Raw genomic sequence first — 55,840 nt, 5'->3', positions numbered from 1 at the left:
ATAATGTAATAATATCATTGTAATATTATTAATATAATAAATATAATTATATCAATACAATATAATATATAATATATTATAAAATAATAATTACAATATCATATTATAATTATAATATTATGTTATTAAAATAATTATAATATTATTATAATATCATATTATATGATAAATTAATAATATTAGAGTTATTAATATAATTATGGTATTATTTATTATAATATTACTATTATATTATATTATATTACGAGTTTGAATTTTAAATTGAGAATATTGTAAATTTTAAATTTCATTAGGGGTATAATGGGTATTATGAAAGTTTTATTAATTGTACTATTTTGATTCCCGCACAATCTAAAAGCTAAAGTTGTCTTTAGACTACTTCTGATTTTGGCTGTAGATTCTTAAATTTTTTTTAAAAAAGCACTTTTGAGGATATTTACTAGACACTAAAATCAGCTTCTGCTACAAGCATAAGCTGATTTTAAGAGGAAAAAGTAATACCAAACTAAGCCATTATTGTTCCTATTAGATATTTCCTTTGCTAAATTAACGTTTTTGTATTTTTAATTCATGTTATATTACCATCACACCAACAAACATTGCCCCAATTTAGTTCGTTAGTTCAAATTTTATTGATTTGAACTTTTTTGTTTTAAATAGAAAATTTTAAACTGTGTGGTTTAAATAGTAGTTTGAAATGACGTTAGATGTGCAGTTAAAATTTTAACCTAAATAGGAATAAAATTCAAACTTGTGTTTGGTAGGTGCAAAAGCATGGAGAGTAGACACTTTTTCACTGTTCAAAAAACTTAAGGGGAGCTAAGCTTTAAGTTGGATAGTTTAACTCAATTTAAACGGAGAATATAATTCTATTCGAACTAAGTTGAACTGAAATAAACTAGTGAAACAAACGAGACATAATCAATCAATTCGGCACTTCTAAACAATTCCTTGACCTAAAATTGATTGTCAATCCACCAAGCTCTTAGACGGTTTGGTTTGCCAACAGACTAATGTGGCACTGCCCCATCAATTAGCAGCAATCGGCTTCCCGATGGTTATTTATCAGTTAAATTGAACAATCATACATCAAGTAGTATTGAGTAGAGTTGTCAAACGTGCTGTGCCGGGCCGGCATGACACGCTTAACACCAGGCCCATTAAGGGCCTGGGCCGTGCCTGGCACGGCCCTGCACAGTGCAGGGTCATGCCTGGGACGGGCCTGAGAAGAAAAACTCAGGCCCAGTCCAGGCCCTTCACTGGCCGGCCCCGGCCCTTGTATTTTTTTTAAAATTTAATTAAAAAAATATATCATATGTCCCAAAAGATGTGATTTTATTGAATTGACGTAATAGGAGTACACATAAATGATTGCCTCGTTAAAAACCTTACTAAGTAAAACTCGTGGGGAGATCGAGATAAAATCTTAGCGAAGGAAAAAAGAGTGCAGTAGCTAGGAATAGTAAATTACGAACCTAAGTGCTTCCAGAAGATTCTGTTATTTCTAAGTTAAAAAAATATTCTTGCATCGAATCATCTGTGTACTGTTGTTTTCGTCTTCTAGCATATTCTCAGTCTTTAACGCACATTAGCCCCTCCAAGATATCTGGATGCATTATGCTTCTCTTCTCGTCAAGAATTCAGTTGCTTGCGCTAAAAGCTTGCTCTGATGCTACCGTTGACACTAGAGTTGTCAGAATGTCACGAGCTATTATGGACAGTGTTAGAAAATGATCGGTCTTGCTCTTCCACCACTGTAAGATGTCTAGTTTGTCGTCATCGATTGCAAAATTTGCTTCAAAATATTTTACTAATTCTGTAGACGCTTGTGTTGAGGATGATCTTGCCATTTTCTCTTTCTTCTTCAAGAAACTCCACGATGATCCTTTAGGCCCCGAGCTGGTAGTTGACGACGAAGTTCCCTGTTCTTTTTGACCTGTGCTGTATTTTGCTTCATACAAACTAAAAACCTTTTCTGACATTTTCTTAGCATCTGTAATACTTAGTTGCATATCTATTTCTAAATTCTCTGCGGTAGCAGTCATCAATAATTCAGTTCTATCTACTCCGCACCTAGGATCTAAAATAGTTGCTAATACATATAACATAAGACAACCTGACCAATAACTTTTAAATTTATTTTCCATTAACTTAACTATATTTCTAAAAAGTTTTGTATCCCTATAATAAGAAAATGTTTCTGAAATATTAAATAGTTGATGTAAAGCTAAATGTGCAGTAGGATAATAAACTCTAGAAAGTAATTCAGTAGCATTGTAAAAAACTTCTAGAAATTTTAAAAAATACTCAGCAATCTGCCAATCAGGATCGAAAATTAAAATTTGATCATTCTTACTGTTTACGTATATCGTGATAAGCTGTGCATACGGGAGTGCTGCCTTCAACATTAAATATGTTGAATTTCACCTATGTCTCACGTCCGTTGGAAACTTTCTTGGCCACATATGACTCCTCCTGAAATATTGTTTGAATTCTTGGAGCCGAGCTCCAGAACTAGATATGAATGATAATGATTGTCTAATATTTGTAAGATTAGCTAAGATATGTTCAATTCCTGCCTGAACTACTAAATTAATTATGTGACATGCACACCGTTGATGAAAAATTTCCCCTCCAAATGCTGGTTTCAAACTACGTTTAAACAGATTAATTGCAGCTGTATTATCTGATGCATTTTCAAAAGTAATTGTTAAAACTTTATCTTCTATCCCATAAAACTAAAAAATTTCTATTATTGTACTAAAAATAGATGATGCGTTATGAGGATATGGACATAAACGAAAACCAATTATTCTTTTTTGTAAAACCCAATCGTCATCAACATAGTGCGCTGTGACACATAAATATCTAGTTTTATTGCACCCTCCCACAGATTAGAAGTGCAAGAGACAGTAGCATTAAAAGTCCTAAAATTATCAACAAGAGATTGTCTCATTGCATAAAAAGCTTTCATGCAATCAGAACGAGTTGTGTTTCTACTTACCCGTTTAAATTGTGGGCAAAAGGCTATCTGGATAAATTCTTCGAACGAGGCATCATCTGCAAAAGAAAGAGGCAATTCAGCACTAGCTAGAAATTTAGCTAGTGCCTCACGAGCACGTTGTGCATCGTATGTAAAATTTTGTAACCCCTGTGATGTGAGTGATAGTGTTTGTTGGCGAGAGTCCACACTCCAACTTTAGTGCAACGATAGACATACTTTCCAATGTCTATCCAGATGACCAGTACTCCCACCCTTTTAATTAGAAAGTATTTTTTACAATATTTACATACCGCACGAATTTCTATCTCACCTGTTTTTGGATTTGGTCGGGGCTCCTCGGTGAAATGCTGCCATGACGGAGAAGTTCGCGGTCTTTTTCCCCTACTGCGTTCTCCAGCTTCCTCGTTGTGCACTGAAACAATATCCACCATAACATTTTCTGGTTCAGTGGGGGTGGGGTGGGGAGGCATCATTTCTTCCTCAAAAAATGCATCATCACCAAGCTCAAGAATAAGAGTGAAATCAAGGAAGTTTGGTGCGGCCATTTTCTGAAAATTGATAGAACTTGATTGAACTTTGTAAATGAAAGCGCAAGAAAATGAATGAATGAGAGAAAAAAAAGCTTAGAATCAAAATCAAAGAGACAAGTTGAGAGATAAAATTAGAGTGAGATGAGAAGTTGAGAGTGAATTATTGTGTGAGATTTATGGTGGAATTAAGAGGTATTTATAGGGGATTTTGAGGTGAAATTCCGGATTCTAGCCGTTGGGCCCTTCGCGGGCCCAACGTGCGGCACGTGACGGGCCTCCCATTTGGCTTGTCACATGCCAAACGGGAGGCACGTGACGGGCCAAACGGGAGGCCCGTCACGTGCCGCCCGTTGGGCCCGCGAAGGGCCCCCTGGACCAATTGAAATGGGCTGTTTCATGGGCCGTTTCGCAGGCTTGGGCCGGGCCGAACAAGGGCCGAATCAGGGCTTGGGCTGTGTCGAACAAGGGTCGTGCCGCGGGCCTCCACGTGCTTGGACCGTGCTTGGGCCGCGGGCTGAGAAGCTGAGGCTCAGCCCTTGCCCACTACACGTGCCGGGCTAGCATGGCCCGTAACAGTAGTGAACCGGACCGTGCCGAATCCAGCATTATTACGGGCTGGGTCTAGCCGTTCATGGACGGCCCGGCCCATTTGACACCTCTAGTATTGAGTTAGCTCCTTTCAGTTTCTTGGTGTACACAAAACTTTAAAAAGACGAAGAGGATGAGAACATGATGCCATCCCCTTAATTTATTTATTTATTTTTAAAATACAAGTAACTGGTTTTCACTTATTCACACAAATAACTCGTAAATAAATATATAAAAAGAGTGAAACTATGAACAGCACCATATAGTAAACTGGTGAGGACAATTACATTACATGTTTTGAACCAACAAAAATTTAGCATACTGAGCATTATCAGAAGTTCAAGTACTATAATAACAAACGACTGACAAAAGACGACGCAGTTCTAGACTTTTGCGACATGAATTGCTCTCATCCCTCGTTGGTAGTATTCCCAATGTGTATCCGCATAATCCTTCACGTTTGTGAATAACTTGGGCCTTTGGTTGTTAATCAAGCCTAGTTCTGGCCCAATCTCCTTTTTTCGTTCTGGTGTATAGAACATAGCCACTGACATCCTTTCCCTCTTTGAGTTGGCTACTACCCTATGTACTGGGCTCTTGAAGATTCCATTGCTCATTATCTGCTAGTTTTTATATAGATCACATTTCCATTTTCCATTACTTTTCCTTTATTTTTTCTTTTTGTAATATATATATATATATATATATATATATATAATATGATACTAAGAGGATGTTAGGTACTTAGATTCGTTCTCTGATTCGAATCATGATTCGTGGTTCGTTATAGTATTTTCTCTCACAAAAATACTCGTAAATAAAAAATAATTATAATCATATGATTCTAATTCATGAACCAAACGTCTCATAAATATTAAAGTGACCACTAAAACCACGTCTATATATATGATAGTATAGAAATGTAATCATTAAAAACTCATCTATATATATCACGCCATTTAAATCATATAGCAAAATAAAATAATACGTGTATAATTGATACAAACCTCCATTTGATCACCCATGAGGACCAAGAGTGCATCAGAAACTGTGGGTACTGTGGACCATTGTTGTTGTTTGAAGACTTGAAGACCCTCCACATCATCTTGCAAGATAACGGTGTACCCTGTTCCATCTGAGTGTGGCTTTAGGCCAAGAACAAGATCAGGCCTTGTGGCCGGCCCGTCGGGCCGCTGGTGGGCCCCGCGAATGGCCCCCTGGACCAATTGAAATGGGCTGTTTCATGGGCCGTTTCGCAGGCTTGGGCCGGGCCGAACAAGGGCCGAATCAGGGCTTGGGCTGTGTCGAACAAGGGTCGTGCCGCGGGCCTCCACGTGCTTGGACCGTGCTTGGGCCGCGGGCTGAGAAGCTGAGGCTCAGCCCTTGCCCACTACACGTGCCGGGCTAGCATGGCCCGTAACAGTAGTGAACCGGACCGTGCCGAATCCAGCATTATTACGGGCTGGGTCTAGCCGTTCATGGACGGCCCGGCCCATTTGACACCTCTAGTATTGAGTTAGCTCCTTTCAGTTTCTTGGTGTACACAAAACTTTAAAAAGACGAAGAGGATGAGAACATGATGCCATCCCCTTAATTTATTTATTTATTTTTAAAATACAAGTAACTGGTTTTCACTTATTCACACAAATAACTCGTAAATAAATATATAAAAAGAGTGAAACTATGAACAGCACCATATAGTAAACTGGTGAGGACAATTACATTACATGTTTTGAACCAACAAAAATTTAGCATACTGAGCATTATCAGAAGTTCAAGTACTATAATAACAAACGACTGACAAAAGACGACGCAGTTCTAGACTTTTGCGACATGAATTGCTCTCATCCCTCGTTGGTAGTATTCCCAATGTGTATCCGCATAATCCTTCACGTTTGTGAATAACTTGGGCCTTTGGTTGTTAATCAAGCCTAGTTCTGGCCCAATCTCCTTTTTTCGTTCTGGTGTATAGAACATAGCCACTGACATCCTTTCCCTCTTTGAGTTGGCTACTACCCTATGTACTGGGCTCTTGAAGATTCCATTGCTCATTATCTGCTAGTTTTTATATAGATCACATTTCCATTTTCCATTACTTTTCCTTTATTTTTTCTTTTTGTAATATATATATATATATATATATATATATATAATATGATACTAAGAGGATGTTAGGTACTTAGATTCGTTCTCTGATTCGAATCATGATTCGTGGTTCGTTATAGTATTTTCTCTCACAAAAATACTCGTAAATAAAAAATAATTATAATCATATGATTCTAATTCATGAACCAAACGTCTCATAAATATTAAAGTGACCACTAAAACCACGTCTATATATATGATAGTATAGAAATGTAATCATTAAAAACTCATCTATATATATCACGCCATTTAAATCATATAGCAAAATAAAATAATACGTGTATAATTGATACAAACCTCCATTTGATCACCCATGAGGACCAAGAGTGCATCAGAAACTGTGGGTACTGTGGACCATTGTTGTTGTTTGAAGACTTGAAGACCCTCCACATCATCTTGCAAGATAACGGTGTACCCTGTTCCATCTGAGTGTGGCTTTAGGCCAAGAACAAGATCAGGCCTTTCACAGCATGAGTAGTAGTTAAACCTAGCTCCTAGCATTGCTCTTTCACCAAATTGGTTCAAGAAGCAGTTCTCTTCCAAGTTCAATGACTTTGCCATGGCTTTGGAAACCACCTCCGTTAAGGCCTTTATCTTAACGGTGTACTCTTCTAAAACACATCTGTTGATGATGGTAAGTAAATCATGTGTAAATCAGATGAACTAATTCTCTGGCCCTGATGAGTGAAGAAGTGTAATATGTAGAATTCTTTTTATGTATGTAATGTGAACTTTGTTATACATTGCTATTGGATTTTTAACCAACCCCATTTTCAGATTTTTTCAGTGAGGATACTATTGAAAAAAAAAAACAGAGAATTTTTTGTTATTTAGGGATATATTTGTAACTTTCCACTAGTAAGTGGGGCACAAATAGAATTTTTCTTCTAATATTTATGTATAATTGAAATTTTTCAAAAAAAATTAAGTGTAAAAATTAAAATTTCAAAAGTTGAGTGGGGACATATGCCTTAATTAAGTGGCCCCGTTGCTGTCCTTTGTCATGTATTAATTTTGAGATTTGTACATATTTGGCCGGTTTAGTTGGTTGATTTGAGTTTTTAATTTGAGTTGAGATGTGATTTTATATTAGAGTTTTTTACTGTAGTAAAAAAGTTAGATGTGATTATTTTTAAGAGCTTTTTACTGTAATAAAACTCGAATTCTAAATTTGAATCGGTGAAATAAATGAGACTATTATGATTTGAAGATTCACAAAGTTTTACATGACGGGATTTGTCTGGTTGGAGAACTATGGTAGATGCATCAATGATCAAGTAAACTCAGCATGTGTGTGTATAATTTGAGCACTTTGAACTTTTACGAAAATACAAAGTAAAAGCAGTGTTGGAAGTACCTGAAGGAAGTGGGGCTTTGAGGCCAAATTCCGAAATTTCTTTGATCTTCAGGATGAACATCAAGAAAGAGGCGATCAGACCAGTCAAGAGGCTGACCTTCTTCAGGAACAGGGTCTGCCCCATACCCTTGGAACTCTTCAACTCCTTTAGAGTATTTCCTTTTCTCTTCCATTGGTTGTTCAAAGAATTCCTTTCCCACTTGGCGAATCCTGTCTAGGAAAGAAGTTGACATTCCATGACCTATTGCCTGAAAATCAATTGTGATTCCTTATAGTATTGTGTAATTGTGAAAAAAAAGGAACACAAAAGTGAGTTTTGACCTGAAAGCAGCCCCATGAACATAGTGCTGATCTAAGTTTATGTAGTTCAACTTCATGCTCAGCACATGGTTCTGAAGATGAAAGGATACTGAGGTCAACTATGGGTATTGGAGATAACTGAGATGGAACGTCTTCTTCAGCTTCGACACCATCTCGACATACGTAGAGATGTGGGGGCTCTTCGCCGTCGAGAACCATTTCTTGGACGCGCTTCGACAGCAGTACCTCCGCTGGGAGAAGGGAGACACCAGCCATGGTGAGAAGAATGTGTATAATTCTTTTTTAGCTTAGAATTATGATGTTTAGCAAGATTGATCAGTTGAGAAGATGCTATGTAGTAAATGGCAAATGATGAAAGGAAATTAATAATATTTGAGAAGACAGCCCTTGTCAGGCACAACCAATGGAAGGAAGCTGTGTCAACATCATTGTTGAATGTTGATTGGTTTTCTTAGTACTATCAGATAAGGTTTACTTTGAAAACTAGTCCTAGAATCTTGATTCTTGAAAAAGAATCATTTTTCTGTACACACGTGGTATACCTATACGTGTAATGTATATTATGCTCGGACAAACTTTGATGCAACTTGCAAATTATATCAGTATGTAATATACCAGCTTTCTACTTTTCCTTGGATTTTATATTATGTTTTAACTGAAGAAAGAAAATATTACCAAGAAAACGGACAAAGGCAATACAGCGAAAAAATGGTATCCATTTGATTTGTTAATTGTTACTTTTTCAAATGGATAGCTCAAGTTTCGGACGATGTTGATGATTGATCTCAATAGGCTGGTGGGTCCGTGTTAAGGCCCCAATTAAATTCACTTATGCCAGGAGACCGAAGGCCAAGACGAAAGCCCAGGGGTAGGAAGGGAATTTGGTACAGGCTGCTGAAGGAATTCCCGAGGAGGAAGTGGGTTAGAAGGGATCGCCTCAGGAATGTGAAGACTGTTAGAATTTGTTAGGAAATTCTGTTATTCTCTGGGTGAGCGTAAAATAAAAGGGGGGAGGGAATGAAGGGGTAGTGGAGGCAATTATTCAGTGGGAAGAGATTGGTTAGGTGGGAGAGCTAGCAGACCTCTCCAATAGTCTGCGAATTTATCCTCATTTGTATGTGTTTTCTTTCTGAAGAAAATAAAGAACAGAGCAATTCTTGCTCAGAATCGTCTCATTTCTTGTTCCAATTAATCCGGATTGTATCAGTCCGCTAACTGGATAATTCAATTTCATCTACCCAGGAATGTATAGAATCTGTGTGGCATAAGCAACTATTGGGGATTTGTCAGCTTATAGCATTTTAGATCACGTGTACTCTCATCTCTGGAAGGGGCAAAACGTTGGCTCCTTTCGTGCAGATATTATACCCAATTTGTTTATTACCAACCATGTTCATCCCTTTACAAACGATCCGTGGAATTAAGTAAAATGTCTCTAATAACTTTATAACCAGCCTTCTATTTGGAGGTTTTCATATGATAGTTTATCAAGTGTAATGACAGTTTTAGAGGCATATTAGTACATGGATGCAGCAAAACAACAATCTCGTATTACATAAGTCCATAAAATCTATGTACAGAGAACCTGGAAACTTGGACATCTTATTCTGATAATACAAAGGTTCATTATTACTGAAATTCAAGACCAAAAAGAAGGAAAAAGAAAGTATTGCTTAAACGCTGTATATTTCCAGCTTCATCTGATTGATCTTCTGTGGAATGAGACCAGCTGTGCACTATAGATTTCCACCTTTTAGATGTGGGAGGAAAAACAGCACACTACCTCAACTTAGTCCACTGGTACTTCCACCTCCATATTTACGCCAGAACTGCCAAAAACCTGCAAGGAGCCGTATCGGTATTATTTCAGAGGACAAGATTAAGATTCACTTCCTCGATGACCACGATGACCGAAACGACAAGGAAAATCTAGACCCCCAATTTTACCCCAAATGAGAGGCTTTGGATCCCTTAGTCAATTAAAGTTAAAATCAACCAAAGAATTTTTCAAGAGAAAAATACCTTGATGAAATCATCCAACATTAAACAAGATTCCCTTGTGTAGCCTGCTTCTCCCAGAACTTGGATCAAGACTTTCTGCATGTCAGACAGAAAATTGAAATAATTGACAACGTGCTTCTGCGGTCATTGAAAGTAAACAGAGTAATGGCACTAAACAAAGAGAACAGAACAATATCCAACATCATTCACAAACAAGCATGAGAATAACACTAACATACATGCCTCAGCGGCTCAACCTTGAATTATTATCTGTTAATTCGGTTTCAACAACACCCTCATTTTCTTTCCAAACTTCTCTAACAACTGTTGATTTTCACCTCACATGCTCCGGTTAAAAGATAAAATGGAAAGAATTCAAGGTTGGATCTTTGATCATACCTCTCTTTGCTCATCTGACATGAATGAACCAGACAAATCCCGCAGCACTTGCAGTATGTCGTTGAAAGACACTTTTCCATTACCATCAGTGTCATACACCTTGAAAATCACTAACAAAGAAATACACATTAAAATCATTACTACCAAAAATTTCATCTCCTCACGAAGGCCATAAGAAAAAGGGATCATGCTTTATAACAAACAGTAAATACCAGAAGAATTTACACGGAAAAGAGTTAATTAACACTCACGTTCAATTTTCTGCTGCAGACTAGCTTTAGTGCTGAAAGCAGATAAGAAAGCCACAAAGTCCTTAAAATTTAAACCATCCGCCATTTTCAGCAGCCTCTGAAGAAGAAGCAAAAACATCAAGCTATGAAATGTATATATCAATCCTATATCATCATATCAAATTCAGTCTTTCTCAAAAGAAATATCTGGCAATAGTAAGAAAAAGGAGATTTTTAGCTTAATACCTGAGAAAGCGGGTTCATTGCAAACTCGGGAACCGATAAGAACTCATCGGCCGAGATGAAACCTTTTGAATTCCGATCAAGTTGACAAAATCTTTGGTATAAGGACACTATTTCTTGCTGAGAGACTGATTGAAGGCCCAAAAAAAAAAGGGTCAGAATTAAACAAAACTAAAAGAAAAGAAAAGAAAAACAAGAATAAAGCCATTAAACTGAAAAACCCACATAGATTATTGCAATGTTCCTGAACTTCTTCAATGTCATATTGCGTTAACATCGATGAGGCACTTCCCATTGGTTCTCTCTATAAAACTACACACACACACAAAAAAAAAAAAAAAGAAAGAAAACGTTAATAATCTAATTAAGCAACCCCAAACCCATGGATGGAAATCCAAAAACATACTATAGTTTTTCCACTTTCCAAGGTTGGATTCTCTGAATGGTCGCTGAGATAACGGCGCGTTGAAAACAGAATCTTAAAAAAAAAAAAAAAAAAAAAAATAGAACCTTGATAATACTGGTATAGCTCACTTGATTTTATTCGTTACTTGGTAAACATTCAATTGGTGGAAAGAACAAAAACAAAAAAAAAATTGTTCAATTTTTCTATTCATCTGATTATTAGAGTGCTTTTCCCGACAACCAAACAAACGGAAAAAGAAAAGAAAAGAAAAGAAAAAGGAAAGAAAAGAAAAGAGAGGGACCTGAAATTGTGAGCCCGATAAGACGATATGGTTGGAACGAGGGAGATATGGTAGAACTGATATAGGGTCAGTTTGGAAGGGACATGAAAATGGATTTTTAACTTTTTCCTTCTTTTGATTGGACCTTGTCATCATCGAACGCTTTGAAACAGACAATATCTGGTTTATAGTAGACAACGAAGTTCGTTGATGACAAAATAAGACCGATAGTGTACATGGAAGATGGAACTTAAAAATAATGTACTTGATGCTGGCTGCATTTATATAGCTTGTATTTATAATCTAAAGTCCAACCTCTCTTAGCTGGAGAAATTTTTTTGAATAAGCTTTGTGCTCTTTTTTTTTTTTTTTTTTTTTTTCCTGGAAGAGAAAATAAAGAGGAAAAAGATAGTTAGCAAACATTAATAAAAGAAAAGGAATTAGAAACAGACTTTACATTGTAGTTATAATCAGAAAACATTATAGTTTAATACAAAGCATCGCTTGTCTAATAAAATATATAAAAAGTCTAAGTAAATGAAAAGAATGAAAAGAATTAGCACGTACCATTGAAATGTAGAACGTTTAACTAATGGTGAATATGTCTTTTCTTGGTCATTGTCAATTCATCAAATCTAATAATTCATGGTACACAATATTTTTAGTTTGCTTATCGTTAAAAATATCATCAAGTCCAGGTCAAATAAGTACTTTCACATATTGCATTGTTTTAGCTCTAGATAAAACAACATATAATTAACCATGTGAAAATACATGTTCTGGTAAATAAATCCCTGACATAATCTAAAGTTTGTCCTTGAGCTTTATTTATTGTCATAGCAAAGCTCAATCGAATTCTTTTAAAAGGAATTCCAATTTGTTCGCTTTCAATAGGTATAAATGGAATTCTTGATCAGAATACTCGTTTTCTTCAATTATGACCAGTGACTATTTCTGCATCAATCAAATTTGGACTAAAATTACAGCAAATTAATCTTGTGCCGTTGCATAATCCTTCAGAGGGATTAATATTTCGAAGCAACATAATGGGACAATTTTTTTCAACACTAATTGGTGAGGAGGAAAACCACTTGGTGTAAAGCTATTCAAGAAATCCTCTTGGATGTTTTGTTCATTCTTTTCCATTGCCTCATCAAAACTATAGTATGCAACAGGATCACCTGGAAATTGTTGAATGAGAATATTATTTAGCTCATCTGCATAATCGTTTCTTGGTGTTAATATTGCTCGGTTAATCATTGTGTTTATGTTTTGAAAATATTGATTTCGATATGGGAAAACAGTGTTTAGTAATTTTGTTGTTGATGTCAAATCTTCTTCATATGGAATGATCATAGTAGGAATTTTTATATTTCCAATGTCAGTTGTTGGTTCTTTCCCATCTCCTATTCGTAGCAAAAATCACAGAATTGCCAGTCCAATCTTGCTAGCATATTTTCAGTGAGTACAATCTTTTTGAGACGTGACCACAAATAAGATCTAACGAAACTTGTATAAATTGTTTCTTATTTTCCTGCTTTTTATACAACTGGTAATACTTGTCGAAAATCACCGCCAAGGACAACGACCTTGCCTCCAAAATATTCATCATGAGATTCATTTATCTCTTGTAACATTTGATCTAAGGCTTCGATTGATCACCGATGAGACGTAGGAGCTTCACCCTAAATTATTAACCTTGCATTTTGAATTAATTTTGCTAAACTTGATTGTTTACTAACAACACATGAATTTCCTTTTCCATTGTTAAGAGGAATTTTGAATGCGCAGTACGACCACCTGGTAATACTGACAAAGCTACTCCAGATGATGCTGTAGCAAGTGCAATCATTCCTTTTGATCGTATTATAGCAAGCATAGCTCTGTATAGATATGTTTTTCCGGTTCCTCCAGGGCCATCAATAATAAAGAAAGTTCCAGATTGTCGTTCAAAGACTCGCTCTAATATCATATCATAAGCATGTTTTTGTTGATAAGTTAATGAAGCTGGTAACAGAAGATCTTCTTCTTCAAACACAACTATTTTTAATTCCTCATTTATTTCTCTCGTTTCTTTTTCATCCTCATTCAGTAAAATTAAGTAATCAACTAACCTGTAATCATTGATGTCACCACCCATTGATTCAAGAACCAAACGAAGATGTTCCAATACCTTCTTTTCTGCATCATATGAGCACAAACCTAAATTAGCAAAATCTTCAGATATTTATACTTTAAACATTTCCCATAAACTCCTAGGATTGGTAGGCCTACAATAAATCAAGATAGTTGCAAATAATCGACGAAGAGTACAAGGCATTTGATATATGCAAGCTTCTTCTAAACATTCTTCTAAAATATTATCTGAATCTAATAAGCCGTGCAAAAGAGCTGACTCGCAAAAAGATGCAACTTTAATGCTACTGAATGTCTTAAAATCATCAAAGTGGCACCTCTAACATGATTTAATAAGACTCGTAAATAATATCTCACCTTTTGTGTGATGCGTCGTTACAATTCTACCAATTACCTTACCTCTCTTCCTTGGTGTCTATATCTTGTTTTGTTTGTTCCAGAAAAAATATTGAGAGATCTCTTTATATAGTAATAATTTTACAGCCTCATTACATTGATTCAATCTGAAATGATCAGTCAACATAGTTCTACAGAACTCATTTAAGTTAACCACATCGCAGAGTTTATCTTTTTTCTTTAAGGTGATTAACTGTTTGTCCTCGAGATGTAATTGCAGAGAATAAACAGCTGGATCAATTTCATTTAAAGGAAAACCATAAATTCTCCACATACCTTCTGGAGGAGAAATCCATCTTGCAGATTGGAAATTCTCAATTTCCTCGATTATGTTTGAATCATTTGTAGATGCCAAATTGAAAGCAACTCGATCATGACCTTTGTAGATATATTTGTACAAGTATTTTACTGCTTTAATTGTAGAAAATATTTCCACATTAATGTGACAGATCAAATTTCGCAAACAGATATGGACTACATAGAACAACCCAACGATTGTCTAAGTAAACTCCTCTTGACTTATTGCCATCATATCGCCTTTTGTATATTAGAAAAGAGTTTTTCCCATAAATTGTTGTGGAGCAGAATGACTTGGGATAATGGTTTCTACACGTACCCTTTTTTGTCATGCACACATTGGCTGGATTCAGATTACCACAAGGGCCGTGCATCATATGTTTAAGAACCATTTTATACAAATGACAATTTTGTTTTTCATCAGGAATTTCAGCTGACACAATTTTATCAAAACTTTCAGGTGCATATAACTTTCCATTTGGTGCTAAAATTATCAAGAAATGAGCATGTTGAAGGCCTCTCTTTTGGAATTTAATCACATAAACAAATGCAGCTACTGGACCAAATACTTGCTTCTCAAATAACTCAATTTTTAGTTCTTCCAATTTTGACTTAAAAACACGAACCACCGTCAATACTGTCAATAATTCCTTGTTTCAATTCAGTTCGAATATCATTTTGGTTGTTCCGGAAGTAGTCTAATCTTGATGTTTCTAATTTGACATACATATCCAAAATATTTTGTTGCAGAAGTCGACCTGAATTCAACAATAATGATGTTTCTGTTGATCTAACCTGCAATTTATAACAATAGTATTCTCGACAAGAGACTTCATCTCTTTGTTGTTTCTTGGTAGACACTGAAAAGCAAAATAAATAAATAATTAAATAAAATGTTATAGATGAATACTTACGTAAGAATGTGCAACTAAATTAATATATAAAATATTTTTCTATATAGTACCATGTGCTTCTCTCTGTAAAAGATCTGCAGAAGATGTTATTTGATCTGAGATAATTTGGCCTTCTGATAAGCAATGTCTTTGCATTGATTTTTTATTCAGTCAGCGAATGCCTCGATGCTATCCATTTTCTCCACGGGGAAACAACAAAGGATGTTGAAGGGGATCATAACAATTAAAATAATATTCAACTTTATGTGAAAAACCTGTAATGACCATGAACAACAATGTGACGACCCTCACGCCTTTCTGAAGAATCATTCTCCAGCCATATGGCTGCTACTTGAGAGACGGACGGAACACTGCAAACTCGCTGATCTAATCCTGCATCTGAGTGTACAAGGATTTGATAGTGCTGAAGATCAGGTATATCTTTCAAGTTTTGGAAGAAACAACTGTATGGATTCACCTTCAATATATCCATAACTTTTTGTAGAATAAGTGGATTCATCTTCTTCGAATTATACATTCGATAGTCTAACTCATGCTCAGTAACATAAAAATACAGTTGTAGATATGAAGGCTGTTCATTCGATGGTAACAACTCATTTATGAAATGATATATCTGACCCTGAATTCGAAATGTATATATACCTTTATTTCTCATGCATAAATTCTTATCATATTTAAGACCAAATGATGTAAAATCAAATGTATTATTATAAGTACGAATGTACTTTTGGAATTCCTTAGCTTCATCTGAAGTTGAGGTGAATAATTCATAAGGTTCAGGAGGTACACTATTGGGCAATAATGATATTTCTCCTTCAGAGCAACAGAAGCCTTTCGTTTCATGGAAAAACCTCATTGCATGACGATATTTGCAAGGAGATACTAATGGCAATACATCTGCTTGGAAAACAACATCTTCCAAAGTTGATACTATTTTCCTTTTTTGTGAACCACGATGATGTGACATGGATTTGACGGAAGCAATCTCTAGTTGAGTGGAAGTTGAACCTAAAAGATATTAATCATTATTATTTTTGTTGGCTGAGTAAACTATACATTTCTCAAAGAAAAAAACAAAAACATATATAAATTTAAAGATTTTCTTACCTTCTCCAAATGTAGTGAAAGCACTGGCACAACTTTGCTCTTGTCGATTATCTCGGGTTTCTAATAGCTTTTTTTGTGCGTAAGCTTCTCTTCGTTTCTTATTGAATTGTTTTATCCCTTCATCTGACAAATTAGAATACCAGCTTCTTTTCTTTGAAATATCAATGCTTTCCATTTTATTTACTACAAATTAATACAGTTCTGTTATTATAGTAGATGAACTCATTCTGAATTTAAAGAAAAAATGGAAAATGTATATGGAAGAAATCATATATTTAGTAAAAAGAAAGTGAGAACAAAACTTATGATGCAAGAATTTAGAAATCATTCACAAACCAATAAATCAACATACAGTAAAATAGAAAATTAGATAAATGAAAATATATTCATTGTCAAATAGTACCAGGATTGAGGCACCTCGGTTTAAGATGCTTATCAGGAGCGAATGATATGCGTAAAAATCATAGGGAAAAAAATGTAGGTAGGTAATTATATATTCATTAATATTAAATTACAGAACCAAAGATACATTTAAGCAACTACATATTTTATTTTATCAGCGACAAAATTCTCATTACGCAACAAAACACTTATGAAAATCCAATACTTTGTCAGCGACATATAAGGAATACTTGGAAAAGAGATTGAAAGAGAGAGAAATATTGATGAAAGCGAAGCAATTTATTGTTGAGGCCAGCAATTAAGGTTTCTGGCTATTTGATGTGCAAATTATATGATCATAAAAGATGAAAGATATATAATCCTATTTCTCATAGGATTTAAGCAGATAAGTTTTATGGGCTAAGTTACATCAGACGACTGGAAGGAGTTGAAAGTTTTTGTTTGAGCTTTTAGTAGGTCTGAGAGAATTTAGCTTATATTTGTAGTGAATAGTTGAGAATTCTTAGGTTTATTTATCCAATGCTGGAATCTGATATGACATATATATATATATATATTGATAGGAACAAAAACTTCATTAATGCAAAAATTACACATTACAAATGAAGTTTCAAGATGGGTGAGAGATCCATCTTCAACTGAAAACAACAATAAAGCAAAAAAAAAAAAAAAAAAAAAAAAAAAAAAAAAAACAGTGAGACATTACAAGCAGGCTGTACAAATTGTCTCAGCACATCATCCCAACTTAACCAAAATTAAGGATAACGGAAAATGCTTGATATGAGATATAATAGTTTCCAATATTAGAGTGATCCTATTTTCGGTGACCACTGATGATCATAACACTACTTTTTTAATTAATTACAGTTCATAAATCAATTTTCAAAACTTACGGAGTATAAATGTTTTGTCAATCTCCACAAAATAAGCAGAAATATAAAAAAAATTTCTCAACCTCGGTGGCTATCTAGTTGATGCCTAAGTGATCATCAAAAAAGGATCCTCTGACTCCAGTTTGTGATCTTCCTGGGGCGAGTTCTGTTATAGTAGTTGTTACTAAGTTAATGAAGTTTAAACAGGTGATTTTTTTGGGTAGTTTCTCCTATTAACGACTGTTACGAGAAGCAACCAAAATCAGACTTATACACATTCTAAATGCATACGAACACTATTATCAACTTGGAGCAACGGAGACGAGCAACATGGATCATATATAACCAAGGTAACTGCCTTGGAAAACCAAAGCCCAATTCAAAATATCAAGATTAATCCAAACGTACAGAGGTAGACAACCAGCTTGGTAACATATCAGTCCAAAAATTGGTAGTCTTAGACTTGAAACCAAAACGAGCAAGAGAATGGGCTACTCTATTACCAGCCCTAGGCGAGAACAAACAAGCACAAAGAAGCTCAAAGAGCAGATTACAGATATCAGATACGATAGGGCCATGAAGACCTAAATGACTCCTCGAATTAATATCCGCAACTGCTTTACTCGCATCAGATTCTGCTAGTGTAATCTTGTTTTTTTCATTATTTTGCCTCATCAAAACGATAAAAAGCTACCAAATAACCAATGAATTTTCACTGAAACATTTTAGCAAACACTTGAATAGCAAATTTTAATTGAACACAGAAAAAAAAAAAAAAAAAAAAGATTCAATGTCACCAAATAACCAATGAACATTCAATGAAACATTTTAGCAAACACCTTAACAGCGAACTTCAATTGAAACAAAAACACATACATAACGCTACAATCTAATCCAAATCCAAATCAATCAGAAATATTCTACTCTCCATATCAACAACCAAAGATTTTGTTGATAAAGAGACAACTGAAGAGTCATACTAAGAACAGGGAGAAAAAAAAAAAAAAAAAAGGAAAACCAACGTTAAAAAGGAGAGAGAGACAACAAGAAGAAAAACAAACACGCCCTCGTATTCTCCTTCTTCGTCACCTTTTTTATCGTTGCTTATCTCTAAACCTTTTTTAGCACTAAAACAACGTTAAAGAAGTAACAAAGGGACAAACATCATTCCTGGAAACTTATTGCAGCTATTTTGTCGAGGGTCTATAGTGCTTGAGATTGGTTTATTACTTTGGGTGCCGCCAATGGTAATATCACTCGGAGTTTTTTTATTTTTTTTTATTTTTATTTTTAGTGGGAATGACTGGTAAGTGATAATGTTGTGCTGGTGTTTAACACGTTTATCTTCTTCATCTCCCTTTGCTGGTATTGTGAGACGCTCATCTTCATCCTCTGAAATGGTTCACTATTCCAAATTTAACCTTTCAATTCAATAGACCACAGATGTAAAAGAAAAGGGCATTAAAGGAAACAAAAGATTGAAGAAAAGAAGTTTAATTTTTTTGCTACAATTAAAAACTCTCACAAAAAATTATGTTAACGGTTGAATTTCGCCAATAGAACTATACCGGGTTATCTCTTGGTACACTGTTAGGTTACCGGCCTAAAATCGTTATAAATTTTGGCTAATACTGTTAAAGTGCTTTTTGTAGTGTGGTAATTTAAGAAGTGTGGAAGTGGTGCTTGAATAAATGCAAGAGGCACACAAGTTTTATAGTGGTTCGCTCTGTTAATGAAGAGTTACATCCACTATGTATTGCATATATCTTTTGCTACTTAGATTACATTCAAAAGGAAGGGTCCTCTCGATCATTTGGGGCTTTGCCCCTTTTATAGCCTAAAGATTACTTCTTGAGCGGTTCTTCTTATGAGCCCAGACTATAACCTGTCAATACTTTTTATACTGTTTACTCATCTAATTTGTCCCCTATTACGGCTCTACAGATCCTGTAATCCTCAACCGTCCGTTTCAGGTGGTTTTAGGGGCTCATAATTAATCCCTGCGCTACTGACATCTTTTGAACCCAGACGCAACCTGCCTGTGTCAGGGATCTTTCTTGAGGCGCTCCGTAACCCGTATTCTGCCCTTGACGTACTATTAAACAAGGCATAGCCTCGTTCGGCTGACTCTATTTGTGGTGCTTCTAATGCGAGTTACACAGGCCTCAACGGTCTCGAACGGTCGGCGGTCTAAGGATTTCATCCATACGCCCAGCCTTCCCAATATTCAGAAGGAAAACAAGATCCAGACGTCGACTGCTATCTGACGTGGCAAACATAAGCCATGTGAAGCGCTATTACCGTTCAACGTGTCAGTGTACATTTTTCCACATAATAAATTACATTTAACTTTTTTATTTAAAATTATATTTTAATTTAAATTGAAAACTCAAATTGGCGTAATATATGTAAGGATAAAGATAAGGATATGCCTCGTCACCTCCTAGAATTTTTCAAAGCGGTTTATGCTTCGGTGTGAATTCTACTAATCAGTATTTATATTCATTCAATCAGTAAGAAAAGCTGATTCAATCAGTGTTTGTGAAATACTTTTGAAGATTTTTGAGATATGATGCTAAGGAACACATTAACAATTGTACAATACAGAATTTGAAATGGTATAGTTGAAATGTCATCAACGTCAAGTGTTGAGCTAATAAATGATCACTAAGAGTGACACTGCCAAACGGTAAAAGATAAGGCCTCAAAATCTAGTGGACATGCTCCTTGCTATAAATCGCCTATATTTCGTCCTTTGGTTTCTTACAATAATAGATTTTTTCTTTCTGTTTATCAAAAATTGTTAAGCAGCATAGAAGATCAACTCCAAAAGAGTATCATTCTCAACATTTGGAATCTTGTTGGCAAGTCGTTCTTCAAGACTCCAGGTGTTCAGTTTTTTCGACATGTTTATAATGTCCATGAAAGTACCCTTAAAAATAGTATGGTTCTAAGCCAATGTATAACTTGAAACAAAAATGGAATTGCATGGCACATTCAGGCAGAAATCATACTACCTACGGAGTATAAAAAATGGTTGAGCATTAAATAAATTCAACAGTTCTGGTAACAGAAGGAAGCCTGAGAACGCCCAAGCTTTACATTATTGAAGACAAGCACAGCAAGTTTAGCAAGCATCAAGATCACGGCACGGGGGCGGTTTCGGATCAGTTAGCAAAGTAGTATTTCCTCCTTCTGGTCCACTCATAATGCGTTTTGGGTTTTGAGTGCCATGCTGAAAAAAAAAAGTGTGAACTCCATCGGCAACAACTTAACAAGTGAACAAGAGAACTAAATTACTACGAATAAAATAGGAAGGAAAACGAAAGAAAACACTACATCCCCAGCCAGTTTCCTTACCGGTGGCTTCTCACCCCTTCTCAACATCTCAACTATCTCCACGACGCGCTTCGGAGTAACATCTTCCTGCAATCAACATAAAAGACTGGTATAAATCTAACAAGGAACTGTACAAGTATCAATACAGCAGAAAGACCATAATCATTTGGAACATATCAAAAGGGCTTTCAAGGACCCACATAGTAGTTATAAGTATATCTTTCGGATCCATTGGAGTAGTCTGCCACCGTGATCATGGGAGCATTTACACAGCATCCCTGCAGAAACACAAAGATGAATTAAAGTCGAATTATGCCATGCTTATTCAAACCAAACAAATAGAACTATAATTTAAAAAATAAAAAAGTGGAAAGGAAAAAACAAGTTTCAGAGAATCTATGAAACAGGAAGAGAACCAGAAACGTAAACTGACAGAACTGGAAATTGACTCCCTAACTGTCAGATGTTCGTTTGCTATAAACTTAAAACTTGGAACCTAAGGTTTACTAACTCTCAAGTACGAAATTTATCATGGATTTTCCATAAAACAATGTAACTGAATTAATGTCATGAGTACACTCCTTTTTCTATCCTATCATCCTCCTCATTCTAGCAATGGCCGTGCAAATTGGCACTAAATACTAAAGCAAAACCTTTAGGTTAAGATCAGGATCAGATCATGAAAAGAGTTACCATGCATTCCATTTCTCCAACAGAAAAAAATCCATCCTTTGTTACTTCTGCAAGTGAGCAAGGGGTAAGTTGTTAAAAATTTTATTTGAACCTACAAACTCCAAGATTTCTTTTCATTCATTTCAACAAAAGATATCATAACAACAACGTTGTAGTCCACACACCATTCCTCTTCACTCCTAAATGTTTCAGTAACGCATCTTCAATTTCTCGTGAGCCACGGATCATGCAGGGTGTTGTGCCACAAACCAAAAGGTGGTACTTCCCCACCTGAAAAATAAATAAAAGAAGTTATCCGTGTAATCCAGAAAGGTACATGCACAGTTATTAAAATGAGAAAATAGAAATAGCTAAGCACCTTCGATCGATTAAACATTGAATAAAAGGTTGCAACTTCATACACACGGATGGGAGCAACTTCGATAATCTTAGCTACCTGGACCATTCATAAAACAATCATTAACAAATATATTTAGTAAGACTTCTTATGCTTGTGAATTCAACATTCTCTAGTCTTAAGGCTCGACCACTTGAAGAAAGATTGGCACTCCAATATGACAGCCGTGTGATTTTCCAATTACTAAGTTGTGGAAATATGAATAAAAAACTTTCAACTGTCAATTCAAACATACTGCATTCATCGCTGAAACAGGCAACCATCCTCCATGCTGCTGCTGTGCAAGATCTAGCAAGGGAATAACGGCAGATTGCTTGTAGTTGGATGGATAGTGAGATAATATCTCCTTAACCTAAGCATGCATCGGATAACATTGTTAATCTCCACATTGCAAAAACAGATGTTTACACGCCTATGGGCATATATACATGAACATGCACATTTAGTTCCCTCTATTTCCTTGGAACAACCACACAAAAGGGGAAAAATAGATTTTTTCCTCTCTCTTATTGTACTCTATTTTCCTCTTCCCGAAATTTCTTAGAACCCAAACATAGCCTACATTTCAATATTCACGCTATCGAATCCCGCAACTTGAGAAGATGGTGATATTAAACTTGTCCAGCTCCATTCAACATCCATTTGTCTATAATAAATCCTAAAAGTTCTCATACTCCAAATAGAAAACAGAGCGAAAAGCCTCAAACACAAACAGCAAAGGCACTTTTTTTACGTTGGAATAAATGGTTTCTGGTGAAAAACAACAACGTCATATACAGCTAACATCGTATATTATACCTGGGGCTGGGACTCCATAGAAAGAATCTATCTAGATCAAATTCAACTCAACTTCATATCTCGCTCCAAGCATCAGTTAAAAAAGGCAAATTTTCTCGATTTCTCTACAATTACTTGTTTAGTTGTTTATAACCCATCGCAAAAACCCATTCGACATCGACAGCCCCAAAGAAGTTTATGCAACAATTAAAATAACCAAAAAAGAAAAAAGTTTCAAACTTTAGGCAATTAAATTCAACTCCATGCTCCAAACTTTCGCACACAAAAATTGGGGAAATGAAAGAAATCAGTGGATCATTCTCACCAACCTTCTCTTTGTTGGCATCGCTGAACTCCCAGGGAAGGTCCGGGTTGTTATCTGGAGAATCAAGATGCTGTTCGATTTCCAAAAAGCTCCATTTCAATCAATAAATAAGCAAACACAAACACAAACACACATAAGTACGGAACTGAAGAATTGATGACTGAAATTTAATGGAGAACTCACGTAATTTAGGGCAGTGGAGAAGGATCGCGAAGGCTGCCAAAAAGAAGAGAGGAACGATCGAGAGGCGATGAGAGAGCGATTGGGAGAGTGGATAATGTGGCGAGAAAATGCGAGAAAGTGAGGAGGAAAAGGAAAAACCTGGCGGAAAGCTTGACGGATCTCGCGGAAGCGATTGGCGGCGAGCCGAGCCAACATTTTTGGAGAAGCAGTACGCTGAGTAAGACCAGAGAGAGAGAGAGAGAGAGAACAGAGAAGAGGGATCGGAGAGTTCCAGTTCGGGGCGTTTTGACGCACTTGGGGCCTACGAGAGCTGAGGACACGTGGAGGTTTCTTCATCGTACGATCTAGAGTTGTGCTGATGGGTGATCCTCTGCTTCCCTGTGTATTACAACCCATCATGTTGTACTTTCCGTGGCGTTCAGAAGGCCTACTATTACTATATGGGTGCAATTTGCAAATGAAAGATCAAACTATCATTTTATATTATTTTATTTTATTTTAGGATTAATTTCAAAAATTTCGTCTGATTCTTATAACACTTTGTCCCTCAAATTTTAAAAAGTAATATCAGTTTTCCTCAAATTTTGTTCCGTTAACAAGTTTTATCATTTTGTTACAATGAGTGACGAAAATCGCAACGTGTCAAGTACATGACCCATATGAAGGTATTATCGTAAATTAACCTACAACAACCTTATGTTATTAAAAAAGTAATTAAAAAAATTCAAATGCGTTAAAAAAACCCCATTTTGTCGATTTTTATGGTTGCGTTAGGGTTAGAACTTTTCCTCCAAAGAGAAAAATCTAGGAAAAATTAATCTTCATTGTAAATTTTCACAGTGAATCACTCCCAATGGCTGCAACATGGGGAAATATTGGTGATTTTAATCCTATTGACAATAAGTTTGCTCATTCTTTCCTTTATTTGTTGCATTTTTCTGAATACTTGCTAAATCTATTTGTTAATTGCTAAACTTATTTTACCATGTCATCTTGTCAGGTTTTGTTGTTTTACCATGCAATCTTGTTGGGTTTTCTTGTAAATTTTCCTTTGAGTTAACTGTGGGCATATTCTCTTCGGTTGAAGAAAGATTCTCGTGATATGTAGAGTATTGGGACCATAGCATTTGACCTTTCTATATGTGTGGGGCAGAGATAAGCATTTGTTCAAAAGTTTTGATGTTTTTTATGATATTGTCGTCTAGAAAAAAATTCTTCTGTGATGGAAAAAAATTCAATTAAAAGCTGAAGATTTTTGTTTGATCCTCTTTCTCTCTCTGTATGTTGATGTGAGCGGTAGAGAGAAGCATTTGTTCAAGCTTTATTCTTCTAGTTATGCTTCCATAAGTTAGAAGAGGTATGTTAACTTACTCTGAATTTGCATAGGAGGGAGTCCAATAAATAGTGGAGATGATTCTGAGCATTCTGGTTCTAAGTATGATGATTATGAGCATTCAGATTCTAAGTATGATGATTATGGGTTTGATGATTTCGTATTTGCACAGTAGTCTGAAGATGAAATTTTTTATACTATTAAGCCACTTTCCGAACCTACAGCCTCTCTCCTCTTCATTCTGCATTCAATTATAAAATGAAGGATTAATTTCAAAAATTCACCCAAACTAAAACAGACTCAATCCACAGCCCCAATCAAACCCAAATTAATCAGATTCAACCCAAATATACAAAAATTTTGTTGTCCAATGTTAAACAATTTACCTTACACCGAATGCAACCATAAATTTGTCTTCTTGGATTCTTCTTTGTGTGTGATGTCTTCACTACCGGATCCAACCCACATCGACATCGAATAGGATCTCAAATTTTTTCGTTTACCCAGCCGTTGCCACAACTGTTTGTACTGTAAGAACTTGCCATAGATGAACGAGATGAGAAAAAAAAAAAGGAAGCAAAATGAGAATGAAGATGGTGAATTTTTCAATCAAAATGGAGAATTATCTTATTAAGAGGGTATAAGCATAGTTGCGCTTTCAATTTTTACTAAATAAGTGACACATTGTAACAGAAGAAAAAAACTTGCTAACGGAACAAAATTCGGGAGGAATGGATGTTCCTTTTTAAAATTCAATGGGCAAAATGTTACAAGAGTCATAATTCAAGAGTAATTTTTGAAATTAATCATTTATTTTATAAAAAATAAATGATCAAACTATGTCCAAAACATCATCTATGGTCGAATTCTATGAATCAAATTATTTTTTAAATAATCTAATTATGACTGGGTGTTTTTTTTTTTTTTTTTATCGTGTAGTTTCTATCAATTGTATAACATATATAAAAAGTTTAATGCATCAACTATTTATTCTCTCACAATTCACTATTCAAACTTTTGGTTCATTTAATAATTTTTTTTTGCGCTTTTTCTCTCTCTCAATTAATAATATTTATTTATCATGAAAATAATTTTTTATTCTATTTATTCATTAAAATAATATTGTTCAAAATATTTAAATATCTTTCTTATAATGTGGTCTTTATAAGAAAAATATTTAAATATCTTTCTTACAATATGGTCTTTATAAATATTTTTTAATTGCCTACCAAATTTTTAAATTGTCTATTAAATACTTCTTTAATTGCCTACTTTTTTTTTTAACAAAAATCATTCTCATTATTTTTATGTTTTCGTTATAGTTTTTAAACATTTACTAACCAAATGCGACTATAATATCTTAAAAATACACAATATTATCTAATCTCCACAAAGAAATCACCCGTGGTAACACATGAATATAATGAATATACTATATTAAAAGTGGGAATTTCTCATTGGCACTATTCAAAAACTTAGTCCAAGTATTTTTGTCTTTTAGTGCTTTGTGGTTTTTTTTTTCCTTCTTTTTAACTTTTTCACCTTTTTTCTCAAAATTTTGTAGGGGCTCATCATATATTCGGTCGTTTAGGCTTTTTCCCCTTTAAAATCTTCTCAAAGATGATCAACATATTTGGTTTACTGTTTCATTTTTTAAGAAAAAAATTATACCTTATATTTTAAATGTATTTTATTAAAAATATACTGTAATTTAACTTTGAACAATACTAAATACAGGCTTCATTTCTGTTACAGATGTTAATTTAATTTATTAACACGTGTTATCTCTATTTTTTCTAACAAACTTACTTAATAACAAATCACTCCTTTTAACTTATTTACAAGAGTCTTATTCTAGCTTTTTTTCCCCCAAACCTAACATTCAACACATTCCAGCTGCCAAAGAAAAAAAAAGGCGAAACTAATTCTTAAGAATAGTATTATATATACACTTGATTATATATATGTGCATGTCAGTACATATATAATAGCAAAATGAATATACATCAGGCGAAAAAATATTCACTATGCTTTCAATTCGTTAGGTAAAATCCAACGACCAAAAAAAAAAAACAAAGTTTTCTCATCCAGTAACGAAGCATAAAAAAAAACAGAAATGAAGAGAAGAGAAAAGAAAACCCATCGACAACGAAGAAATTTTTTTCTAAAAAATGAGCAAAATGTATATCTTAGGAGTCATTTTTGTTTCTTGCCAGCAGAATTGCCACACCAAAATCTTTCAGATTTCACTCTTGTTAGGCAACCCTCTTATTATTATTTTTTTTCCAAACTTCTATGGAAATGTGTAAAGTCTTTAGTTTGAAAGAAAAAAAAAAGAATAACATTTTTATAAATAAGTGTAAAAGAAATGACTTGTTGTTAAGTGAGTTTATTTGAGAAAGTGGAAATGGCACATGTAAAAAAAACTAGACCAATATTTGTAGAAAAGTAACATTATTCTTTAACTTTTTCATGTAAAAATAATTTTGCTTGGATATAACCCTCTAAAATATTATTTTCTTAATATTTTTTGAATGACGCTACTTAAATGTTTTTTCTCTTTTTCTAAAACTTTTTTTCTCCTCAAATGTAGCCCTTTTTAAATCCACTTTCGTACCATTTCTTCTACTATTTTCTCTTTTAACTTTTTTTACCCTTAAAATCTTATATTTTTCCTTACAATTCTCTTATAACTTTTTTTACCCTAAAATATTATAGTTTTCCTTACCCCTGATATATCTTTTTTATAAGAACTTTTATTTTAAATTCAAATACAAATTTAGAAAATCCATGCGATATTAATTTTATTATGATAAAGTAGTTAACAAACATTAATTATATTTGTATACTTTTGTTTTCTTATTAATTCTGTTACATATTCTATTGAACTCTTTAGAAAATTATGAAACTAAAAAATAAAGCTAAACCTGAAAATTAAACATCTATGTATCGAGAAGAAAAAAAAAAATATCAAATCATGGTAAACTCATGTAAAACAAACTTAAACAATATATCAGAAAATAAATTTGAAAAAATTTAATACTCATTTTAAGAAAAATACGCTCCTAATAATGAGAAAACTTTCAAATTTCTCCAATAATAACTGACTGATGAGGGGGGTTAAACCCTCGTAGAGGCACTTAAAGACCTCTCGAGGAATTATTTGAGCCCCCTTGAGGATCAGGAGGCCATGAGACCCCATAAGGGGATGAAATTTGATCTTTTGATATCTAAAATATATATTTAGTCCGTCACGTGAGACTCACATTTAGAGTCTAGAAGCTCTTTCTGAATATGTGATATTAAAAAGGGTATTTTAAAAAATCTCTAAAAAAAATTAGGTGACGTTTGGTTCATGGGTTCAAAATCATGGTTCATGATTCTGATTTTTGAAATTTAAATTTTTAACGAGAAAAAAATACTGTAACAAAACTAAAAATTATGATTCTAAATCAGACAGAACCCTTAAAATAAACGTCATCTTAATTGACGAGATGACCCAGAGAAAAAGACACCATTTTATTGACAACCTTCTCTACAAATAGGTGTACTTGGTACTTACTTTCACTTATTTCTATCGAACAATCAACGTGCTTTTATTTAGTTTTTTATTTTTTTTTATTTTACTGCATAATCCTTTCCCTTACCTATAAAATTTCCCACATACTAATGAAGTGAAGACAACAGTATTTTAAGGTTTAAATTGTAGTCCAATTAGTATAGTTCAGCACTTTTTAAGGTCTAAAATCCAATCTAACTAAAGCTAATTACAAATCAAATCGAACTGCTTTGAATGTTGAACTTCTCAATGAGGGGTTGGGATTCAAGTTAATACTAGGTGCAAAGCATGCAGTTACCGTACAACATAACCATGTTTATTGTTTATCACAAACAGTGATGGATTCAGAAATTGAATTCAGTGGGTGCACTTCAGACATTTTTTATTTAAAAAAACTTCGCAACATTCTATGAATAACATTAAATGCATGTCTTATAGGGCAGTAATTAATCATTGTAAAAAAAAAGGAACATGAGAGAAAAAAAAAAAAAAAACAAATATATATTAAGAGACTTAAAAAAATAGTTCAAAAGTGGGAAAAAAAAAAAAAAAGTCTAAAATGGGAAAAAAAAAAAAAAATGAAAAAATAAAAAAGAATACCAAATGTTAGGAAAGAATGAGAAAACAAAGTTTAAGGAAAAAAAAAAGAAGAAATAGTGGCAGCAAGCAAACTGTAATAGGATAAAATTTTAGGGTGCGTTTGGAATTAGTTTTAAAATGATTTTGTTTTTTTGTATGAAAATAGAAATGAAAACGTTTTCATTTTCATTTTGAAATTATTTCTGAAATGCGTTTGGTAGTTTTATTCAGAGATTGATTTCAGTTTTAAAAAAAAAACTGAAACTGCGTTTGGTAGTTTAATTTTTAAAAACATGTAATAATATTTAAATTAATAATATATTGAATAAATAATATTATTAAATATATTAAATAAATATTATTATTTAATATATTAAATGAACGTGAATTTTACGGTGGGGGGCGGTTGGAGAAGATGGTGGCGGGCCAGTCGGAGAGGAGCGTAGACGGTGGGCTTTCGCCAGATGTCCAGGCCTGCGTCTTCTTCAGCTGGAGAAGAGAGAGAAGAAAAAAAAAATTGAAATCCGTTTTCAAAAAACGAAAACGTGAAAATGAAAACGTCTTTTTTTCGTTTTCAGTTTTTCAGAAAAGACAAAAACCTTTTTGTTTTTATTTTTTAAACATTTTTACACCAAACGCATTTTATGTTTCCGTTTTCATTTTTTAGTCTTAAAAAATGTGAAAAATGAAAATGAAAACGGAAACAAACAGAGCCATAGTGTTGTATGAAACTGAAGTGACATTTAAAAGATGAAAAAAAAAAGAAAAGAGAAGAATAAGTCCAATGCATTAATTTTGAAGCTTAAAACTAAAAGTAACCAAAAAATAAACTGATCGCTAAAATTACTAAAGGCACACTTAAAAATCAATATATACATAATTCTTTTTAATTTTCTCAGGAGGCACGTGCGTGTACTGGCCCCCATTAATACGTCTATAGAATTCACAAATATGAATATGGTAGAACACTAAAAGCTATTAGGAAACAAATTAATGAATTCCTTGGTTAAAAAAATACAGATTAATAAATTTAAATGTAATTGTAGATTGATTGTCTGCATAGATAATTTTCACGCAATAACAACATTCAAATATTTTAATTGTCCATTCTTAAAAGAACATGTCACTTCTCTTACTTCTAACATAACATGTGCAAAAATATGAGATTGATGAGACTATTTTTTCTTTTCTTTTTTTTTTTTTCAATTTGTTGAGAAGGTGACACGTTTTTATTGGAAAAAAATTGGGCGTTTGAGGGGAAAGAGGAGAGGAGACGAATGAAGATTGTAAAGGCTAATAAGAACACATCAATTCATCACGTGTCTAGAAAATTTCCAAAAAAAAAAAAAAATCATGTATACACCTGGAAAATAGAAAGCCTCAAAAGGAATGGCCAAAAAGTAAGGCAACTTCTGCTGTGGAATTAAAAAAAAGAAAAAAAATAATCCGCGGGTGAAACTTTTATTTTTTATTGTTAGATTAATTTTTAATATTAAAATAATTTTATATGGCGTACTGTAAATTTTAGTATCACATAAATTTATTCATTAAAAAATTAATCTAATAATTAAAAAATATAACTTCATCAGTTGAACAAAAATGAGAATTGAACTTTAAAATTTGTCAAAAAGTAAAAAGCATAAAAAAGTACACACTTCTTATCTTCATCTCTAATAAATCCAAATGACTCTAAAAGAATAGTGCCAAAACTTACCTACTATGACCATGAACACTGTAGTGAATTATGAGATTAGAATTATTTTTAATTTACGTATATTTTTTATGAGAGAAAATACTGTAACGAATAATAAATCATGATTCAAATTAAGTTATGAATTCCGTTACTAAACGTCACCGTATGACCATGAGCCAAACTTAAAGCTGACAAAAGAGTGCTTAATCACTTCCTTACATAAAAGCCCACTTTTATAACCACTTCGGTTAGATTTTGCTGACATTTTGTTCCACATAGTGTAGAGGACACATCAAGTTTTGAGTAATGACATTCTCTGCGCAAGTGCTTCGCAATTTCCTCTCTGTCTATCTCTCCTCCTTTTCTCTGCCTTGCGAAGGAAGAAAGCCCACTTCATCTCTGATGACTGCAACATAAATACAATAGCCCAAAGCTCTATAAGTAACGCTCTCTCTCTCTCGCAAGAAAAGCAAACACTAAGGATCTCCGAAAGCAATATATATATATATATATATTCACTTTCTTCATTTGAACATGCGTTTGGATTCTGAAACTCTCTTTTGCGCTTTTGTTATCATTTCTCTCTAACAAATTCCTCCAGTACATGTTTATTCATTTCCATTTTATTGTTAAGACTATTAATTTCCTTTCTAATTACCATTTGTAGACAGTCTAAAGAAAAGCTTCCCATAAACAGTTCTTTTTGATCTTCTAACTTTTATGTACTATAATTCTCCCCTCTAAAAAGTGTTGAATTTTGTGCCTTGTGGTTTTATTCGTTTGTGTTCTAAAAGCTCATATGATTCAAGCGCTGTTCCGAGAAGTTGTACTTGCGTACTTCTCTTCGAAGAATGGAGCTTAAGCTAGAAATTTTTTCAGCTACAAACTGGTTTTCAGAATTGAAGGGAATTCAAAAAACCGAGCGACAATACAGTTGCGGAAAGGGTAAAAAACCGATGACAAGGTCGGATGGTTCGAGCTCGAAAAAGGGTTTGCAAATGAGTTGTTCAAGAGTCGAGGATTGTGGTGATTCGTCAAAAGGGAAGGCAGAGATGTGGGGCAGTGAAGTTGAAGAGCTTAGTGAGAGATTGAAGATTCTTGAAGAAGAGACTCAGATTATAAAGGAAGCAGTTTTTTGGAGCTTGGAAGAAAGGAAAAGTATGATGAATGAGATATGCAAGCAGTTTCAGCTATTACAAGGATACCTTCAACCAAAAAATCATCTAGTAATAAAAGAAAGTTTTTATGTCAACCCTTTTGAGGTAATGCCCTCCTCTTCTTTTGTGTAAAGTTGATACTAAACAGAATTTTAAGCCGTTTTTCAGCACCATAAAATTTTCATATAATCTATTACTTAAAAATTGGCCTTTTCAAACCGTGTTCTTTTTGAAATTTCAATTGTTCCTTTTTAATATATTTGAATGTTGGTGATTTTTGAACTTGTTACACGAAAGGATGGGAGATTCAGAAAGAGTTTGCCAAATATCCAAATCCCAGATCCAAAACCATGTCTTCTCACCAAAGAGCTCAAGGCAAATGCTTTGGCCTTCCAAGAACATGCTAGAGTAAGCAATTGACTTACATATGACATAAATTCACTCTTTATTGTGCTATATCAGAATATTGAGTGAAACTCTCTTGGTTTGAACTCATATTTATACTCATTAGATACACTTTCTTCCACACAGTGTAGAGGACACATCAAGTTTCACTATGATTGACGGGACAGAGCCTCGATCGGAACTGGTAGTTTCATTGGAATTCGGATAATAACTTATTTGTAAAACGAAGTGTGTGGTACTCTTGCAATCTCTGCTTAAAGAGAATAATAAAGTCGAGAAGAATTTCATTATGTTATAGTGACAAAGTGACGTGTTAAAACGTTTTTACTGAGTGTTCCACAAACTAAACAAACTGGCTTGATATGGGAAACATCATTGTTACTTGAAAACAGAATTGCGACAAACAATTAAGCTAACCTTTTGGCTTTTAAAGTGTTGTTTAGTCTTTTTTCCTTCTTCCCTGGTTCAAATCAATTGATTATGATGTATGTATAACTATTTAATTCTGTCATAATGCAACTCTTAGCTTTGATATTAGGATACAAGAAAGTCAAAAATGATAAAGAATTGAAAATTACGCCATTAATATTTTACAGATAATAAGGAAAAAGGAATTATAAAGGTAAAAGAAGGCATGTACCCTTTATAGATAAGAATATAACTCTTAACTAAGACCCATTATAATTATCGATTTTTTGACAAATAATTTTTATTAAATTTGAACTTAAAAGCCTATAGATTTTAACTCTCTTTTTTTTTTTTTTTTTTTTTCCTATGATATTCATAGGGATACATGATAAGAGATGAAATACTATATTCAAATGCTAATGCTTTTTAATTTTTTTTAGAGATAAAAATACTCGTGCCTTTTAGGATGTCAGTTACATGTTTTCAGTTTTCCATAGGTAATCTCTTACTTTTGCTGGTTAGCTGCTAACTATAGCAACCACTAGAGCCAGAAACTAAGTTCTATATCCCATGGCATTATTCAGCAACAAAAACAGAAATAAAATATAACATTCATATGAAGAATTTTCGAAGTTGTATTACATAATGTAAACAGATGTGGTGAACTTTCATGTAGAAAGAACATACAAAATTTTCACTTGCTCATATAAATGGATGATAAAACAGTTGCTAGGAACAATTAATATTACATATGAAGAGTGTTTCAAAGTTGTGTAACATGATTAAGAGTCTATTACAGATGTGAACTTTTATTAGAAGAAGATGCAGCATTCATTTGCTTAGATCTCACAAACAGATGAGAAAACAAGAACAGCTAATATGTGTGTCTATATATATATATATATATATTGCATATACATAGATAATAGTAGATATTGGGGATCTGAACAATATGCAACAACTAGACCACAGTAGGCTGCTCTTCAGCATCTGAAGTTGGTGCTGGTGCAATCTTGGTGCTGCTATCAGCAGTGTAAAGCGAACTAATGCATATAAGAAAAGTGAGTGAGAGAAATGCAAAGGCAGAGATTATAAGACTAGAAACAGCAACTCCCACCCATAGTCTTTCGCGTTTCTTGAAATGCTGCAGAACATGAGCCATCTCTACTAAAAGGAAGCCGAGGCAGGAGCAGGCTATGACTGCGAACAAGACGGAACAAAATGCCAAAAGTTGTGTTTTAACCATGCCGTACATGGCCATCTCTTTGTCCCCACAAAAACAAAACAACTGCTGCACACAACCAGCGTACAGCGTACTATAGAAGTGTTAGAGAAGTGGAACGAGGATAAGAAATTGAAAATGAAATTATACCCCGCAATGCATAATATGCTTCCGTTGCTCACTGTTTTTTTTTAATATCATGATGTTACATCTTCATATTCCTGCCTATTTGGATAGGCCACTGGCACAAGCTGTGTTTATTAAATTACAAAAAAGGGTGACGTCAATATCACATATACAGACAATATATTATATTTCTCCCCTGTAACCCCCAGAACCAAAATAGTCTCTTCTAGAGCTAGCAATCGCGGAGTTTTTCTGCTGCGCTAATTTGGGGCAATCGATGATACGGTGACCAAGCCCACCACAATAGGCACAACCCTTGACCCCGCTAGCATTGGTAATTGCATCCACATCTTCCATTGGATCATTAAGATCGGCCAACACAGGTGGTATTCTCTGTTTTGCCTCTTGCAAGAGATGCTTCAAGTCAAGAAGTGTTGTCTCACTCTGATTCTTGTTTATAAACGTTGTGGCTATTCCAGTCTTGCCCCCTCTTCCTGTTCGTCCAATTCTGTGAACATAGTTCTCAATTTCTGCCGGCATGTCGTAGTTAATGACATGTTGGATATCAGGAAAATCCAGCCCTTTTGAGGCAACATCAGTGGCAACAAGAACATCTTTTTTGCCTGCCTTGAAGGATGCAATGGCGTACTCTCTATCTTCCTGATCCTTTCCTCCATGGATGGCCACTGCTTCGACCCCTTTTAAGAGAAGATATTCATGGATGTCATCCACGTCGGCTTTGTTTTCACAGAATATTAAAACAGGAGGTGGAGTTTTCTGCAGACATGCAAGAAGGTAGACAATTTTTGCTTCCTGCTTGACATACTCAACCTCCTGAATAACATCAAGGTTAGCAGCTCCTGCTCTCCCCACATTAACCGTGACAGGCTTTACCAAAGCACTTCTAGCGAAATTCTGAATTTTCGTGGGCATGGTGGCAGAAAACAAGAGAGTTTGCCGTTGAGCTTTGAAGTGGTCAAACACTTCTCTTATGTCATCTTCGAACCCCAAATCTACCAGTCTGTCGGCCTCATCTAGAGTTAGAAACCTGCAGGAGATGGAAGATCAGAATCCAAAACTACGGAACTGGAAAAAAAAAATTACAGTCAAACATTCATAAGCATGACCGACCATGTACTCCAATCAACTAAGTTACATGTCCACTTAGTTATCTATTCCTGACGACACACAAACACAAGTAAAAAGAAAATAACACATTTCACAGATAGAGATAAGAAATGATAGTTCACTTGGGTTACATTGTGTTTGTGTGTTTATAGATTTCAAGAAAAAAAAAAAAAAACCACAGAAAATAGTCTTCCAGGCTACTAATTTTTAGACAATAGAGCTTTTCATCATATTGGAAGAGAGAATTATTATATCCTGTTTTAGTGCTTAAAACTTTTAGTTGGTAAGAGTATATATCTGGCTGGAATAAGGAACTCATCAATGATAACTAATGACGGGAAAATAGTTCTCAACAGATATTCTGTTCTGATTTATGTTCCTGCCATTTTGAAGCGATTAACGCCAAAGTAATGTCTAAAGCCAATTATTCAAGGGAAAGAAAAAAGGATTTTAGGACAATGCAATACCATTTTCAATTATCTCAACAACTAGAACTAAATAAAAATGAGAATTAAAACAGGTTTGCAAGGAGACAGATAAAAAAGGGGTCAGAGAAAGCTGCAAAAATGAAATGCTTCTCAAGCTATGAAATCTTACCTACAATTATCAAGACTCATTTTTTTCTTTGCCAACATATCTTTCAACCTCCCAGGAGTAGCAACGACAATATGAACACCCTTCTTCACAATATCCAACTGCGTCCGCATATCTACTCCGCCAATGCAGAGCAATGGCCTCAGTTCTGGATATCCAGCCTCTTTTAGGGGAATTAGAAACTGTTCCACTACTTCAAAAGTCTGCCTGGCCAGCTCTCTTGAAGGGCAAATGATAAGTCCAAATGGCCCTTCTCCTGCAGCAATTGGCATCATAATCTCTTCTTGCAGTGCCACCATGATCAAGGGAAGCACAAAAACCAACGTCTTCCCCGACCCAGTAAAGGCAATCCCAATCATATCCCTCCCAGATAAAATCACTGGAAGACCTTGCACCTGAATGGGGGTCGGTTGAACAATCCCCTTGGCTTTCAACTTCTTCAAAACCGGTTCAGGAAATCTCATATCCTTGAAATTCTTAATTGGCGGGGGAATATCTTCACCGTCCACTATGATGTGCCACTGCTTTCGAATCAAATCGCACTGCTTTTTGGACATCCTTCTGATCGGCAACGGTGGTTTCCAACCCGTGGGCAGAGGATCTGTGTAAGTTATCCCCTTGGCCAACTCGCGAACCGACATTAGAGTTTTCCGATCCGATAAGTGTTCAATCATCTCTTTCTCCTGCTGCACAATCAGTTCAGTTGGACTAATCTCAGGAGCCTCTCGCTTCAACTGGGATGCCTTGACGAGAAGACTTGGTTTGGCTTCAGCTTGTTTGGATTTCTCCAACTCTTCTTCGAGGGCGGAAGACTTTCCCTTGCGCTGAAGAATCTTCTGAGCTTCCATTGCTCTCCTCTTCGCCACAGGTACATATTCAACATGATCATCTTCTTCTTCCATGTTTCTCAATTCACTGCCAAAACCTAATTGCTCTTGGTAAAAATGTACAGCCTTTAGTATAAAAAATACATACAAACTATTACTAATGCCGAATTGAACAGAAAACACAAGCCAAATTCAACACTAAACCCAGAAAAATTCAAACCTAATTTCAGACCCAATTTTGGAACCAATTTCGTGCCGAACACAAACCGAAATTAGATCCTAATCTGTACCCAACTGCTTGGTCGCGAAAAGGGTCGTGCTTAGGGTTTCTTTTACAATGGTCGGCTGTGAGGGGAAGACTTTTTTGGGATTTAATTTGAGTTTCTATAGGTGTGAGACGAAGCACAAGCGGAAAAAAAAACTCAAAAAAAAAAAAAAAGAAAAGAAAAACACACGCTTTTATGTCAGTGAATCAAGCACACTTTTACTCCTTGTTTCGTTTCATTGTCCCAACAGTAGGACTGTTCTTCTTAATATCAATAACTTTCTGCACCCCAGTACCAAAACAAATCAAATTCATCAAATTAACACATAAAATGTACACCTTTCTCCGGAAACCAAAAGCCTAACTTCAAGCTCGCTTCTGTCGACTGTTAAAGAGAAACAAAGGGACAACTTGAACTAGTGCCTTGGTTTGCAGAACGAATAAATTTCAGAGCTACGGGAAGCCAGGAAGGGGATGGGAACAAAACGAAGATTTCGGGGGAAAAAAAAAAACACAAGAAATCTTCAAAGAGAAACAAAATTTGAACAAAGAAAAGTAAATTGGGAAATTCAAAGCTGAGAAGGTACCTGGTCTGGGTGCAGAGCGAGGTGCGGCGTCAGGGATGGTTTCGAAGAAAATCCCCAAATTCGGAACTGAAATTTTGGGAAAAATTCAGAATTGGAACAGAGTATGAATCGGTTTTTTTTTTTTATAATATTATTTTACTCTTTTCTATTTAAGGGTATTTTGGACATTTTATCCTTTTCTATTTATTTCAGTACTTGCTTTTACGATGTCGTTTAGGTCATAAAGGCCAAATAAAATAAAATTTCCCCCTTTTCTTGAAGGAAAGATAAATAGAAAGTTTTAAATTAGAGATATCTAATCCGGTCTCACTCCACCACTACTCACAGAAAAAGTTCCGGTATTTGATGCCATAGTAGATGTTGTTTGGTTGCTGAGAAAGAGGAAGGAAAATAATCGGGAAAATCCTCCTCCATCTCATCGGGAGCTGCAGCTATGGAAGTCGAAGTGAAACTCCGTCTCCCGGACTCCGCCTCTCACCAGAAACTCTCGGACCTCCTGTCTCCTTTCCACGCCAAAACCCTATTCCAAGAGAACGTCTTCTTCGACGGCGCGAACGCCGAGCTGTCCTCGAAGCTCGCCGTCCTCCGCCTACGATTCTACGACGAAAACTCCCGCTGCGTTCTGTCCCTCAAGGCCAAGCCCGCCATCGCGGCCGGCGTCAGCCGTGTCGAAGAGCACGAGGAGCCCTTCGATCCCGCGCTCGGCCGGGCCTGCGTGGCGGAGCCTTGGCGGCTCCTCGCCGTGGACTCGTCGGAGATAATGAAGCGCGTAAGGGGGGAGTACGGCGTCGGAGAAGGCAGCGGATTGGTGTGTTTGGGCGGGTTCAGGAACGTCAGGGCGGTGTACGATTGGGAGGGTCTGAAATTGGAGCTCGACGAGACGAGGTTCGATTTTGGGACGAACTACGAGCTCGAATGCGAGAGCTTAAGCCCTGAGAGTGACAAGGAGTTGCTGGAGAGGTTCTTGGAGAAGAACGGGATTCGGTTTCGCTACTCCGACGTTTCGAAGTTCGAGATTTTCCTACGACGGAAGCTGCCAGAATGAAGCGATCAACGGCTTGATTGGTGCTTTCTCTAGTTTCATTAGCTTTGAGATTATTGGTATGTTATAATTTGAATTAGACAGTGAGTCTCAACAAAATGCACTGAAATCACGTGAATTTTGCATTCGGTGGCAAAAATGTTGGGGATTTCTTAATGATCTAAACATTCTCTAAAGGATCAAAAATAGCAATTAGATCGAATGTGGAATTAAAAGAAACGGATCAAAAGAGCACCTCCGGCCATTGATGTTCTCGGTGGGAAAAAAAGAAAAACTCAGTTTTAGTTCTTCTAAACCTCACTCAATCTCTCGTTGATGGTGAGTATTTTGACTGAAAGGAGATTGCAGGCTTAGGGGGATCAAAACCGTGTGTGCACTACCCCTTTTATACACTCTGCCCATCACAGAGTGCTTTGTGGACGTGCACCGTCAGTGGGTAACGTGGGTAGCGACTGAACGTGGGCAACCGGTGTAAACATGTTCCTAGAGTGGTGGAATAGGATGGACCACAATCTGGGGATCAAGGCTTCGGTTGGTTACTGAAGTTTAAGAAAAAAAATTCAACATTCTTTCACTTGGTCTATATATTCCATCATTTACCTAAGAAACAAAATACATAAATCATGATGATAAGTTCTTTAAAAATGAGTATTATCTTTTATGTATTATAATGCATAACGTTTCTCAATAAGAGCCTGTATAACTTAATGAGTAAAATCTATGTTTATTCTAAATCCAAACATTAATGATATTTCTCAACAAATAAATGAATATATACACAAGGAAAATAAATATGAGAAAACATCACAAATAGAGTTTCATTAAAAATAACATTCGTTCTTACAACGAAAATTACACAAAAGAACTAAGTCCCATTCTATCTACACGATCTTTAAATTTCAATGGTGGCATGCCTTTAGTCAAAGGATCAACAATCATTAATTCAGTGTTAATGTGTTCAATAACCACTGTTTTATCCTTAACACATTCCCTTATGGCTAGGTACTTGATGTCGATGTGCTTGCTTCGACTACCACTTTTGTTGTTTTTAGCCATAAAATAGTAGCTGAATTGTCACAATATATCCTCAATAGCCTAAAAATCGAATCCACAATTCTAAGCCCAGAAATGAAACTCTTTATCCATATACCATGCGAGGTTGCCTCAAAAAAAGATACGAACTCAGCCTTCATAGTGGAAGTAGTAGTCAATGTTTGTTTTGCGCTTCTCCAAGATACAGCTCCACCAACTAGCATAAAAACATATCTTGAAGCTGATTTTAGCGAATCAATGTAGCAGCGTAGTCTGAATCAGAGTAGCCAATCACCTCCAAGTTTTCAGTCCATCTGTACATAAGCATGTAGACTTTGGTCCCTTGAAGGTACCTCATTACCTTATTTGCAGCTCTCTAGTGGTCCACACCTGGATTACTCTAATATCTTCCCAACATCCCAACAGCAAATGCAATGTCAGGTCTTATGCAGACTTGAGCATACATCAGGCTTCCAACAGTAGAAGCATAAGGAATGTTTTTCATTTGTTCCCGTTCAAGATCATTCCTTGTTACCCTTCACAATGGGAGCTATAATGGGTGAACAATCTTTCATCTAAAATCTCTCTAAAACCTTGTTGATATAGGTCTCTTGAGACAAACCCAAAGTGCCTTGAAATCTGTCTCTATGTATTTTGATGCCAATGACATATGTCGCATCACCCATATCCTTCATGTCAAAGTTTTCAGAGAGAAATTGTTTCACTTCATATAGCACACCCTTATCATTAGTTGCAAGTAAAATGTCATCGACATACAGAATAAGGAAACAATCTTGCTCCCACTGGCCTTTTGGTATATACATTGATCTATAATGTTCTCCACGAAACCAAATGAAGAGATAACATCATAAAACTTCAAATACCATTGACGGGAGACTTGTTTCAATCCATATATAAATTTCTTGAGCTTGCATGCCAAATGCTCACCACGACTAGAAGAGAATCCGTCTCGTTGTTTCATGTAAACCTCTTCTTCTAGTTCTCTATTAAGAAATGACGTTTTCACATCCATTTGTTGCAACTCTAAGTTAAAATGTGCAACTAATGCTAGAATGATACGAAGAGAATCTTTCTTAGATACAAGAGAAAAGGTCTCCTTGTAGTCGATTCCTTCCTTTTGAGTGAATCCTTTAGCAATGAGTCTTGCTTTATATCTTTCAATGTTGCCCAATGAGTCTTTCTTCGTCTTATAGACCCATTTACATCCTATGGCTTTGACACCATCAAGCAATTGAACAAGATCCCAGACTCTATTAGTTGCCATAGAATTCATCTCATCTTTCATGGCATCATATCATAAATTTGATTCTTTGCTATCCATAGCTTGTGAAAACGTGTCAGGATCATTTTTGGCTCCAATGTTATAGTCAGACTCTTGTAGATACATGACATAATCACTAGGTATCGCTGATTTCCTCACTCTAGTAGATCTCCTTAAAGTTGTATCAACATTTTCCTGAGGATCATGTTGTGCAACTAGTTGTTCAATAATTTCTAGCAATTCTTGAACATCTTGATCTACTGGATTGTCATCAGTAGTTTGTGGAGCTTAAACAATTGGTTGTCCAACACCTGTTTGAACTTAAGGGGTGTTGTGAATGACAATCAGTCTTTCACTTAAAGTGGAAGGTTGAGTATCAATATAATTCATTTCAGAAATAATGTCCTGAAATCGATTGCTCCCATTAATCAAGTCATTCTCAAGAAACTTTGCATTTCTTGATTCCATAATCCTAGTGCTGTGAGATGGACAGTAGAATCTGTATCCCTTAGACCTTTCAGCATATCCAATAAAATACCCACTAATGGTCCTTGGGTCTAGTTTCCTTTCATGTGGGTTATAAACTCTTACTTTAGATGGGCATCCCCAAATGTGCACATGTCGCAAACTCGCTTCCAACCTTTGAATAACTCAAAAGGCGTCCTTAGAACAGCCTTGGTTGGAACTTGATTCAATATATACGCTGTCGTTTTAAGAGCTTCTGTCCACAAGAATTCATGAAGTTTAGAGTTGCTACGCATACTTCGTACCATGTCCATTAAGGTTAGGTTTCTTCTTTCTGCCACACCATTCTGGTCTAGAGAACCAAGCATAGTGTATTGGGCAACTATCCCATTTTCTTGAAAAAACTTTGCAAATGGACCAGGTGCTTGTCTATTTTCAATGTATCTACCATAGTATTCTCCACCTTTATCTGATCTCACAATCTTAATTTGTTTTCCACATTGTTTCTCTACTCCAGCCTTAAAGACCTTAAAGGCATCCAACGCTTCGTTTGTGTTATGAAGCAAGTAGAGATACATGTAACGTGAGTAATCATCTATGAATGAAATGAAATATTTCAGACCATGTGAGTCCATGTCTGGACTACAAATATCTGTATGTATGATCTTTAATATGTCTGTACTTCTTTTTGCACCTTTCTTAGACTTATTGGTCTGCTTTCCCTTAATGTAGTCCATACAAGTTTCAAAATCAATAAAATCAAGAGTACTGAGTACTCCATTATTCACCAATCTTTTAACTCTTTTAATGGAGATATGCCCTAGTCTATTGTGCCATAACATAGAGGAATACACACATGGTCAGAAGTTCATTGATTGACCATTTATCCTTATGTGTGTTGTATGATATCTTGAAGGGTATGTATTGTTGTGTAAGAGTGTTCAGAATATAGTGCACAAGGAAAGAGTCAGACATTTCAACCTCAAGTGTCTTCAATTGAGCCGCAATGTCCATCATCTGCATGATGTGCTCACGCACACCTCTCATAGTAGTGAACCTTAAGGATGAAAACCTCATGATCAGGGTGCTAGCAAGTGCCTTATTTGAAGACTCAAACTGTTCATAAATGGCATTCATTAATGCTTTGACATTGTTATGCTAGTCAACTGAACCACGAATGCCAGCAGAGATCTTGGTCTTTATGAACATCACACTAAGGAGATTAGATCACACCCAAATTTCATAAAGAGCAATTTCTTCTGACGTGCTGGTCAGAGTAATGACTGGTTCATCTTTCCTTATGGCATAATCAATGTCCATCCACCCCAAATGAAGAAAAACTCTCTCCTTTCATATCTTAGAGTTATCACCCCTTAGTTCGGGAATGTCACATTTCATATAAGAGAAATTCGCAGGTTGCAAGACTGCATAAAAATAAAACGCACATGCTTATAATTAAAATTTAATACTTATAACTTATATCATGTTCTACTAATGTAAATCATGTTCTATGAATGTAGAGATGTAAAACTAGCATGTGGGCTAAAGTTCTAATCCAATTAGATCCATCTATAACCTTATGATAAAACTATCAAATTATGCTTTATTTTCTAATTCCTGTGGGTAAATTAAGAAATTTAATTTGATATTCTATCCTAATTAATCATACAAATATAATTCATGTGGGATAAAATCTATTATATTACATATGATTAATCACAATTAATATCATAATGTAATCCTGAAACACTTAATATATAATTTTAAATAATTAAAGATGATGTGGCTACTCCTTAATTAATTAAAATTATGTGGACCACTTAACATTAATAAATCATAATAAAGGTTCATATTTAATTGCTTGAAACTATATGCAATATTAATCCAAAATATTTAAATATCAATGTACTAATATGTTTCAACCTAATACTGCATGTATAATAAATTATACATAAAATGAATAATATACGCATATAAATATCCAAATTAATTCATTAAAAGTCATTAAAAAATTATTGAACCTTTCATTTAGGTGAGAAATCATAAAAATTATAAAATGGGTGAACATTTACAAAATACCTATATATACATAATTTCTGATTTCCTTTTTTTTTTTAATCTTTATCAAATGACAAGTCGTTTGGTATGTATGCTGCAAAAGTGCTTAAGAAACGACAAGTCGTTTCAGTGTTCCCAATGAAAAATGACACGTCATTTTTTCAAAATGCCTGCAGCTTTTCTTTATTCAAAACGACATGTCGTTTTATATACCAAGGGCAAAATGACATGTAGTTTCTTCCTGATGCTTGCGCTTTTCTTTAACCCAAAACGACACGTCATTTTCCTAGCTAAATGAAAATGACATGTCGTTTTGGCTGTGACCTGCCCATTGATTAACGCCCAAAAGTGATGTTCACACGCGGTCAATTGTAGCACAGAAGGGCGGTCGTATCCACAGAGAGATAACAAAATAACAAGAAAGACTAACAGAATAAGAGCGTTAAAGAAAAAGAATAGTTTTTGAGATTTTGTTGCAAATAAAATAGAAAGGAGGGAATTTGTATGAAGAAAATTCGATAATAAAAACGGTAAGGTGTCGAGAATCCCTAATGTTTCGTTCACCAATCTAAGTTTTGATTCACAATATTAAATAACCGAATAAATTAAATATGTATGTTGACTCCAGAAATATTATTATTACAAGTTATCTAAAATCGACAATATATCAATCTGACAATATTGCAGTAAAAGACAATTTGTAAAATAATTTGAATAACAAAACATTGCATGACAAAATTACATAAGAAAAGCGTGACTGAACTTATATAAAAATTGGCACACAATATTTTGAAAAGTAATAGAAAAATAGACGAGATTTAATTTATTCGGTTGTTGAACTTTACAGCACAAGGAATCAAAATCCCGAATTGGGTCACTCAACAGAAGTTCATCTCTAACCTCACCAAGAAAACTCTAGCCTATCTTGCAAAACATTCTCACAAGTTCTAGAGAGAAAATATGAGACTGACAGCAAGACGACAGAAAACTGAATATTAAAAGCTTCTCAAAACCTTAGGCTAACCCCTTTATTTATAGTATTCAGATGTTGCCTGTCAAATAAGGAAATAAATAGTAAAACTAGAAAATTACAAAAGAAAAGGAAACAAAATAAAAGTACACATAAATTAGGAGAAATCATATATTTGATTTGGGAAGAAATTTGGTAATTTGCTCTGATTTTTGGGGATGGAATTCAGATTCAGCACCAAATGGGACACGTGTCGCAACGTGATTGGAAGTGAGGAGGAAACGTGCCACGTGTCGCATGCGGATTGGTTGGCGTGTGTTGGCGCGATCAGAGTGGAGACAGCTCATGGGACAGATGTCGCGCGCAGAGGAAAGGAGCAAGCTGGCGCACTGAGTCGCGGGGCCCACGTGGAGGAGCGCTTTAACGCGCGCTGATGGCTGCGTGGAAGACACGCGCGCGCTGAGAGATCGGCGTGCTGGTGACGCGCGCGAGAAAGAGTGGGGAAAGGCGGAGAGCTGGGGCCCACGCAGAGAGAGACAGTGGCTTGGCTCGGCTTGGTGCGGCTCGGTGCGGCTCGGCTGAGGCTTGGCTCCGGATGGTTGAAAACATGGCTTTCATGGCTTATTTTTGTGTAGCTTTTTACACTATAAATAATTAAGCAAAAACAAGATAAATTCCAATTAAAAATATTATGAATAAAAATAATGAAATTGTATAATTAAAGTTTAAATATTTTAATATTATATAAATCAAAAGCAGTATTTATGGTGCATTTTCATGCACTAATCACCCATTTCTTCATCAGAAAATGACATGTCATTTTATAAGCCAAAGGGCAAAACGACATGTCGTTTTGACATTGCTTGCACATGTCTTCAATAGAAAACGACTTGTCATTTTCCAAGCCAAATGAAAACGACTTGTCGTTTTCCAAGCCAAATGAAATCGACATGTCATTTTTTCCACTTTTTCTGTGCTTATCTACAACAGAAATGACATGTCGTTTTATACGCAAAATGACATGTCATTTTTTCACACTTGAATCATCTTCAACCTTCAGCCGGGTCGTTTCTGACCCGGTTTCAACTCGAATCAAAACCCAGTTTTTTCTCATGATTTTGACCAAAATTGATGTTTAAAACTAAAAGATGGTAGAAATTCAATTGCTCAATGATTCCTAATCTTAGTTTCAATAAAAAAACGTCAAAATCATAACTTTGAAAACAAAATTTTCTACTGTTTATTAGAAAATTGAAAACGTAAGGAACAACAAAGCAGAGGCAAACTAAGTCTCTGAGACCAAATGTTGGGATTTCTTAATGATCTAAACATTCTCTAAAGGATCGAAAATAGCAATTAGATCGAATGCAGAATTAAAAGAAACGGATCAAAAGAGCACCTCCAGCCATTGATGTTCTCGGTGGGAAAAAAAGGAAAAACTCGGTTTCAGTTCTTCTAAACCTCTCAACTCTCGTTGATGGTGTATATTTGTTCTTTTAAACCTCACTCAATCTCTCGTTGATGGTGTATATTTCGACTGAATGGAGATTGCAGGCTTAAGAGACCAAAACCGTGTGTGCACTGCCCTTTTTATACACTTTACCCATCACAGAGTGCTTTGTGGACGTGCATCGTCAGTGGGCAACGTGGGCAGCGAATGAATGTGGGCAACCAGTGTAAACACGTTCCTAGAGTGGTGGAATATGATGGACCACATTCTGGGGATCAAGGCTTCGGTTAGTTACCGAAGTTTAAGGAAAAAAATCCAACAAAAAATACCATTTCTTTGAGACTACTGGCATCATGCAGACTGAGGATCTATCAATAAGATATTGAATTTTGTAAATTTTCTCCCTAAAAGAATAATGACTTGTTCATTTGCATCTAAACTTAAAAAAAGTTTGAACTTAAGTTCAAATTTTTTTTTTAAGTTCACGTTTTTTTTTATTATAAAGTTTAAGTTTGAATTTGAGTTTTAACTTGAGTTTAGAGCTAAAAGTTAAGTTTAAAATTCTTCTTTCAACTCAAGTTCCTAAACTTAAAGTCAAGTTAATGAACAATATTTTTTCTATTCTTAAAAACGTAATTTTTTCGTTTTAATTCCAATTGAGATGATTTTTTTTATGTGTTCACAACGACGAGACAAATAAAACACCACTCATATACCATATTAAAATTTTTCATCACCATTGAGTTTTTATTAAAATACTATCCAAATACAAATTCAAATTTTAACCCACCTAAACACAAATAGATTCTCAAGTTTAAGATCTGAACTCAAATCACCCTAACTCAAACAAATGTAAATGAACAAACCCTAAGAATCTTATAAAGTTTGCATTTTAGTGGTAGAACTACTATACAGTATAAAGCAACAAAAATACTCAACTTTTTTTTTCATAGATATTATAGTAGTTTAAGGTTGGGACTTGGGATTTGGTAATGATATATTTGTGCAGATACCACAATAGAATGAGTATTACTATCTGTATTATGTCATTAGAGCCAACACAAGCCAAATGTAATCCGGAAATGAAAAAAAGGGAGGCTTTCTATTTCAATGGGTTAAAGAAAAGAAGTTCTATTTAAACTAAAGCTATTTATAAAATAATGGCAATCAATTTCCTATCTGCCCCATTCTAACAAAGATCTAGCCATAACAAGAAAATTTCAAATAAGTTTGTCTCATTTCTTCTTTTTGGAAGGAGGTTGCGGTTCCTCATCTTCATCTTCGTCGTCGTCATCACTATAATTGCTATCACTATCCTCGTCATCCTCATCCTCATCATCTTCGTCACTGCTGTCATCTTCGTCATCACTTCTATCCTCATTTTTATCAGAATCCTCATCATCAGAATCATCCTCCCCATCATCGTTTTCTTCTTCCGAGTCATCATCTTCATCCGTATCACGATCATCCTCATCACCTTCACTATAATCATTCTCTTCAGTTTCACTAGCGTCCTTGTTTTCTTCAGCACGCTCTTTCACTTTAAAAAGTTCAGCCACTGGAAACCTGCAATGCAGTTAAATATTAAGTAGCCCAGTTACTTGCTCATCCTCTATATTATGAATATCTTAAAACAGAATTAGTACACAAGGTGGACAAAGTTTTTCTCTTTCTTACCTCTGATATTTTCCTATTATATCCATAGAAGTATTACAATGATCGGGCAGTGATCCAATCTGTTCAATAAAATCAATAATTAAGGTAAGTCCACAAAAAACCATTAAGGACAAAATGCTCAAGAAACCATAAAAGTTAACAAATCACACCAATCTCAATTCCCAATAAGTTGACATGAAGCCAAAAAAAAAAAATTTCTATATGTGTCTGCCGCTTATTTAAGTTAAGAACTTGAGTTAAAAAATAAATTTATGCGAGAAAAAACACTGTGGTAACAAAAAAGTTGAACTTGAATATTTAGGAGAGAAACACTGTAGCAAAACTTAAGTTGTAATTCGAATTAACGAAACAAATGACAGTCAAAGCTTAAGTCCATCCATAAAAGGGTGGCATTGAAAATTTAAAAAAAATAAAAAAAGATGATGACAAAGAGAACCACTGCAATGTGGAATACGACCAGCAAATTTTTGAAGCCAGTGCAGAGTTGAAGGTAAAATGATACTTCGCTTCTTGTATGGGTTAATTTTAGAACTAACACCAAAACAGAGATTTTAAAAAAAAAAAAAAAAAAAACAGAGAATTCTATTGGTCTACAGTCAATATAACATTGGAGTCTATGATATCACTTATTTATAATTACTAAAACACGGATTTTCCGTTTAACACTGAGATTGGCCCACAAAGCTCAAAGGGGGTATTGATGCTTTGCTTGGAGTCCGGGTTTTAAATACTCTCATATCTGAAATAGCCTTAACAAATCCCAAACTTTTCTTTTTGTATCTCCACAATGGAAAGCTAAATCCAAAATAATAATCACAGACTGCAGATTACACAAACTCTCTTATATAACATGACAAAATCACACCGCTTAACTCAAAGTTTGGCTCCCAATTTTCACTCATAAATAAGAACACTACTCGATAACCATGATTAAACTGTGCGAAATAGAAAAAATAAAAAATAAAAACAAAAAGTGGACCAAAAATAAAAAATAAAAAAGGACAAGCACTACATCCATTACATTCTCTAAAGCCCTGATACCATTAATAAAACTAAACACACACAATAGCCAAAAAAGCATGAAAATTTCAAACACACTTTTGAAGAAACATATCCAAAAGCCACAATCACAAACTACCCATGAAAAATTCCCTCGTCGAATTAACAGAGCAACAAAAAAAGCTTTTTTTTGTTTCAAATAATTTACAAACAAAAGTAATCAAAGACCATGCTTTTGGCTACTGGGAAGCGGGAAACGTACCAGAGAGAGAAGCGAGAGAAGAGATTTCTGAGCGAGCAAAGCAGTGTCCAGCGCCAAGGATTGGACAAAAGGGAATAGTAAGCTCTCGAAATCAGCAACCGCGTGGCTAGGATTCTGGGACAGCATTCTGTGATGAAAGTGGGTATGGTGTGGAAAATTTTTAGAGTTTTAGGTTCGGTGAAGACGGAAGAAGACCAATTGATGGGCAGAAAAATGACTAGGGTTTTGACTTTTGTTCTTCGGCTCTGACTCGTAATTCCTAAACAAGCCAATTCTAGGATATATCCACTAGTTATTTGCTTACTTAAATAAATATAATTAATTAAATTATAATCCAACTCTTTTTTTTTTTTTTTTTTTTTTTTTCATTTCTACTTTATTTCCTGAAAAAAAAAGAGGGCCTTAGGCCCATATAGGCATCTGAGGCCACGCAGTAGGCCAGTGCATGAACCCGACCCACCTGCTTCTTGACGTGTCATTACTCTCCCTCCCTCCCGACCCACCTGCTTCTTGACGTGTCATTACCCTCCCTCCCTCCCTCTATGTTGATTGTTGATATTCTTTTTTGTATACCTTTTTTCTTCTTAAGAGAAGGAGACGAATATCCCCCTCTTAAACTGCACTCTTACTATTTATTTTTAATTAATACTTTTTAAAATTAAATGATTATATTATTAATGGGTATTAATTAAAAGTAAGAGAGTAGACATATACACCTTTAAAGGTAAGTTTAAGTAATTTTTTTTTTTTTTTTTCCCTAAGGCGCAAGCCCAATATTCCGTCCTCGCAACAAAAATGAATATGGTCTGTTGTTCAAGCCATGTTTGGAGATCTCTCATATGTCTTGATTTTTGGTGGATTACGAACAATAACATTTAGCTAAAGTCGGTGTTTTATCCTGTTAATTTAGTTGAAAATTAGTGGATTATTAAAAAATAAGATCAAATTTATCTTGCCTTCAGTAACCCTTTAATTCAACAGACGTTTTTCTTTTAATAGTTCATTATTTAGGGATTTGAAAAAAGAATATTTACTGTTTTGTAGTTTAGTGTGTGTTACTAGAGGTTTTCGTTGATCGACCAACGAATTTTGTCGGTTCAGTTGCTGACCAATTGCGTGGGTTTTTAAAAACTGTAAACTGACGCCAATTAATGAAAAGTATCTTCATCGGTAAACCGCACAACTCATTGATTTTCAATTGGTCGTCATTGATGTTTGGTTTTGATAAAATCACACAATATAAATGGAATAAGTTATTTATTTAAAACAACTTCAGAATATGATAAAAAAAAAATTCTAAAATACCTACAAAAACATAAAAGATGACATCAGTGGTAAATTAAGGGCCAATTTGGTATTGTTGTGTTGTTAAAAATTAATGTTATTATTGTACTTTTAATTAAAAATTATTGTGACCAAAAGCATGTAGATGTTTGATAAAAAAATTTTCCTAAAATTGTTGTGAATACCAAAAGCAGAAATTTTGATGTTTGGTAAACTATTTATAAAAAGATGTATAATCACTAAAACATATATAATTTAGCACACATGTTTATAGTTAGTTTCATTTTTATTTTTTCTCAAAATAAAAAATACTATATTTAAGGTCAATATTCATAGTATTTTTATACCAAAATTCTAAAAAATATATAGGACTTTAATTTATTATATAAATGTTTTATAAAAATAAATTGTTAAATTATTTTCTATTGTTGTTATCTTAAACAATTTGATAATTATAAAAAATATTTTAGTAAAATTTAACATAGTATATTTATAAAATATTTTAATTTTTAAATAAATATTGATAAAATATTTTTTAATTTGGTATGAAAAAATAAAATGGGTAAATAGATTATTAAGTTTCCTTTAATAAATTTGGACAAGTAGTTGCGTAAAAATAACCCATGACCTTCTTTTCAAATTCTATTGTTTGGTACCAATTTTTAGAAGCGGCTAGATAAAAGTAAGATTTACAAAACACCCAAACCTATTGTAATTTAAAAAAAAAAATTAAAATTAAAAGCAGCCTCATGTGTTAAAATCTAAAACAAATAATACCTACCTTTGAGGACGTGCAGACACAACAACGCTGATAGCTTCACTCACAAATGTGCCACGATGGTGACAATGAGTTGGCGACATGCGTGACGACGATAGTAAGGGAGGGTGATTGGGCAAGCGGGTAATGGCTAGGAGGAGCTAGGATTTTTACTAATTTCTACACTGAAGAAGAACATATTTTATATTTTATATTGCACAAAATGTATATTTAGAAAAAAAAAAAAAATTGGGTGCGTTTGGTTTATGAATTAGAACCATGTAATTAGAACTATTTTTGATTTACGTGTATTTTTTGTGAGAGAAAATACTGTAGCGAACCACGAACCATGATTCGAATCAGGGAACGAATCCATCTACCAAACATCACTAGTCGGTTAGGTTCCGAATCAATTCCTAAATCAAGGCATCGAAAGATCGAATTGTCAAATGGCTGGGCAATTCGGTCTTTGGAATTGAAAGGTTTGATTCCACATATCACTAATTTTGGGGTTTAGAGGGATCGATTCTTTAATCTTAAACGGTCAGTCGGTTTTTATTTTTTGATATTTTTAAATTTTTCTAATGAGTTAAAAATTTATCCATAAATTATGAAGTTTATATCTGTTCTTTTAAGAGTTAAAATCAATTGTTGATAAAAAAAAATAATAATCAAATTCATATGAATTTAAATTTAAAAAATACACCTTTTTTCTCAATTTTTTCGCTCTTAAAAGATACAATCACAAATACATCTGAAATAAAGATTTTTTTTTAAAAAAAAGGATAATAGTTTTCGCGGTTCCTTTTATTTGTTTCTTGAAATGCATATTCCTAGTCCTACTATCTTTATGAGAAGCTTTCCATTTCCTATTGGAAACCGAACTCTTGTATTATATAAGGCAAGCGAGTTAGGAGAAATCATGAATACAATTATACACCACCTGCTCCTAAATAGCTTTCTCTTCCGACTCGATAGTTATACAAGTTTCACTTCACACCCTAACCATAAACCAAGAACCGCTTCCTTCCACCACATTACAAACTCGACAAATCCCTCTCGACACTTGAACACGGAGAAATTAAAGAAAGAAATCAAAAGAAAGAGTTTCTCTCTCTCTAAAAAACGACTCTCTCTCTCCTCCCATTCCTACCATGGCTACTACAATGGCGTCGTCGTCTTCTCCTAGGGCAAGACCGGATAATTCAGCGCTTTGCAGGACTCGCAGCTCATCGCAGTCGTTGTCTTCGGGATTCGCGTCGTCCAGGCCCTTCCTCACTCGCTCCTCCTCCCCCACTCGCGTCAGCATGTACGGAAGCTCCATCTCTCCGGGGCGACGTTCGATGTCGGTGACGAAGCAGTCCAACGGCGCCCCCGGAAACGTCAACGATAACGGTAACGGTAACGGCGTGGTTTCCAAGCCGAAGAAGACATGCATGTGTGCCCCTACGACGCACCCAGGCTCGTTCCGGTGTTCTCTCCACAAGAACTCTCCGCGTGGAGGTGCCCAGAAAACGCCGTCGTTTAGTTCCAACAGCCGCAGGCAGTACTTGATGAGATCAGCGATGGCTAACTCGCTGATCAGGAACAGAGTAGTTGAAGGCGAGTTGATGAAAAGATCGTTGTCGGCTCTGATCAGGCCTTCGTCAAACCAGCAGCGGAGCCGAGAGACATTTCAGCCGAAGCCAAGCAGACTCTCCGTGATGTCCAGAGCCCAAGATTCTTGAATTTTTTTTTAATCTTGATAGGCTATTTTTCCTTTTTTTTTTTTTTGGGATAAATATGTAGGTTCCGAGTCATGCTGTTTTCTGATGATTTTTTGGTTTCTTGAAAACAGAAAAGGAGCTCAGTTTGTGGAGTTTTCTTTTTTTTTTTCTTTTGTTGGGGTTCAAATATTATCGAAGCTAGTATTTTTTGCTTCGTATTATTAAGTTCAGAATATTAATCAATCAGTATATTAAGTTCAAAATATTAATTTGTAAATAGTATTCATTGTGTCATCCCGTTTATGAACTTAAACCTATTTACCAAATAAACTGAAACCGTCAACTTTACGGATGATTCAATAGTCATGTAATCATCCCCTCAGAAAATAGTCACGTAAATTGAAATTGCCACCTGGTATATGGGGAACTGTAAACAAGTGGATTAAGTACTTGTGAAATTTTCTCCATGTTTATTACACGTAGATTGAAGAAACTTTTCTTCTATAAAATATTATTGTTGGAATTTCTTCTACCCAATAAATATATTGTTGGGTTCGGTTTGTAGCAATGATCAAATAAATTTTTTTTTTTCACGAAATAAAAAATCCGACGGTGAAGATGACTTGAAAGTCAGGGTATCTTTGTAAAAATGTAATTAGTCCACGATCGGTAGTGAATTATGGATTTTATTTCAAAATAGTATAAACTAAACACGTGAAAAATGTTAAAAAAATCTTAAAATATCATCTCTTAATTAGGAAAATTTTCATTTTAATACTTCTACAATATTGAATTTGAGTTTGGTATCTTCATGTTTTTAAAAATTTCATGCCGGTACCTTAACCTTTTAAAAAATCTTTCTTGGTATTTCGGAGTCATTTTTTGACACAAATTAAAAGAAAAAAAATTGCCTTTATTATAAAAATTCATCAATTGATTAGAATTTTAAAAGAAAAAAAGGATTTTAAAAATTGTTATACATGTAACCAAACACCCAAACCTAAAACTTCATGGTATTTGGTGACATGTATAACAATTTTTAAATCCTGTTTTTCTTCAAATTATGATCAACAGATGACTTTTTATAATAAGGACAATTTTATCTTTTTGTGTTCCAAGAAATAGCTTTGAGGTACAAATTTTTTTTTTTTTAAAAAGTCGAGGTACCGACATGAAATTTTCAGAAACAGAGGGTGCCAAACACAAATTTCGATATAATAGAGCGTACCAAATGAAACTTTCCCATACTACTAACTAATTTGAAGTCTATGTTTCATCGTACATATTTAATTTATTAAATTTCTTGCATAGATATAAAATTTTGTAAAGAGTAATTTTTTTTTTCAAAAAAAAATTACCATTCTCCTAAGTTTTTACTTAGTAAAAAAATAAATATAGTATGATGGACTGAAATGAACATTTTCAATTAAAATTTGTTTTGGGTTCGATATTATATGTGTGCAGACGACACGAGAACATATTTGAGTAGTGAAAAACTTTAGGGGGTAAATTGGATAGAAAATTATTACAAAGTACATAATTTTCTATCCAATAAGGATAAACTATAGAAAAAAAAATATTTATTAAGATAACAGTTGGGAGGGTTGTAGGAAAAAGATTATACATTTAAAAATAATTATATAAATGTGTTATTTCTAAAAAGTTTACTTGTTTAAGATCACTTAGAGCCCGTTTGGTTTACGTGTTTGAAACCATGATTTTAATTCTGCTACAATACTTTTCTCTAGTAAAAAATTTGCATAAAAAATTCCCGTCAATGGGTTTGCTCATAAACTTTGAACTCAGAATCAAAATTACTGACTTAAATATGTGAACTAAACGGGCCATTAAATTTCGTAGAGACATATTTAAACTTTGGTTAATTAAGAGAGATAGCGAGGGGAGGGGGGAATATGAAAAGAAAAGAACTATATGCATTTAAAAGAAAAAACCAAAACTTCAAAGGCCTAAAAATAATTTATCAAAAATTCAGGAGAGCCATACACCTCTGTACCCATTTTCATCTGCCTTGATTCGACTTATATTAATATATTCCAAATTGATAAACTCTCACAATATTATTTTATAATAATATAATCAATTTATATGTCACAAGCCACTCACATGGTACTTGTCATCGCTCACAGTAATAGAAGGATTAACTTTGTTAATAGAACATAGATTTGGGGTATAGAGGGGAGGTGAAAATTATATATATATATATATATATATTGAGCAAAACTTTATAATTAATACTGATTATTGTCATGACCTCATCAATAACGATCTATTTTATGGAGTTAACTAAAAGTTTTAGTTTAGACGGGGAAAGTTAATGAGAGATGGTCTGAGAGTTTCGCAAGAGTTTAGGTTCTGAATTTGATGGTCTGGCTTTTTGCTGAATTGTCGGCTTTCAAATCTCAATGAGAAAATTACAGTGGTCACCGGAGACAAGTTTGTTCCGATAGAAGTGTGGGTAGCCAGCGGAATGATGTCGTTTACAGAGAAGAGGTCGTTGATCTTTTACTGTAGATCTAGGATGCGTTCGCTGCAGAATCCCATTAAAACTCTGGGAACTAGATCGCAGGAGGGAGGTGAAAAAGGTTCTCCAGCGCGTGTGTCAATTGCAGCAAGAACATGCACCGCCGAGTTTCAAGTCCTTTTGGTGCCCTTTTGGGAGGCTTTTACGGGATCCGTTTATGCCGTTATACTTAGATTTTCAGCGTTAAGAGACTCATTTTTGTTGGTTTGATCTCTTCGGTTTTCTTTAATTTTTGTGTCAAAGTTTGTGTTTGTAATTTTTTCCACCCGAACCTCTTTTATTTTGTTGTTTGATGCTAGTTTTCGGTCATCCTTAACGCCGTTTGTATGCTTTCTTATTGTGTGGACTTCTTGTTGAGAATAGTGTCCTAGAAGCATGAGATGTAATAGGATATTTATTATTTAATTAATAAAAGAGTTTATTCATCATTTTATGTGCATATATTTATGAATATTTTATGAATATCAAATGAAAATTCCGTGATTGTTTATGTAACCTTAAACATAGTATATAAGTGTTATATACTAGAGGATAGTGTTTAAGGATAATAATCAAAAACGTTGTTCATGATGAATTTAATTAAAGTTTGGAATCTTTAATTAAAACATTATTAATACATGTCATTCCCATTTAGAATGAAACGGTGTTATCCGCACTGTTAATATGGCGAGATATTGAATGAGTGTATTTCACATAATAAGATTATGTGGAACAAGGACAAAGACACAATATGAATTTCTAATAATTTTCGTTAAGCATAGAAATTCTGATTGAGTCTACCGATGGTCATATATAGGATGATCTTAATCCTGAGTTCTTAACAAACTCCTATTTATGGATTTATGTCTTTTGATTTACTCGGTACGGATTCTGAGACCCTGAATCCTATTCCTTGTATTTTTGAGACATAATGAAATAGGTAGCTGGGAATGTTATTGTACGAGATGGAATCCATTCCGTCTTGAGAAAGAAGTAGATAAATAATTCTCTTGAGTGTTGATTCGGTACTTGGATTAGTAAGAGCGCTCTGGTTCATGAATGTGTTTTATGAATCACTATCCATTAGAGAATCAATGGTACTCAAGGATG

At 34.6% G+C, this 55,840-nt stretch overlaps 8 protein-coding genes across 14 annotated transcripts; 3 read left to right on the top strand and 5 right to left on the bottom strand.

Moving 5' to 3' along the window:
- Positions 1-4,323: 4,323 nt before the first annotated feature.
- On the bottom strand, positions 4,324-8,331 carry LOC21408414 (codeine O-demethylase). 2 transcript variants are annotated; one of them, XM_024166122.1, is made up of 5 exons: positions 7,946-8,331; positions 7,625-7,872; positions 6,728-6,889; positions 5,130-5,292; positions 4,324-4,742 (listed from the first exon to the last, which is right to left on the bottom strand). In XM_024166122.1, the coding sequence occupies exons 1-5, from the start codon at positions 8,198-8,200 to the stop codon at positions 4,506-4,508; spliced, it is 1,065 nt and encodes a 354-aa protein (XP_024021890.1). In that variant the 5' UTR covers positions 8,201-8,331; the 3' UTR covers positions 4,324-4,505. The 2 variants fall into 2 exon arrangements, with proteins under 2 accessions (XP_024021890.1, XP_010097183.1); XM_010098881.2 differs by lacking the exons at positions 4,324-4,742; positions 5,130-5,292 and adding an exon at positions 5,759-6,177 and having other exon boundaries at positions 6,565-6,889.
- A 1,142-nt stretch (positions 8,332-9,473) lies between these two features.
- Positions 9,474-11,738, bottom strand: LOC21408413 (calcineurin subunit B). The gene is made up of 7 exons (XM_024166156.1): positions 11,526-11,738; positions 11,044-11,130; positions 10,822-10,946; positions 10,597-10,693; positions 10,346-10,455; positions 9,968-10,042; positions 9,474-9,785 (listed from the first exon to the last, which is right to left on the bottom strand). The coding sequence occupies exons 2-7, from the start codon at positions 11,111-11,113 to the stop codon at positions 9,735-9,737; spliced, it is 528 nt and encodes a 175-aa protein (XP_024021924.1). The 5' UTR covers positions 11,114-11,130; positions 11,526-11,738; the 3' UTR covers positions 9,474-9,734.
- An 8,915-nt stretch (positions 11,739-20,653) lies between these two features.
- Positions 20,654-23,650, bottom strand: LOC21408412 (NADH dehydrogenase [ubiquinone] flavoprotein 2, mitochondrial). 2 transcript variants are annotated; one of them, XM_010098879.2, is made up of 10 exons: positions 23,481-23,645; positions 23,343-23,375; positions 23,164-23,229; positions 22,293-22,409; positions 22,019-22,096; positions 21,825-21,930; positions 21,661-21,707; positions 21,168-21,245; positions 20,989-21,054; positions 20,654-20,863 (listed from the first exon to the last, which is right to left on the bottom strand). In XM_010098879.2, exons 1-10 carry the CDS (start codon positions 23,535-23,537, stop codon positions 20,756-20,758), a joined length of 756 nt encoding a protein of 251 aa, XP_010097181.2. In that variant the 5' UTR covers positions 23,538-23,645; the 3' UTR covers positions 20,654-20,755. The 2 variants fall into 2 exon arrangements, with proteins under 2 accessions (XP_010097181.2, XP_024021886.1); XM_024166118.1 differs by having other exon boundaries at positions 23,343-23,650.
- A 7,611-nt stretch (positions 23,651-31,261) lies between these two features.
- LOC21408411 lies at positions 31,262-32,463 on the top strand. The gene is made up of 3 exons (XM_010098878.2): positions 31,262-31,768; positions 31,961-32,071; positions 32,195-32,463. The coding sequence occupies exons 1-3, from the start codon at positions 31,358-31,360 to the stop codon at positions 32,225-32,227; spliced, it is 555 nt and encodes a 184-aa protein (XP_010097180.2). The 5' UTR covers positions 31,262-31,357; the 3' UTR covers positions 32,228-32,463.
- A 1,360-nt stretch (positions 32,464-33,823) lies between these two features.
- On the bottom strand, positions 33,824-37,308 carry LOC21408409 (DEAD-box ATP-dependent RNA helicase 35). 5 transcript variants are annotated; one of them, XM_024166082.1, is made up of 4 exons: positions 37,226-37,308; positions 36,978-37,023; positions 35,550-36,471; positions 33,824-34,872 (listed from the first exon to the last, which is right to left on the bottom strand). In XM_024166082.1, the coding sequence occupies exons 3-4, from the start codon at positions 36,446-36,448 to the stop codon at positions 34,008-34,010; spliced, it is 1,764 nt and encodes a 587-aa protein (XP_024021850.1). In that variant the 5' UTR covers positions 36,449-36,471; positions 36,978-37,023; positions 37,226-37,308; the 3' UTR covers positions 33,824-34,007. The 5 variants fall into 5 exon arrangements, with proteins under 5 accessions (XP_024021850.1, XP_024021851.1, XP_024021852.1 ...); XM_024166083.1 differs by having other exon boundaries at positions 35,550-36,461; XM_024166084.1 differs by lacking the exon at positions 36,978-37,023 and having other exon boundaries at positions 35,550-36,480.
- A 221-nt stretch (positions 37,309-37,529) lies between these two features.
- On the top strand, positions 37,530-38,414 carry LOC21408408 (triphosphate tunel metalloenzyme 3). Its single transcript, XM_010098875.2, has one exon. It carries the CDS (start codon positions 37,659-37,661, stop codon positions 38,268-38,270), a length of 612 nt encoding a protein of 203 aa, XP_010097177.1. The 5' UTR covers positions 37,530-37,658; the 3' UTR covers positions 38,271-38,414.
- Positions 38,415-46,547: 8,133 nt separating this feature from the next.
- On the bottom strand, positions 46,548-48,734 carry LOC21408407 (phosphopantothenoylcysteine decarboxylase subunit VHS3). The gene is made up of 3 exons (XM_010098874.2): positions 48,463-48,734; positions 47,202-47,260; positions 46,548-47,090 (listed from the first exon to the last, which is right to left on the bottom strand). Exons 1-3 carry the CDS (start codon positions 48,586-48,588, stop codon positions 46,760-46,762), a joined length of 516 nt encoding a protein of 171 aa, XP_010097176.1. The 5' UTR covers positions 48,589-48,734; the 3' UTR covers positions 46,548-46,759.
- Positions 48,735-51,669: 2,935 nt separating this feature from the next.
- LOC21408406 lies at positions 51,670-52,230 on the top strand. The gene has a single exon (XM_010098873.2). It carries the CDS (start codon positions 51,670-51,672, stop codon positions 52,228-52,230), a length of 561 nt encoding a protein of 186 aa, XP_010097175.2.
- The last annotated feature ends 3,610 nt before the right edge of the window (positions 52,231-55,840 follow it).

This window comes from Morus notabilis, unplaced genomic scaffold (genome assembly GCF_000414095.1).
Source record: "Morus notabilis unplaced genomic scaffold, ASM41409v2 Scaffold843, whole genome shotgun sequence".
In the NCBI taxonomy this organism is placed as follows: domain Eukaryota; kingdom Viridiplantae; phylum Streptophyta; class Magnoliopsida; order Rosales; family Moraceae; genus Morus; species Morus notabilis.
The sequence above is the reverse complement of the archived record's forward strand: the minus strand, read 5'-3'. Positions and strand labels throughout refer to the sequence as shown.

Bases quoted from the DNA above. Each gene is read 5' to 3' on its own strand.
- LOC21408414 (XM_024166122.1), bottom strand. From the start codon at position 8,200: ATGGCTGGTGTCTCCCTTCTCCCAGCGGAGGTACTGCTGTCGAAGCGC. The intron at 7,873-7,945 runs GTCAAAACTCAC...ATTGATTTTCAG, and splicing joins GTTCATGGGGCTGCTTTCAG to GCAATAGGTCATGGAATGTC. The intron at 4,743-5,129 runs GTTTGTATCAAT...AAAAACTAGCAG, and splicing joins TCATGGGTGATCAAATGGAG to ATAATGAGCAATGGAATCTT.
- LOC21408413 (XM_024166156.1), bottom strand. From the start codon at position 11,113: ATGGGAAGTGCCTCATCGATGTTAACGCAATATGACATTGAAGAAGTT. The intron at 10,947-11,043 runs GTGGGTTTTTCA...GCCTTCAATCAG, and splicing joins GGAACATTGCAATAATCTAT to TCTCTCAGCAAGAAATAGTG. The intron at 10,694-10,821 runs GTATTAAGCTAA...CTTCTTCTTCAG, and splicing joins CAATGAACCCGCTTTCTCAG to AGGCTGCTGAAAATGGCGGA.
- LOC21408412 (XM_024166118.1), bottom strand. From the start codon at position 23,537: ATGTTGGCTCGGCTCGCCGCCAATCGCTTCCGCGAGATCCGTCAAGCT. The intron at 21,708-21,824 runs GTGTGTGGACTA...GCTCACTTGCAG, and splicing joins TTTAGGAGTGAAGAGGAATG to AAGTAACAAAGGATGGATTT. The intron at 21,246-21,660 runs GTAACTCTTTTC...GTGTTTCTGCAG, and splicing joins TTGGAGAAATGGAATGCATG to GGATGCTGTGTAAATGCTCC.
- LOC21408411 (XM_010098878.2), top strand. From the start codon at position 31,358: ATGGAGCTTAAGCTAGAAATTTTTTCAGCTACAAACTGGTTTTCAGAA. The intron at 31,769-31,960 runs GTAATGCCCTCC...GTTACACGAAAG, and splicing joins TTTATGTCAACCCTTTTGAG to GATGGGAGATTCAGAAAGAG. The intron at 32,072-32,194 runs GTAAGCAATTGA...TCTTCCACACAG, and splicing joins CCTTCCAAGAACATGCTAGA to TGTAGAGGACACATCAAGTT.
- LOC21408409 (XM_024166082.1), bottom strand. From the start codon at position 36,448: ATGGAAGAAGAAGATGATCATGTTGAATATGTACCTGTGGCGAAGAGG. The intron at 34,873-35,549 runs GTAAGATTTCAT...CATCTCCTGCAG, and splicing joins ATGAGTCTTGATAATTGTAG to GTTTCTAACTCTAGATGAGG.
- LOC21408408 (XM_010098875.2), top strand. From the start codon at position 37,659: ATGGAAGTCGAAGTGAAACTCCGTCTCCCGGACTCCGCCTCTCACCAG.
- LOC21408407 (XM_010098874.2), bottom strand. From the start codon at position 48,588: ATGCTGTCCCAGAATCCTAGCCACGCGGTTGCTGATTTCGAGAGCTTA. The intron at 47,261-48,462 runs GTACGTTTCCCG...TTTATTGAACAG, and splicing joins TTCTCTCGCTTCTCTCTCTG to ATTGGATCACTGCCCGATCA. The intron at 47,091-47,201 runs GTAAGAAAGAGA...ACTGCATTGCAG, and splicing joins ATAATAGGAAAATATCAGAG to GTTTCCAGTGGCTGAACTTT.
- LOC21408406 (XM_010098873.2), top strand. From the start codon at position 51,670: ATGGCGTCGTCGTCTTCTCCTAGGGCAAGACCGGATAATTCAGCGCTT.